Source organism: Megalopta genalis, unplaced genomic scaffold (assembly GCF_051020955.1).
Source record: "Megalopta genalis isolate 19385.01 unplaced genomic scaffold, iyMegGena1_principal scaffold0029, whole genome shotgun sequence".
NCBI lineage: Eukaryota > Metazoa > Arthropoda > Insecta > Hymenoptera > Halictidae > Megalopta > Megalopta genalis.
Genome location: NW_027476098.1, coordinates 2,374,857 through 2,446,945, shown reverse-complemented (window position 1 = coordinate 2,446,945; position 72,089 = coordinate 2,374,857). Strand labels below are relative to the sequence as shown.

The 72,089-nt window shown below is 43.4% G+C and overlaps 2 protein-coding genes and 2 long non-coding RNA genes across 5 annotated transcripts; all 4 read left to right on the top strand.

Moving 5' to 3' along the window:
• Positions 1-4,853: 4,853 nt before the first annotated feature.
• On the top strand, positions 4,854-7,418 carry LOC143260990 (uncharacterized). Its single transcript, XM_076527629.1, has 8 exons — positions 4,854-4,903; positions 4,973-5,103; positions 5,446-5,852; positions 5,912-5,974; positions 6,102-6,540; positions 6,583-6,903; positions 6,962-7,307; positions 7,382-7,418. Exons 1-8 carry the CDS (start codon positions 4,854-4,856, stop codon positions 7,416-7,418), a joined length of 1,794 nt encoding a protein of 597 aa, XP_076383744.1.
• Positions 7,419-35,121: 27,703 nt separating this feature from the next.
• On the top strand, positions 35,122-36,407 carry LOC143260992 (uncharacterized). Of its 2 annotated transcripts, none has more exons than XR_013035246.1 (3): positions 35,122-35,265; positions 35,491-35,598; positions 36,362-36,407. It is a non-coding gene; the product is annotated as an uncharacterized LOC143260992 (long non-coding RNA). The 2 variants fall into 2 exon arrangements; XR_013035245.1 differs by having other exon boundaries at positions 35,138-35,199.
• A 58-nt stretch (positions 36,408-36,465) lies between these two features.
• LOC143260991 (uncharacterized) lies at positions 36,466-37,102 on the top strand. Its single transcript, XR_013035244.1, has 2 exons — positions 36,466-36,555; positions 36,798-37,102. It is a non-coding gene; the product is annotated as an uncharacterized LOC143260991 (long non-coding RNA).
• A 7,761-nt stretch (positions 37,103-44,863) lies between these two features.
• Positions 44,864-45,463, top strand: LOC143260989 (uncharacterized). The gene has a single exon (XM_076527628.1). It carries the CDS (start codon positions 44,864-44,866, stop codon positions 45,461-45,463), a length of 600 nt encoding a protein of 199 aa, XP_076383743.1.
• Positions 45,464-72,089: the final 26,626 nt, after the last annotated feature.

Below are 72,089 nucleotides of genomic sequence, written 5' to 3'. Positions count from 1 at the left end.
GCTCCAACGATGCCTTCGACGAAGAAAATCCCTCGTTGAATAAGTTCCAAACGCAGCACGACAGGGGGAAAAAAGGAAGATGAAGTCGGACTATCCCCCATTATTCCGACTTCTTGAAGTTTCCCTGCGAAGTCTCCTTCCTTGTTTTCTTTAAACAATCCCGTTGGAGGTGGCCCTTCTTTCCACAGCTCCAGCAATGCGGCAACTCCCGTTGATGTTCAACCACTCGTTCAGAATGCCGTTCAGCCGCACGTTCCAGCATTCCCTCGGAAGTAAAGGGACGTTTTAAATTCCGTTCACACATTTGTGTTTTTTGAGAGCTTAATTTATTGAGAGCTTCCATCTCTTTAGCTCTGGTCACCGTAGCTCTAAGAGATGTAAAACTTTCATATCTTAACATTCTCCTCATCTCTTCATTGGCCAACGCCGTCACAAACTGAGAGGCGGCCATACGATCCCGAACATCCATTGGACATTCTGAGAAAGCGTATTGCGACAGCCTCTCAATCTCCGCGGCCAATGCAGAAATTGACTCCCCTTGCCGCTGTTTATAATTTTGAAAAAGAACGTAATTTAGCTTCGAAAAGATTTTTCTACCAAACCGAAACTCGATTGCCGAAACTATTTCTTGGAAGTCAAAATACTTATCGGCGGGAAGAGAAGTCAGTACTCCTCGAGCCGGACCATCCAACGAAGCAATTAAAGCCGCAGCTTTCTGTGCTTCGTCCCGGCCATTTACATTCGCAACCATTTCAAATAGAATTCGGTACTCATCCCATGACGTGGAACCGTCATAACGTGTCGGCTTCACGGAATATCCTAATCCAGTTACGAAGCGTGTAGATTCACGACACGCAGGCAAGGATGACACCGACTGTGAAGCAAATACAGGAACACTCGGAGCAATAGGTATACTCGCGTTATATACACTATTAACATTATTTACAACAGTGTCCGCACTATTTACACGCGCCTCCGAGTGTTCCACAGACGAGAATGCCGCAGAATTTAAGACAGAATTTCGCAATGAATCCGATAGCACCTGTGGCATTGGTTCTCGAGATCCTTGCTATCCTCTCTTCCATGCGAGCCTCTCGTTCGGAAGCAGCGGACTGTTCCCGTTCCTCGCGCTGAAGCCTGTCCGCTTCCAGTCGCGCCTCGAACTGTCTCTGCTGCACCTGCAGTTGCTCGCATAATTCTTGTCGGAGGTTTGCAAACAGGATCTCCAATGTCGGCGTGACATTTCCGATCGATTCTTCGATCCCGGACGAGCCCCCAACGTTGCGAATTACTGCACTTCTCTCGCGTCGCGGCATTTTATTTACAATAGAGTACATAAACTATAATACAACTAATTCGATTATGTTAGAGATCTTTGAATTAGATGGTGTTGATCGCTCGACGGTCCGATCCCGACTCTTCGATTGTCCGTTGATAACACACCTCCGCGGCAACCCCTCTCTTCTATTTTTCTTTAAGGAGTTGCTCACAACAGGGCCGTTTCACATTACAGCGACTTGATTCGGACAAGTCGCCGTAACAATACTATTACGTTGCTTTACGTTGTTATACATTGTTCTTACGATGTTTAGTATTGTTTTACATTGATTGACGTTGTGTTACGTTGTTTTTCTTTGTGTCGCATTGATAATTAACGTTGTTTTACGTTTATGTACTTTGTTTCACGAGGTTCTTTGAAATAGTATTACGTTGTTTTACGTTGTTATACATTGTTTTCATATTGCTTTATATTGTTTTACATTACCTTTATCTTGTGTTACGATGTTTTACTTCGTTTCGCATTTACGATTTACGTTGTTTTACGATGCTTTCCGTTTTTTGCATTGTTCCGCGTTGTTGTTTAAAATAGTATTACGTTGTTTTACGTTGTTATAAATTGTTTTTACGCCGTAATACTGTTTTAAGCAACAATGCGGGTCAACGTTAAACAACGTAAAACAACGTAAAAACAAAGTAAAGAAACGTAAATCATGAATGCGATACGAAATGAAACAACCTAAAACAACGTAAAGCTATGTAAAACAATATAAAACAACGTAAAAACGATGTATAACAGCGTAGAGCAACGTAATACTGTTTTAAACAACAACGTGAGACAACGTAAAACAACGAAAAGCAAGGTAAAAGAACGTAAAACAACGGAAATGATGAATGCGAAACGAAGTGAAACAACGTAAAGGAGGAGGTTGGTAAGGTGGAGGGAGGTAACAGGCGGAGGTAGAGATGGAGATAGAGGTACATACGTAGCGGTAGAGGTAGAGGTACATGCGTAGAGGTAGCGTTTGAGGTAAATGCGTCGAGGTAGAGTCAGAGGTACATGCGTAGAAGTAGAGGTAGAGGAACATGCCTAGAGGTAGAGGTGGGGGTACAGATGTAGAGATAGAGGTAGAGGCAGAGGGAAAAGTACAGGCGTAGAGATAGAGATAGAGGTAGAGGTAGAGGTAGAGGTACGGCCGTAGAAAACGAGGTAGAGGTAGAGGTAGAGGTACATTTGTAGAGGTAGAAGTAGAGGTACAGGCGTAGAGGTCGAAGTAGGGGTACAGGCGTAGAGGTACATACGTAAAGATAGAGTTAGTGGTACACGTAGGGGTAGAGGTAGAGCCAGAGCTAGAGGTAGATGTAGAGGTACAGGCGTAGAAGTTGGGATAGAGTTATAGGCCTAGAGTTAGTGGTACCGGCGTAGAAGAAGAGGTAGAGGTAGAGCTACAGGCGTAGACGTAGAGGTAGATGTTGAGGTAGAGGTAGAGGTACAGACGTAGACGTAGAGGTAGAGGTACAGGCGTATAGGTTGGAGTAGAGGTAGAGTTGGAGGTAGAGGTAGAGGTGGAGGTAGAGGTAGAGGTAGATGTAGAGGTACAGTAGTAGAGGTTGAGGTAGGGGTAGTGGTAGAGGTACAGGTACAGGCGTAGATGTAGAGGTAGAGGCGTAGATGTAGAGGTAGAGGTACCAGCGCAAGGCTAGCGGTCGATTTATTGGTAGTGGTACATGCGTAGAGGTAGAGGTAGGGGTAGAGGTAGAGGTAGAGGTAGAGGTAGGGGTAGAGGTACAGGCGTAGAGGTAGTGGTAGATGTAGAGGTAGAGGTAGCGGTAGCGGTAGAGATGGAGGCACAGGCGTAGTGGTACAGGTAGAGGTACAGGCGTAGAGGTAGAGGTAGCAGTAGAGGTACAGTAGTAGAGGTGGTGGTAGAGGTAGACGTATAGGCGTAGTTGTAGAGGTACAAGTGGAGGTAGAGGTAGAGGTACATGCGTAGGGGTGGAGTGAGATGTACATGCGTAGAGGAAGGGGTAGAGGTTCAAGCGTAGAGGTAAGGGTAGAGGTAGCGGAGTAGGTATATAGGTAGCGTTCTGCAATCAACGGTGAGGGGAAGGCTGAAACCGCGGCGGGGGGGTAAAGGGAAGGAAGCGTCATCGTGAGAGGCTCTCGGATGCTTTACCCGCAAGTTGCTTATCTTGCGAAGCGATATCGGGGATTTTGGTCTCGTTTATTAGATTTATTAAAGTAATGTTTTTTTATCTCGGTATAATATTGTAGAGAACGTGAGAGAGGGGGGATGCAGCGGTTGTTCTCTCTCTTGCAAAAACGATGCAGGATTTTTCTTGTGCGCGTTAGGCGCGACGCCTTTATAGAAGTTTGTGGTTTTGTATCCGGAGAGACTCGCGGATGCTTTACCCGCGCTTGCGAAGCGATATCGGGGATTTTGGTCTCGTTGAGATTTATTAAAGTAACGTTTTTTTTATCTCGGTATAATGTTGTAGAGAGCGAGAGAGGGATGCATTGCAGCGGTTGTTCTCTCTCTTGCAAATGAAGCGGACAGGAAGAGAGATGTATTTTTTCTCTCTCTCTTACTGTTTTTGCTTTTTCCCTTTGTTAGCGAACATTTTATTTGCTACTGAGTTGGGAATTGGTATGGAAGTTGGTGCGTTGAACGTGCCATCGTTGCAATCGTTCGCAACGTCTAAGATATTTGAACACGGTGTTCATAATTTTTCGAGCATTGTTCGACGGATTTTTATTCGATATTGTGATGTTATTTTCTGCGACGTGTACTCCGTTTTTCGTCCGAGATATCCGCACGCTAGGTTTTCATACGTGAGTGCATGCGTGTTCAAACCGCGAGACTTGCTCGATTACGTGATATACAATAGTATTGATGTTTTAAAAGTAATCGTTCCTTTGAACACGCAATGTAGTTCAAAGAGATGGTTGAAGAGGATTATTTTTAAATACCGTAAAGAAACTGATTATGTTTGCGTCGAACCAGTGTTGATACCATTATCAAAATTTGAACGGTGTATGACCAGAGGTGATTTCCTCCCTCCATTGAACAAAGTGAAGGGGAGATTGGAATATTCATTGTACGACGACGATGATTGGGATATTCGTAAAATCAAAGGGGACATTAATTTACCGACCGAGAAACTCAATGCTTCACGCGTGAAATTCTTATCGAAGTATTTTTCATCGAGTGACGAAGATACGTCGTGAGATGGTTCCTACATTACAGAATTTGGCTTGGGGATACGTCATAAATTTATACCTGAACGATCAATTTCCGCTCGAGTGGAAAACAGCGACGGAACGTCTAATGCGAAAAGATTTGACGAGTCGCGTGAGTTTCATCTATACGAAACGATTTAGCCAAATTATAATGAAATGGCCCGCGATCGATTCACCGTCCGCGATACTACATATCATCGAGATGGGAGTGCACCGCATGGTTGGTTGTATAGTGTAGTTACGTTCGTGAGAACTGGAAACTTAACCGACGACGTGAAATCAAAAAAGAAGAAACTTGTTTTTCATAATTAATGTGGATTAATATTTTCACAAGATGGCGCAAGTTTGCAAGGGCATGTTGAAATCGTTAACACAGATGTCAAGGTTGATTCGAACTATGGACGAGTATCGCGAATGGACGAAATCATGTATTGAATGTTTACAATGGTGTAGGAAATATATGAACATTGTGAAAAAAAACGAAGCATCCATAGGTGTAAAATCGAGTTTGCTGTCGATCATGTGTCGTATGAAAACTTTGAAGGTCTCGTTAGATCATCGGTTTTCATCACGCGTTGGTAGCGGTTCGTATGGAAACGTCGGCGCGAGAGCATCGACTCTTCGTTGGGAGAACATCGAGTCGGCGTTTAAGAATCGTATATCGACCGGCGTTGTGATCAACGTCGAGCATGTGGATCCACGTCATTTCTTGCAACACGCGAAGCGAATAGTTACGAATCGCATTACAGAACTTTTGAACGTTCATTTGTCGTTAAAAGTGAACGTAGTATTGGAGGCAGAATTTGTGCTGCGCGACGAGGTTTCGGTGAAAAGTTTTAGCACGCGAAACGTCGCGCTCTTTCAATCATCGAATCTACGTCGCTGGTACGCGAAAGATGTTCTACCAACGCTTTTGACATCGATAGAAGAGTTTGAAGGACGAGACAGTGGATGGGCGTTATCGAAGATCCTGCATTTGATGGTGAATTCAAACAAGTATCAGCCGTTACAAGCAGGTTGTCAGGCATCCGTGCCTCGAACAGTGCAATTAAAGAAAGCAGTCCTCAATGTGTACAGTAACGACAATAATGCATGTTTCTATTGGGCAGTGGTGGCAAGCCTATATCCACCTAAAAATAATTTGAATCGCACATCATCCTATCCGCATTACAGCGTCGTGCTCCGCACCGCGGGATTCCAATTGCCGATGTTGTTCAAGTACATACCAAAGTTCGAAAAAGTGAACGACGTTTCCGCAAACGTGTTCGAATGGGGAGGGGAACAAGAAAGATGTCGGACGTTGCATTTGACCTCAACGAAGCGGGAGAAACATGTATATTTGCTGCTCATACACGACTCTGAAAACTTGCGCAATCATTATCTCTGTATTAGGAATTTATCTCGTCTGGTTTCATCTCGGATCAGCACGCAGCACAACAAGCATATTTGCGATCGGTAAGATCCACACATGTAAATTTTTTTTCTTTCTTTTGGATGATGGTGGTGATGGTGGTGGGCGAGAAAAATTAAATTAAAAAATTATGTTTTTTTTGTCAGGTGTCTACAATATTTCAAATCGCAGGAAAAATTGAACATTCACGAGATCGATTGCAGTCGAATGAATGAATGTGCTTTGAAACTTCCGACGGAAGACGATAAGTGGCTGAAGTTCAAGAATTATGCGTACAAGGAACCGACACCGTTCGTTATCTACGCAGACTTGGAATGCCTGCTGGAGAAACAGAAAGATCAAGGTCATGGAGCTTACTGTAGATATCAATATCACCATGCCTTCAGCGTAGGCTACTACCTCCATTGTCGATACGACAGTTCGTTGAGCGAGTATCGGGCTTATCGTGATGAGAAAGATTGTACCGCATGGTTTGCATCGAAGTTGTACGGGTTGAGCTGTAAATTGCAGCCGGTGTTTGATCGAACGGTTCCAATGGCTCCGTTGACCGCCGCGCAAATCTCAACTTTTCGTACCGCTACGTATTGTCACGTGTGCGAAGAACCACTCGGTAATGACGACGTGGGAGTGCGTGATCATTGTCATTTCACAGGTGTGTATCGGGGTCCGGCGCACAGCCGTTGCAATCTGAGCTATCAATCCTCGTACGTGATACCGGTGGTTTTTCACAATTTGTCCGGCTTCGACGCACACTTTTTCATCAAAGAATTGGCAAACGCGTTCGAAGGTAAAATAGACGCGTTACCGCTGACGAAAGAGAAGTACATTTCTTTCGCGAAACACACTAAGAGGAATAACGATGTGATCAAAAAATCGTGGAAGACGTGCATAAAGTTTCGGTTCATCGATTTGTTCAAGTTCCTGAATTCGAGTCTGGACAAGTTGTCGTCGTACTTGGACAAGAGCGACTTGCGTATCGCGAGGAGCCAATTCAATCGTCTTTCGAACGATGATTTTCATCTTCTAACCAGGAAAGGCTTTTTCCCATACGACTATGTATCGACCTATCAGCTATCTGATGTATTTCGATGTTAATAATTTGTATGACTGGGCCATGTCGCAGCCTTTGCCGCACTGGGGGTTCCAATGGGTTGACGATACGAGTAATTTCAACATCGATTCCGTGCCGATCGACAGTCCCGTCGGGTACATTTTAGAGGTCGATTTAGAGTATCCTCAGGAAATTCATGATGCTCACGCGGATCTTCCATTTTGCCCGATTCACGAGGTTGGGGCGTTGCAAAAGAAACTGTTGACAACGCTTAGCGATAAGAATCGTTACGTTCTCCATTATCGATACCTCCGGCAATGTTTGAGGTATAATTTAAAATTAAAGAAAATTCATCGTATACTGAAGTTTGAACAATCATGTTGGTTACGCCGTTACATAGATTTAAATACGAGGTTGCGCGCCAACGCAAACAATGACTTCTCGAAGAATCTGCTCAAACTGATGAATCATGTAAACGTAAAGTTGCTCTCGCGATGGAGCGGTCGACACGGTGCTGAGCGTTTAATAGCTCGACCAAATTTCCATAGCTGTACCGTATTCTCCGAGGATTTTGTCGCAGTTTAAATAAACCAGCTTTCTATTAAATTTTATAAACCTATTTACATAGGCATGTCAGTGTTGGACATATCAAAATTAAATTTGTATGATTTTCATTATGGCTACATGCTTCCAAATTTTCAAGAAAGATGCAGGATTTTGTTCGCGGACACGGACAGTTTAATTTATCAGATTATTTGCCACGACGCGTACGAGATGATAAAACGTGACATTCACCGATACGATACTTCCAATTATGACAGAAATAACGCGTATGGTTTTCCGATCGCGAACAATAAAGTATTAGGATTAATGAAGGATGAGAATGGAGGCAAAATCATGACAGAGTTTGTGGGTCTTCACTCGAAAATGTATGCGATTCGGGCACAGGACAAAGACGATGTAAAAAAGATTAAAGGAATTAAGAGTAACGTGACGATTAAAAATATAACTTTCGACGGCTATTTAGCATGCCTTCACGATCATCTAGAAAAATCAGTTTGCGTTAAATTGATAATGTCTATACAACATCAAGTGTATTCAGTATCGCAGAGTAAATTAGCATTGAGTCCATACGATGATAAGCGATACATTTTAAACAATTCGATCGAAACCCTTCCTTGGGGACATTATAAAATCGCGAAGGTGGGGAGTGAGAAAAAATAAAAGCGGTTATATAATTTCATCGATGTTCCGAATCCCATGTTGCGCGCGTGTTCACTTTTTATTTGTAAGCGGAAGGGGCGTATACGCTCCTTGTATTATCTTACGTGTAAGAAGGGGGGCGGTAGGGGAATTGTATATATAAGCTTTTGACATTGCATACAGCGAGTAGTGCGTTCTACAGATTACTTATTGCGCAGTTGTTCTTCAGTATTATAATATTCACAATGTCAAATCAAACCAATAATTTTCTACATAAAAATGGATCTCACAACGATTATAAAAATTATGGGTAAGTAAAAGAAAGTTTGAAGAAAATAAAAAGTTCCTTTTATGAAAAAAAGAAAAAAATACTGTATGTTATATATTTCTTTTTTTTATAGATACTCCATTTCGATGAAACGGACGTTTCAACAGTCGCAACCCCAGTCGCAGCAGATGCAGTTGCAGATACCGCGCAACGCACGAATCTTGGATAGAAGATACTCCATAGCCGGCAATTATTTCAAGTTCCTTGAAATTTGTGTACGCGTGGATGAAAATTTGCGCGTCGAGTTCGTCATCATTCGTCGTAGGATTTGCGAAACGAGCGATCTTAGCGCCTCGCGCATAGTACAAATTGCCGATCGAGCATATGGCATTGTCGTGTACATAATTTTTACATATCGAATAAAAAGTTGAAGTATCTGCCAATACATTCTACTCGAGCGTACTCTGTCTTCCTCTTCTTCTTCCTCTTCCTCTTCTTCCTCTTCTTCCCCTTCTTCCTCTTCTTCCTCTTCTTCCTCTTCTTCCTCTTCTTCCTCTTCTTCCTCTTCTTCCTCTTCTTCCTCTTCTTCCTCTTCTTCCTCTTCTTCCTCTTCTTCCTCTTCTTCTTCTTCTTCTTCTTCTTCTTCTTCTTCCTCTTCTTCTTCAACACCAACAACTGGAGTAAATCTTGCTGTTGCTCGATCTGTTGTATTTGCCAGCGAACGTCGTCGAGTCTGAACTCGGTATTATTAAATCTGTCCTCCCAATGTTCGTCCACGGATAACGTTTGATTGGTTTCGCAGCAATTCCAACGGATACTCATTTTATCGAACCATTTGATAAATTTACCAACGGGCATTTCATTCGTTACTAACGTAATAAATATTCGAGTAATTTAATTTATAATCAATCCAGCTTCGCAAAGTTCTTCGATTATGGATGTTATTTCATTGTCGTGGTTGGTATGGCTAGCATTTTTCGATGGCATCAACAATTTCAAACGATCAACCAGAACATTGGTCCTATAACAGTTTTGTACTTGTAGCCCTTATTTCCCATTATCTGATTACCACGTCGGTGCGCATGCGTAGCGATGAGAATGTTTCTATAAATTTCCTTATCGTTCTCGGTGTACAGGTTCTCGTTGGGTATTCTTTTAAATATCAATGCGTAGAGACCTGGAGTTCCTCTGTACCTAATTTTATTAATAACAATATCATCGTTGATTTCCACGTCGAACGCAACGTTTCCAAGCATCAGTTTGTTATTAGGAAAATACACTCCGTACACATTGTCCTGACTTTTCGGCGGCCCGCTAAAAACATTTCTCAAGTATTCGCTCGCTATAGGTCCAAGATTACTGAACAGATGCTCGTGTTCGTCGCGGTGCTTTTCAGGATTTCTCAAAATATTTCGCACCGATGATTCCAACGATGTTGCAGCCGTTGGAGATGATTCGAAAACTCCCTCCTTCTCCTGATGCTTTGAAGCTGTTGGTTCGAGCACCATATTGCTGTCCGTATCGTCGACGTTGTTGTCGTCAACGTCAACATAATCGACGTCATCGCTGACACCGATGGGGGAATATACTTTATTCTTCTTCTTTTTCAAATGCATCCTTGGAGTTAATGCCGCTACATCGTGTTTCCTCTTTTTCTTAATCAATTTTCTCTCCACTTTCTTCACAGAGAACAGCGGCTACTGTGTTTGCAAATCCAACGATCGATCCGCGATTGGTGTATTATCTTTCGCTTTCGTAGCTGTATTTTGAACCAGCTGTTTCAACGGTTCCACGATCGGACGTAAATTCGTCTCAATGTTGGACTGTACATCCATTTTTCCAACTTTCAAGGCTAAACTCTTTTTACGTATGACGTCACTAGTCTTAGCTATTTCCTTAACGATGGCAGCTCGCAGGTTTTCCTTTGACGGGTGCATATCAAGTGGGAGCACGATGTGACACCGAAACCTCTTACCGTCCAAATGAGTCAGATCACAGCACGTCGAATTCGTTAAATCCGCGTCTGTAACGTCCTCGTTTCACAGGGCTGTCTTCGTCGATTACAAGGAATTCATACTTGTTTCGCCAACACCTTGAACCAATTGCGTTGAAACTTTCGAACGACATATCAGTATTCACATGATCCTGATGAACGTGTCGCAGATTCGTGACATCTTGATTGAATAGAAGCACTAGATTCCCATTGTCGCGAATCAAATGTTTGGGTATTCTCGCGTACCATTGCGACAGATAGAAACAAACGACGTGCGAATGCCTGCCCGTCGCGAAATATTCTCTCATGGCATCCTGTTCATCGCAAGCAACGTCGTCAAAGATAAATATTGAATTCCACCGAGCATCTGCCGGGTGAATCATGTCCACGTTGTCCGAGTATGCAAAATAACCTACGTCCTCCTCCCTCACGGACGAGGGCAAGTTGCTCAAGTATTGATACTTTGGTTGACGCAGCGATTTCGAATACACGTACACGTTTGCGAATCGCAGCCAATTCGAACTCTCCAACAGACTAATCATAACGTTCGTTTTACCACATCCTGACGGGCCGCTTATCACACACCGTATAGTAGTCGGTAGCAATGATCCGTGTTTCCGAATTATCTCATCGTGGTCGTCGAACGTGCGGCAGGTCGGAACCCGGATATTCAAGGACTGTCGTACGAAACTATAGATATCAGTCTCCCAGTATTCCAATGATAGAGCGCATCTCTATGTAAACTGGCGTACGTACAATTTTTTCTTTTTTCATAATCAACAGAAAAATAAAACAAACCTACGCATAACAGCTCCATATACCATTTACAGACTGGTAAAAACTGCTCTGTATACCGTTACAGATTGGTAACAACAGCTCTGTATACCGTTAAGGACTGGTAAAAACAGTTCCATATACCGTTACGGACTGGTTAAAACAGCTCTGATGAGACTAGGTATGGGTCTGAAGAAGAAGAAGAAGGAGGATGACCGACGAACGGTCAAAGGAAAGAGAAAAAAGGTAGAAACAGTATCGAAAGAATTCTACCGATCGCCAAACGAGGCGGCTTTCTACCGCTGTTGTTACCCGCTTTGGGAGCTTTGGGAGCGTTGACAGGTGGCGCTGCTGGGGTGATCAAAACGATAAACGATGCGAAAGCTGCGAAGAAACAATTGGAAGAAGCGCGACGACACAATCGCGCTATGGAGGGCCGTGGATTGTATCAAACCGTACAAACGTGGAAAAGGAATGAAGAAAAGAAAAGAAAAGACAAAAGAAAGGAAAAAGATAACTTGGCGACGGACGTTGAATTGAAAATTACCGCATTTTCGCGGAGTTTTCATGCGCGATGAATTGCCGAAACAAGTATGGGTAAACGAACGAGGAATAGTGAATCTGGATAGCGGTCATGGTTCAGCAACGCACTGGGTCCCGTATATAAAGCATAGTTCGCAAGTCAGTTACTTCGATAGTTTTGGAGATCTTCGACCACCGATCGAATTGATTCGTTATTTCGGACCGAACGCGGCGATCTCGTACAATCACAAGATTTATCAAAGTTACGACGAAAGCGTGTGCGGACAATTGTGTGCGAAATTTCTGCGAGGAACTCTGATATAGTTCGTCGCAAGGATGTCATACACGTTCACGTTATCGGGAAGAAGTAGCGTGTTATCGTCCAAGTAATTCCCGCCTATATATTATATTTCAACAATACTGATTACGAACTGGGCCTGCTCGATTTGCAAACTTATTACACGATACCATACATCAGTTCAAATATCGGAAACAATAAATTTTATTTCGGTGACGAGGGTGAGGAGATAATCATCCCGGACGGTTCGCACGAACTGGAGGTGATCAACGCTTACTTGAGGCGTGAGTTAAGCGCGCGGTATCCTGCTCCAATCAAAGATAACAACGATGTAAAATATCCACTAATCCTACGAGCGAACAACAACACTATGAAAAGTGAAATTAAAAGTGCATATAAGATAGATTTTGCGAAACCTGACACCGTGGGTCCTATCCTAGGATTCTCTAGGAATCGCATTCTATCACCGAACTCGTGGTATGTATCGGACACTTCCGTAAATATCATTAACACGAATAATATTCGAATAGAATGCAACGTAACTACCGGTTCGTACGATAACGGGATACTGTTTCACATGATATACGAATTCGCGCTCAACGTGTCGCCGGGGTATAAAATATCGGAAACGCCAACACGAGTCAATTACCTTCCAATCGTTACACGATCAATGGATGATTTAACGATTCGCATCGTGGACGAGTCTGTACAATTGACTGATTTTCGAAACGAAGAAATCGCGGTACGGATGCACGTTCGTCGAACCGTCTCATAACCTTGACATAACCGTTATGTTAATTCATAATAATAATACGATATCGAATACGTCGAACATAAAAAACGGTGCACCGTTTCGAAATAACAACAACAACAGTAAGGAGAAGAAGACAAGAAAACTAACCGCGCGAAAAGTGGAATATCAACGATCTTTGGAATTCATCGTTCACAAGTAATCGAACTCGCTTCACCACCATGTCCGACGACATTTTGAACATCTCCGAGGCACCAATCTTCGATAATCGAATAACTAAGATCGACCTGCACACCTACAAACCGTGCGTCAACACAACGTTTGGAAATAGCGATGAGATAAGAATACTCATTCAACATCAAGACTGGTACACTCTTCCGTGTAAAAGCTTCCTATTCGTGGAAGGAAGACTCAGCCTAGCATGAGGATCGACCAACGACATGGTGGCTCTAGACAACAATGCGGTAGCGTTTATGTTCGACGAGATACGTTACGAGTGGAAATCGATCGGTCCAGAAATCCCGATACAACGACGACCTTGAATAATTACGTCAGTCTGAACATTACAAAGAGCATCGCGCTGTGCAACGCGGGATGGATGTACAGAAACGACGATCAACGGAGGGAAACTCTCACCGCAACACTTACGAATTTGCTAAATTTCAACTTTTGCGTGCCTATGAACACATTGCTAGGCTTCTGCGAAGATTACAAACGCGTTGTAATAAATGCTCGACACGGATTGATTTTGATTCGCGCGCGCAACGACGCTAACGCGTTACAAAGCTGGTCCGACAATGCGAAACCTGTCCTGGATTTGTATAAAATTCAATGGAGAATGCCGCACGTCGCTTTGGATGAAATACACAAGTTGTCGATACTGCGTATTCTTGAGAGCGATAGATCGATCAGCATGAGTTTCCGTTCGTGGTAACTGTACAAATATCCGATGCTGCAAACAACCACGAAGCACACGTGGGCGATAAAAACAGCTCCGCAAATGAAAAAACCGCGATACGTGACATTCGCGTTACAAACCGAAAAGAAAAACGATTTAAAGAGAAACTCGACCCAATTCGATTCGTGCTTATCATCCAATATTAGACTTTACCTGAACTCGGAAATGTGTCCCTATTTTCGATTGATGCGTATGCTTTTACACAGCAAATTTACAAATTAAAAAATATTTTAAACTTTGTATTACATTTTTTTTATTTATCGTTGACGCCACCATCCTCGTTGTCGTCGTCATCGTTGATAGACACAACGGCTATTGCGCGCTAAACGTATATTATAATCAAGCGTTTTTTAAAATAAATTTTTAATTTCATTAATTTTCAAACTCACAATTATTGCATACGCCTCTGTCTTCTCCCCCATCGTATGGTAAAATATGCCACACTCGTCCACGCTTCTTGGCGGTATCGACGTCGTTCGAGGATCGTACGAACAATTCCTGGACCAAAAGCGATGCTTCAACATGGGTTTGTCCCCGGCTTCCCACCAATAGAGTTCTATGCCGCACACGAAGCATTTCACGAAATCATCCTCCCTCAGATAATAAAATCCAGCGATCGCGAGCTGCTCCGGCTTAATAAACGGGACCGGCCAATTTTCAAAACTGCAAAGCCTGCCCTCTTCGCACCGATAATCCATACGTTTCAACGTTCTCTCTCTCTCTCTCTCTCTCTACAAAAAGGCGCGATAGAAATAAAAAATAATTGTAACTAAAAAAAAAAAAAAAAAAATGTGTTACCTTTCGATTTCATTAGCCACATCCAAAATACACAAACTTCGCTCAAACAACAATGATATTGAATCTTCTCTTTCGAAGTTCGCGTCCAGCAATGAAGCCTGCATGGTACGTGGTATTCTTGATACATCGGTTCCGCGATCAATGAATTGAATTTCGGACAGCCGAGATATTCCAAATTGAAACTGCGAACTCCTATTTTATTTTAAATATCCTTTTCAATATGCCCCCCTTTGTACGCGACGACGGGATCCTTGTAGTCTCGAACGAAATCTTTTATAATAGTGTCAATGTCCTCTTGTAGATAATTATTTTTCCACTGTAAATTTTTAAATGGAATCCCGTGCACGAAATTCGAGACATGCCATGCAGACTTCCGATCGCTTCTGGATAAATCCATGTAGCGAACGCGCAATTCGAATTCAAATAATTCATATTCAGCGGTATAAGCATTTACGATGGCTAATTCTTTACAATTAAATTTGTTGGCTACGAAGAAACCGTCCATATCGCCAATAAAATCTATTGCGGGCATCTTAAACGTAAACTTACTTTTTGCAAAATATATGTCTATAGCAACACGCACCTCTCCACTGTACGACAACGATTTAATTTGTTCCGCGTTATGCTTCATCTATTTATTAACATGTATGCACGCGCACTTCACTCTCCACAACGTCGTAAAAATGCAAGCGCTCCCTCTCTAATCTACCCATCTCTCTCTCGCTCTCTCACTCTAAAACATTTCCTACAATGTAAAAATACAAGTGCGATAAAATAACGCCACATGATTAAATTCAATAAGACAAGAAGACTGCTTAGAAATCGTCTCCAGACTCGTTACAAATGCGATGCATTCGTCGTGTGCGACGGAAACCGTTGCGACGCATCTATCCTCCATCTCTTTCTCACTCCCAAAAACCGTGCTTCGTTCATAGCGGACCAAGCGGAAGAGAGAGAGAGAGAGAAACCGTATTGATGCGTCTATCCCCCATTCTCACTCCAAAAACCGCGCAATGTATATTATTTTTCTAACGTTGACGTAGGCTATAGGTTCTGCAATCTCGGTCTTGCAACCTCCTCTTCTGTCCAACCTTTTGTCCCAACACAAATCATCATATTTGGAAATCTTTTTGATTAATTTCTTAAGCTTATCATGCAAAAACTTCATTGTTACAGCAATCAGGTTTGTTTCGTTCTTCTCTTTGAGCATTTGGTAGACTTTCAGTTCCAAACCTACTTCAAAGAGGTTAAAAAGAATTTCAAAGAACTTTCTCAGTGTTCTTTCTCTCTCGCCGTTGGAATAATCTTTATCATCTCCTTTAGTATGTAGTTCTGCTTCAGATAATATTTGTCTGTGGTAAGCTCCTCTAATCATCGAAAGAGAGAGCAACAGAGGCAGAATAATACAAATAGTTAAAACCTTTCTAAATCTTGATCTAGAAACAGTTCTCACGATAGTTGTTTTGATTTAAACAAAAGTAACCATATTCTTAATTTAATGATAAAATATATGAAAGTATATACTAATTAAAGTGATATTATTCGACATAAAATAATGTCTTTAATTATAATCTTTAATCATATTTGCTGCTGGTTAATATAGTAGATTTGGTATGTTTGGATTAAATGAATTACCAGATCTATCATCTGATGCTGCTGCTCTAAAATGATTTGTTATTAGAGAAACTATTTTCATTTTTAGTTAGATAAAAAATGTAAAGGATAAACAGAAAAGAGAGAAGCTTAATCAACCTTTGGAAACATTAAAAAAGATATTGCCTGAAGACTTTAGATAGGAGCTGCTGTGGGTAAAGTAGATTGTTTTCTTTTTCTTTGTTTTTGAGGATCTGATTACAGGTAGTAGAGGATTCAGTATAAAGTCTTTACAGGAAAGTTGCAAGCAATATGCGCAACAAGTTAATCAGTCAAAGAAAGGCTCATGTTTGGGTAATGCTTTAAAAGGAGAATATGAAAACTTCGTGAATATATTCCACAGATTGAATTTACTGCAGAAGACATTGAAAATATGGGTTCCGGTCCAGAAATAAGAAATCTAAAGTTGAAAAATGTTCTATGCGGAAGTCCTGAAATTGAAGGAAAAATGATTTATGAAAAGTATGGCGCAAATATTAGGTAAGGTAGATCCAGGTGGTAATATTATTTATATGATGAATTACAGGAATCATTTTGTACCACTTTTTAGTAATATTGAAAAAGATATAAAGAAAAGCATGAAAGTTTCTAGAGAGGAAGCTCGTGGTAATGTGATAGATTCATACTCGAACAATATTTCCCAATCTTATATTTCTATGCAACTATGAGATATTAAAAATAACTCACACAAACAAAGTGGTCATTCAAGGAGTACAAGTAAGGAAAATCGTGAAATTGGTGCAAGCTCTAGAAAACATAAACATACTGTTACGGACAAAGATAGTAAGGTACCAAAAAGGGGACACATTGATATAAATGATACTAGCAATGAGTATTCGGAATTTCTTAATGATTTACAAGATGGATCTAGACGGGATGGGCTGAGTAATGCTTATCAACGTATTCCTCATCAATTGATTGGACTTATGTATCAATTAGACTTGTCGATTCTTTGCTTACTAAGGAAGTCCATATATAAACATAAATATCCTTCATTATCATTAGCGTTTGAAGAGTCTGATGTTGATAAGTTGAGTAACATTGTTCTTTGCTACGAGAAGAAGTCTATTCATCTACAAATTGAAAATGTAGACAAATATTATACAGATAATAACATTAGTTATGCTAGATTATTTACTAAAGAAAATCGAAGTTTTTCCATTAATAATTACCTTAATAGTTTTGTTAAACATCTAATCTCTAAGACAGATGATTTATCAAATGATATAGAATACATTGTTATCTATACTAATCCAGGCTTGAATCTTACGAAAGGAAAAAGATTAAAAAGGGGAAGATTTAAAAACTTTTATCCTTTTAAAATTGATAGCATGGAAGAATGTGATATCATATTAAGAGACTTTTTGTTTACAAATGATAATATACAAGGGCGTGGTTTTTATCAATTTGCGCGAGATAAAATAATAAGAAAAGGACTTTTAAAGAAATTAGAATTTTCGTCTGCTATGCAGACAGTAATACAAGATAGAAAATATTCCCAGAAAGAAATAAAAGAAGCATTTTTGGATAAATTAGTATTTGCAGTTAATCAACATAATAGAGAAGAATTGAACAGCATTATCAAAAGTGAAATGGAACAAAATAGTAAAGTTCACGACGGTTATGTAGCATTACAAAAAATTGTATTACGTGATTTAATAACTTCAGAAAAAGATGGAAAACTTGGAAGTTATATATTTGAAATTACATATGGATCCAATTTATTAATGTCCTTCTTACACAATATGTTCTTGCGTAAAAACATATTTTTCATCAATTTTGAGGGAAAAACTATGGCATATATATTGACGTCACTATCAATTATAAAGATAGCATTACTTGTATAAAGCCTCACAAAACAAATAATAGTATTGGTTATTATCAGTTATTTCCTCCTAAACGACAGGAGAAAAAGAATACATTTTCTGTGAATAAGTGCTTCACTCTTTTCATTGAAATATTAGAAAAGGATGAAAATATAAAATATTTTGTTATCTATACTAATGCAGATCTAAATCTAAAGAAAAAAAATTTAAATATAAACGATCTAAAAATTTTTATCCTTTACAATTTAATAACATAAATATCTAAAAAAAAGGATATAAGATTTTGAAAGACTGTTTTTGTATAAATGAGAATGCTCTTTATCAATTTTCGCAAGAAAAATTTGTTATAGCTGCCACCTTTTTGGCAGAAAGAAAAAGAAGAAGGAAGACTTTGTGGCGAGAGTGAAAAGGAAATAAAAGAGAAATTTTTTTAGATAGACTAATATTTGCAGTTAATCAGTGTGACAAGGAAGAATTGAACAGTGTTATTAGAAATAAGATAGATGAGGGTAATGTTCCGTATAATTACGAAGAATTACATGAAATAGCGTTACGTTGGTTAGAATTTCATGAATTTGGCCCTCTCTCTCTATTACTAAGAGAATAATGGAAAAACTTTTGGGAGATATAAAAAATAATAGGTCTAGTTATCAGGAATCTGTAGAAAATATTGATGAAGAAATCAAATTTGCTAAAAGTGTAGTTGGCAGAGAAGGAATATCTGCATTTTATCAATTTTTAAGTTTCTTAATTAAGGGAGAAGGAAAAATATGTCTGGAGCTACTAAAGAAGAAAAGAATAAATTTAGCTACTATGTCGAGTATTTTGCATGTGACAGGAGCTAACGCTGCAAAAGCCTTTAAAGACCTATATGACCTATGGTTTGATGAAGAAGGAAGTAAAACACAATATCTAAAAACTCTAGACAAAGAAGAGGTAAATCAAAGTAATATTTCCAGTATTTTGAGTGGAGCAGGAGCTAACGCTGCAAAAGTCTTTAAAGACCTATATGACCTTTTGTTTGATGAAGAAGGAAGTAAAACACAATATCTAGAAACGTTAGACAAAGAGAAGATAAATCTAAGTAATATTTCTAGTATTTTAAGTAGAGCAGGAGCTAACGCTGCAAAAGCCTTTAAAGACTTACATACTTGCTTTGATAAGGCAGGAAATAAAAGAGATTATTTAAATAATCTTATAAAAAATAACTCGCCGAATGTGATACTTAATATACTATATAAAAAAGTAAAAAAAAAGTTAAAAAGCTCCTTTGCTTTCTTAGTTGAGCAGAATATTGGTGTAGAAGATAAAATAACCAATCTAAGCCATTTATCTGATTATCATATCTAGTAAAAATGGGCCAAAAACAAGATTGGGATTGTTCACAACAGAATGATCCTAAGAGAAAAACCCGGAAGTGTACTAGTAATCAGAGTAAGAGCAAAGGAGGTAGTAAAAATAGCAACAAGTTCTGGGATCTTCTAGATAAAAGAGAAGTTAGTGTGACAGCTAGAGAATATCTCGATTGCCTGAGAAATAGCAAGAACATAGAAGAAGTGGTACAAATAACCAATGTAATTCCTTTTATAGTTCTAAAACGTGAAATTGAAGAAGCACAGCAAACATGCAGGCCGTGGTAATCTTTGCCAAAACAATTGGTTAAAGGAGCAATTAATTTTATAATCCACGAGCTCGCTCTTGATTTTTCTGCTTGTGAAAACACCTGAAATTCACAGTGGAAACAGTTATTTCTTCCTTGAGCTGCACAAGAAATGCACAAATAATTATTGGAGCGCGGTCAGCGCCTTTTTGACCTTATAAAAACATAAAGTTAATTATTGTCAATGAAGAGCATGATTCATTTTTTAAATAAGAACAGGTAATCATATATAATTATATATAATTTTATCAACTTCTCCACTGTTTGAAAGGATCCATCATGTTAAAAACGGGAATTGCAATCACGTGAAGTTAACTAAGCGATTTGATGATGCAAATGGAACAGGCTATTAACGATACCTACAAGGAAGGGTTTTCTCCCACAATGATATGTTAATTTTGTTATATAGGAGAGGATAATTTATTTTTGTTAATTTTTTAAAGATTATATGAGTTTGTTATTTTCGATTACAGATTAATTTAATTATGTTGTTTAGACCTCGAAATCTCACCGAAATATTTGTTTATAATAATAGATTTTAATTGTTAATTCGTCCACCGATAGGTTAAGATAGAGTTTGAATAAAGTTTATATATTGAGAAAAATAACGCTTTTTTTCCACCTTCACCGACGCGAACCCCAGTGTTACATTTTTCTAAACTGCAGAGGAAAGACGCAACTAGCAAGCAATTCGTAAAATTGTAGAATGAAATTCGGCAGGAAGCGAACAGCTCGCTTTGCCAGTCCAGTTCTCTATAAGCGCATTTCACAATCGCGTACCTTTCACAATCGAATTTAGAAATTTTCAGTTCTGTTAATAAATAAACATCATCGCCTTCTTGAAACTAGTAAGTATTTACATGTTTGTCATAATATTCTTTACTTTTTCTTTTTGCTTTATTAGAATTTTCTGCTGCAATAATCTGACTAGTAGTTAATTTAGTTAATAAATTGTCTAAATAATCAATGAAAGTTTCCGGTACTTTCTGTTTAACAAATTCCGGTGGAATTATTGCCTTACTTCCAAAAATAAGCTTGTGTGATGAAAAACCTGTAGTTTCATGATTTGAGGTATTATAAGAGAAAATGTATCTATATTCGTCCCAATCCTCTGTTGGACAAAAATGATTAAGATAAGTAATGAAAGTTCTATGACCTTGCTCTAAAGAATCGAAAGATTAAGGATGAAACGTAGTTGATGCGATTTTCTGAATTTTAAAACTTTTACAAAATTGTTACATTATTTTACTTGTGAAATTAGAAGTTTGGACAGCCAAATCAATGTATGAATTCTTGAACAAAAGTAACTGCTTTTTTTTTTTTATCGTCGGGGAAATCTGCTGGTCAGACACCCCCGTCCCGCCCGGATGGCGGGGCGGGGGTAGTGCTGGGTTCGACCCGCTAAAACCCCCACGGCGGCCTAGGGCGCTGGCGATTAACGGGGGAGCCACGGGAACTCTTAAGAACACGACCGCGGCTCCCCCCCGCCTGGCCGGCCACCAGGATGGAGCGGTGGCCGGCCGCGTCCCGGGGGGAGATTAATCCTCCCCCCATAAATCATCTTGATTCGGCGGTGCGGGGGACCGCACCCCACACCGCCTCGTCACGACGGCCGCACCGGCGGCCGTCGGGGGCGACGACAAATTGTCGTCGCCCCCACTCCTGATAGGACATCCTCGGTTGGCGGGCGGCGGGTAATTAAACCAGCATGATCTGGTACACCCGCCGCCCGCCTATTATCAGCTACTCGGGGGGGGGGGCTCTAGGCGTGGGCGCACACGCCGCACCCCCCGCTCGCGGCGACCCCGCTCGGCAGCCTCCTTCTGCAACATTACCTGTTCGCAGAAGGCTATGGCTGCCGCCCATTTTGTCGGGCTCTCCAGCATGGCCCCAACTAAGCTGGAGAGAGCGAGGTCGCGACCAACTTCCCTACTTAGGACTCGGCGCAGCACTGAAAAGGCTGGGCACACCTCCAGTGTATGCTGCGCCGAGTCCTCCTCCGCGCCACAGTTGTGGCACACCGTCGTCGCTTCCCGACCGATGCGACACAGGTAGACACCGAAGCAGCCATGCCCGGTGAATACCTGCGTCGCACGGTAGGAGAGCCTGCCAAACCGCCTCTCCCGCCACGAGGTGAAGTGCGGCAGGAGAGCCCCGGGGACGCGCTCGGCGGCATGGGAGCAAAGCTCCGCATGCCATCTGGCGAGCGCTAGTCCCCGGGCCTGGAGCTCGAAGCCCTCGACCGCCTCCTGCTCCGGCGGGTCCCCCCGAGCCCGGCCAGCGATGCATATGCGCCTATAGACATAGGCGCGCATCGCCGCCTGCAGCTCGAAGGGAATTTCTCCCGCCAGAGCAAGCGCCGCCACGGTAGACGTGGTGCGGTAACCCCTTACGAGGCGAAGGGCCATTTGCCTCTGAATCCGGCGCAACAACAATGTGTTGCTCCGGTTTGCCCTCACGGACGGCGCCCAAATCGGGGCGCCGTATAATGCCATGGACCGCACCACGCCTAGGTATAGGCGACGCACCATATCGCCCGGTCCCCCGATATTGGGCAACAGGCGGCCTAACGCTTGATCTCGGACTTCACCTCGACGCAGGCTTCTCCAACCCAGATCCACGATCTGGACGTGGCCGAGACCAAGGCCGTCCAAACCAGACGGCCTCGGCCTTCTCCGGGGCCACCTTCAGCCCCAGATCGTAGATCCTCGCGACGACGGCTGCCACCGCAACCTCCGCTCGTCGGATGGTCCTCTCGAAGGTGTCCCCGATGGCGACCACTAATGTGTCGTCTGCATAGCAGACGAGAGTGGCACCGTCGGGCAGGGGGGCCTTCAGGACTGCGTTATATCCCAGGTCCCACAGGAGTGGTCCTAACACGGACCCCTGTGGGACCCCGCAGTCCACTTCCCTCCGTATCGTCCCATACCGGCCCGGGTATTCCACCCACCTGCCCCGCAGGTAGGCCCCGATCACCCGCCTCAGATAGGGAGGCACCTGGTGTTCAACCAGGGCCTCCCTAATGGCGGACCAGGGCAGGGTGTTAAATGCATTGACGATGTCGATCGACACCGCCACGCACACCCCGCCCCGTGCCACGGCATTGTCCGAGAGGGACTTTAGACGGTCAATTGCATCGACCGTCGATCGCCCCTCCCGGAAGCCGAACTGGCAGTCCGCCAGATCGGGGCCAACGCGGGACAGGTGCCTGGCGAGGCGGGCAGCAATGATCTTTTCAAAGATCTTGCCCACCTCGTCCAGGAGGCAAATGGGCCGGTACGCGGAGGGAGAATCCGCAGGCCTCCCATCCTTCCTTAAGAGGACCATCCGACTTCCCCTCCAGAGGTCCGGGAACACCCCGGACCTCAGGAGCCCGGAGTAGAGGCCTCTCAGCCTCTCGCCCAGGACGCTCATGGCAAGCAGCCAGACCCGGCCGGGGATACCGTCCGGCCCCGGGGCAGTATTCTTGCCCCGAAGCCATTTGACTACCCCGGCCATTTCCTCCGGCGCGACCTCCAGATCCGGGGACCACTCATGTCCCTCTAGCTGAGGGACGGGCCGGGACGCCTCCCCGCTGACGGGGAACAGCACGTCCACGACCCGTCCGAGCATCCCCGGATCGAGGCTCTCCGTCACAGGGGCGCCCAGGGACGCAATCGTCCCATCGCCATTTTGTATGGGCGCCCCCATGGGTCTCGGTTAATAGTGCCGAGAAGGTCGCGCCAGGCCTGGCTCTTTGCCTGCCTGATTGCCAGCTGCAGGGCGACCACCTTCTCTCTGTATCGCCCATACAGCTAGATAGCCAGCTCCACGTCGGATCGTCTTCGTCGACGGGCGCGGGCTCACTGGCGTCGCGCGCGAACGCACTCTGTGCGCAAATCCGCTATCGCGCTCGACCACCAGTACACCGCCTTCCTCGGGAAAACCCTGGCCCGGGGCATGGCGACGTCGCAAATGGACGTCATTGCGCCCCGGAACCAATGGGCCTCCCTTGTCCCGTCGACTGGCCCGGCCGGTGTTGCCGGCCAGGCCACGACGTGGGCTGCCGCCATCAGAGCGTCCTGGTCGAGGCGCTTTAGCGCCCACCGCGGCTGAGGCGATCCCTCATCAGCGGGGCGACGTCGGGGTGTTGATGGGGCGGCGGAAAGGCCGAGAACAATGTACCTGTGGTCTGATAGTGTCTCGACCTCCTTCGCCACCCTCCACCCCGTAATACGGCGCGCGGCGGGGGGCGTTGCCCATGAAAGGTCAACGATGGACCCCCCATTGTGCCGCACGCACGTATGGACCGAGCCCGTATTTAAAAGACGGAGCTCGAGTCCCGCCGCCCAATCAAGCACCTCCCGGCCCCTCGGGTTTGTCCCGGGGGAACCCCAAGCCGGCGACTTGGCGTTGAAGTCCCCCAGGACCAGCACCGGACGGGGCTGGCAGCGAGAGACGCATCTCCCCACCCCGTCCAGATACTGCTCGAACTCCTCGAGGGGCCACCTTGGAGGTGCGTAGATCGCCACAACCGCGGTGCCGCCCCAGTCAACGGCCAGGTATCCCCGGCCGCGCTCGATAACGGAGCACGCCGGGGACCCCGGCCGGCCTGCCCATATTATAACGGCGGAGCCGCTCAGGTCCCCCATCCAATGTGGATGGTCGGGAATCCTGTACGGCTCCGCCGCTACGGCCAACCCGGCACCCCGCTCGGCCAGGAATTGCACCAGAAGGTCCTGTGCCCTGGCCGAGCGGTTCAGGTTGGCCTGTATTATAGGGCCCTTGGGCCCCATTATGGGCAGGCCTCTACATCCATCGCCGCCGCGGGAGCGGTGGCGTCTGGGGCCTCTTTGGCCCCATCCGCCCCCGCGGGCGCGATGGTGACACCTTTTGGTGCCACCTTCGGCTTAGTTGCCACGGTGGCCGCCGCCTTGGCCACCGCGGTTTTCCTCCCCTTGCTTCCCCTGCCGCGTTTCGCGCTGGCAGGGCACGCCCGGCTACCGAGGCGGTGGCCGGCCGGCTTGCCTGCTCCCGCACAGAGCGGGCAGTTAGGCTTCGCCGTGCAGCCAGCCACCTTGTGGTCCAGACTGCCGCATCCGAAGCAGCATTCGGACCGGTCCTCGGCCGCAGTGCATCGCTGCCTAGTGTGGCCTAGGCCAAGGCAGCGATAGCACTGCAGGGGCCGGGCGCTGAGTGCCTCGACCGTCGCCTGGGTCCAGCCCACAGTAAGCCTTCCCGCAACCGCAACTTTGCGTGCAGCCGCAGTAGGGCACTGGACCCAAAGGGTGCCAAGTCCCGAGGGGGAAGAACGGATTTCGCCGGTCCTCACCTCCCCCTCGTCGCACCCTCCCACACGGGCAACTGCCGCGGCAACCTCAGCCGGCGTGGCCGAATCGACCAGGCCGCGCACCCTAAGGTCGGTCTTCTTTACCGGGCGCGCGACCTTCACGCCGGTGCCTGCCAGCGCTTCGGCCACTTTCGTGGCAAGGGCGGTGGCTTTGGCAGCCCCGTCGGCGCCGGGGATCTCCAAAATTAGAGCCCCCGTCACCGCCCTCCTCGGCTTCATCGAGACAATGCCAATCTCTGCCAGGTCAACTTTTGACCTGGCAGTGGCCATTGCCTCGGCATACGTCATAGCCCCGCCGGCCGGTACCGTTATCGTGACGGCAGCCGTGCGGGGCGGACGCGGCGGCAGGGGAGCCCTCTTGGGGGCAGCCGGTGCCACCCGTTTCGCCGCCCTCCCGGTCGAAGAGACCTTGGCAGCCGCCGCAGGTTTAACTGCGGCAGCCGCCTTTTTGGCCTTTCGGCCAACAACCTTCGACCACACCTCAGTTGGAGGTGCGGTGGAGGGCGGCGCAACAGCAGAGGCAGCCCTCTGCTGTGGGGGCTGCATCTGTGCCGCCTTAGCGGCCGCAGCCCCTCCTCTATTGCCACCCTTTTTCCCCCCTTTCCTGTCTATCGACAGGCTGGGGGTGGATGGCACGGGTGGCACCGACCGCGGATCCTGCACTCGCGGGATCAGCTCCCTCCTGAACGATGCCAGCTTGGCATCGATCAGGGAGCCGATCTGTGCCAGCAAATTTGCTGGCACCGCTGCGGACGCCGGCAAGGGCTTCCCTCGCCCAGGGCGTTGGGGCCCTCGGGCGCCGGCGCTCAGCAGCGGCCCTGTGCCCCCCTCAGGGGCCGGCGGCGGAGGCATCTCGACTGCTGCCGGCCTCGTTTCCACCGCCTGACGGAGTCGGGCCACCTCGGTCCGCAACTCCGCCATCTGCTCCCTAAGGAGAGCGTTTTCCGCTTCTAACAGCCGGGTGGCGTCGGAAGCTGACCTCATTGTCAGCTCCGCAACGCCCGCCCGGCTGTTCAGGGCCGCCGCTTGCAGGATCCGCACCGTGACTGGCCGCAACTCCCTTGTCGCATGAGAGATCTTGGCCACTTCGGCCAGGCTCTCCATTATCGACGCCGCTATCTCCCGCGTCGGACGGCTGCGAAGATTCGCAGCGATTTCCACCTCGTCCGGAAGCGGGTCGACCGATCTCCCGGGCTGCGGCCCCGGGGCCACCGGGTCAAAAATTGCCGCGATGAGGCCCCTGTTGGCCTCCGTCAGCTTACGTTTCGCCTCATAGAGGCCAACGTACTGACCAGTAGTCGGCGGTCTTCCCCTCTCCCTCCCTGTTGAGGAGCCAGGGGCGCTCTGCGAAGAGCGGTGAGAGGAGACCGAGTGGTCGGACTCCTCTCCCCCATCGCACTCGCCAAGGTCCACAGCGGACCTCTCTCTGCCGCGTGTTGCGGGAAGTTCCCGCAACACCGACCCATCCATGCGCTCGAGGCGCACGCTAGCCACGCGCGCCTCCTCCTTCCTCTCGTTTCCCCCCTCCCCGGTTTTTTAATTTGTGAACAATCCATAGTTGATCCCACGAGAATGGTCGGAAAAGAGGTCACCCCGGGTAGAGCCGCCATACCCGGGGAAGGCTAATACGCCCGGGGGGTCGCCAGGTACCCCGGGGTTGTCCGCTAATGATTGGTGCACCCACCAACCATAGCTGGCGCTTACTCCAGCTACGCCCTCTTCACCGCGCAACACTGCTTGGGGCTAGGGATTTTTTAGAGAGGTTGTCATCCTCGCGGTCCGGCCGGTTAAGGCAAGACCCCCGTTCCTGTAAATCATGACCACAGTTAGTGTTGTCGTCAAACTGTGGTCTCTGAGAGACGGGCCGTACCTAAGTCCTTGGTGGACCATACCGGCCGCTCTTGCGACTTGTGCCTGGTGTTCGGGCTCTACCTTCGTTCACCATCGTATCAGGGGAAGACAGCGTGCTACTCCCACTGCCACCTCGAGTCCAACCCAATCCAGGCACTCTTACGGAGTAGTGTTAAAGTCTTTTATCTCCGCAAGAGGGGCTTCAGCCTGGCCCGAGGGGACGAACCCCGAGGGGTTCGCCCAGCATGCCGTACATCAACGGAGCTGGACGAGTCCACGCTCCGTATGCAGTTTCGTTCTATGTTCGCTTCTTAGTCTTGCTTACGGATCGTGCGAATTTTCGGAACTCCTGAAACAGCTGCTCTGACACCAGGCTGGCTTTGTCGATTGGCCACTGAAATCCTTCTCGAATCGCCGCCTGGCGTAGGTGTTCCCTGTCCTCTACGTAACGCTGACAATCGTAGAGGACGTGGTTTGGAGTTTCCTCCTCCCCACATTCGCACAACTCGTCGTCGACCAGGGCGAACGTCTTGAGCTTCGCACGGAAGTCTCCGTGTCCGCTCAAGAACTGCGCTACATCATGGTCGACTCTGATCCAGCTCGCTGAGAGACGGTCTGATACCTCGCCGAAGTATTGGAAGGTTTCCCTACCCTTCGTCGAGGACGACCATCTCTGCTGCCACATCTCTAAAGTCGCCTCCCTCAGCCTTCTGCGAACTTGGGCTTCGGTGACGACTTCGTCAGCCAATTCGGCCTGACTCACTTGATAGGTTCCATGTTGGAACCCGAGTTTCTTCCTGGCTTTGTACACGCAGCTGAACTCCGCTATCGCCAAGTCCACAGGTATCTCCCCGGCGATCACGGGGATCGCATCAGTGGAGACTGTCCTGTAGGCTTTGACGCAGCCAAGCAGAACATGCCTCTGCGCCCTGGTGAGCACTTTACTCGTCCCAGAGGTAAGGCGGTCTGCCCAGCCCGCGGCAGCATACGTGACGATTGGGACAAACAAGCCGCGGTACAAAGTACGCATCGTCCGATATCCCAATCCCCAGTTCGACTTAGCAATCCTTGCTAGCGCATTAAACGTTCGCAAGGACTTGGCATTCAAATACTCGACATGGGAATGGATACCCAGTCTAGAGTCAAAATGCACGCCAAGGTAACGCACAGAGTCCTTGGCGGCAATATTCCGACCTCCTACTTTTATCACAGGTGGCCTCTCTCTGTCGAGAGAGCCTTTTAAGAATAACATCTCGGTCTTGGTCGCAGACAGCGACAATTTCTGCTGGTCGCACCAGCGAGAAATGGTGTCCACAACCAATTGGCCATTGCTTTCTAGACCCTTCCTGCTGTTCGCGAAGATCAAGACAAGAAGGTCGTCTGCATAGGCGATGGGCTCGCAAGCGAGCCCGGCGTTCGATAAGAGCTGTAGAACCTCGTCGAAGACTAAGTTCCAACAGCTCGGACCAAGAATCGATCCCTGTGGGCAGCCCTTAGTGACTTTCTTCCGCACTGCACCGCGATCAGACACCATAGTCACCACGCGGCCGTCGAAGTAGTCGACCACCAATCTAAGTAGGTTTTTTGGGCAGCCTCGCTTCCTCAACGCGTTGAGTATGCTTGGCCACCAGACATTATCAAAGGCCGCAGCAATGTCGAAGAGCAGACCCACGACGTACTTTTCCTCTCGACCGGACGCAAGCTCCCTCATCTTTACCACGGCATCAGTCGTGGATCGATGCGGCCTGAATCCGTATTGCCGATCGGAGGCGTAGTCGGGGTGCAAAAACAAACTAGCTAATCGCGTAGCGATTAGCTTCTCCAAGACTTTGCCTACGACCGAAAGCAAGCATATTGGTCTGTAGGACTTTATCTCCGTTTCAGGTTTCTCGGGTCCTTTAAGGATGGTAATGATGGACCCGACTTTCCATTCCACGGGAAAGACTCCGTGTGCCAGGCATCCGTTGTAGAGTCGGAGGAGCTCGCGTGAGATTGTATTACACGAACGTTTTAAAATCTCCGGCTCGATCCGATCTAGGCCTGGACACTTGCCGCTCTTCAGTCGGTTGACCGCCGATCTGAGCTCCGAGAGGGTGAAGGGACTGGCGTCCTCACTCTCCGGCTCGATGGCAGCTTCCCTCCTGACTCGCGCATGATCCGGGGAGTCATTCGCGGGGCTATCGTCCGGAATTAACCCCTCCAGCAGCGCGGAAGCGGTGGAGTCCCAGTCTGTGGTGTAACCCTGGGCAGTGTTACGATTTATATTCGAGATGACCGTGCTGGCTGTCATCTTCTGCCTCGTGATCTTATAAATGAGGCCCCAGGGTTCCTTGTTTCCCTGCTCGGTCACGAATGCACGCCAGCTGTGCGACCGAGCAGCTTTGATGGCGGCTTTGTAGGCCTTTCTCTGTTTAAGATACTCGGTCCTCTTGGCCGCCCTCTGCTCCTCTGAACATGCTGCGTTCTGCGAGGCTCGTCTAAGTTTGTAGACTCGCCTCTTTTGCCTCGTCAGGTCGGCCGTCCACCATGGGACGGATTTTGAATGCCACTGCTTGGTTGGCATCGAGGAGTCGCACGCTTGGACGATCATTCTTTCGATCTCCTGTGCTAGATGTTCGACATCCCCCTTATTGTTCAATGGATCGGGGGATATACTCCTCTTACTTTCCTGCAGCGCCTTGTCGAACTCGGGCCATTTTGCGCTTCGGAGTCGGAACCTTGGTAATAATCCGTTCCGGTTGGTGCTGCTGTTGCTACTAATTTCGGCAGCACCGTCCTCGGCGCAAAAACTCAAAGAAAACTCTATGACTCGGTGGTCGCTGGTCGTCAGGTCCTCGCGGACCTTCCAACCTCGCACCTTGTCGCAAATATCAGGTGTCGATAGTGTGACGTCGATGTATGACTGTCCACTAGGGCTGGAAAACGTCGGAGCGTTTCCAGCCTCGTTCAAGACAACCAAGCCATGGCTCACGATAAACTCTTCGAGTTTACGGCCTCTCACGTCCGTCTCCGCGCTGCCCCACTGGGCTGATTTTGCGTTAACGTCGGCAGAGATAATGACTCGGTTATGCTTAAGTGCGGAAAGAGCTCTCTCCAATCGCGCCAGACCTGATTCAACGTCATCGGAGCATTGAAAGTACTGGCTGATCAGGAAGAAGCTCCCAAACGAACCCGAGATGCTGACACAGGACAAATGCGTGTCGCACAAGTTAGAGACTTTGACCACGGTTAGATCCGGGTTTCTGACCGCTATTGCAGCCATCACCGGTTCGCCTGCCGTGATCAGCCTCGTTCTCAAGCCTAGCCCGGGCACAGTACCCCGCCAGCTATATGGCTCTTGTGCAAGCAACACATCTACCCCTCGCCTATGCATCTCAGTCCGGACTTCGTCGGTCACATTTCGGGCCCGCTGCATGTTATGCTGCATGACCCGTATGACTCTCGAGCGTCGCCGGTCGTTTGTACTATCCATTCGAGATTCAAATTATTATTCGCGTCTTATACGAGACATCTCCAAAACCAGCGCTTCCTGATAGGAGGCGCAGGCCGGGTCTCGCGACTTATGCTCAGATGGTCGCCCTCTGTCTTTACAGTTGGAGCAAACCGGAGGCTTGCTCTTCCTGTTACAGAGCGCATACCCGTGCCCTTTTTCGGCACAATGTCCGCAGACATCCTCTTTGAATTTGCAGCGCTTCGCCGTGTGCCCGAAGCGCTGGCACTTATAGCATCGGGTGACCTGTATGAAGTCCCGCACACGACAGGAACTCCACCCGAGGTACACCCGGTCCCCTCTCTGCGCCAGCCGCCGACGAATCTGCGGACTGACGGCCACTACCCAGTTGGCTGTCTCCGGGGTCTTGCCAGCCATGCGACTGACCCGAACACCCGAAGGCACATCCTTCTGGGACGCCTCAGAGAGGTTTTGCCTCCAAAGACTGGAGGCAATTTCCTCCTTGCCCATCCCTTTCGGAATGTCATAAATCAGGACCTCGGGGTCCCGTTTGCTGGGCAAGGAGACGGACAGTCCCGCACTCGCCAGCTTCTTATTGCCTACGAAGGCTTTTAGGTCCTCCTTGCGATCGGTTTCGACGACGATGCCACCGGAGTGGATGCGTCGAACCGATCTGACACGGATCGCCTCCTTCGCAGGTTTTACGATCGACAGAACAGCTCTCTTAGTAGCATCGCTGTTCTGTCCTTTATCCTTTGGCGGGAAGATACGCACCACGTATTGTGTCGGTGGTCTTCTCGCCTCCGGAGTCGCTGACTGGTTGACCTTTGCCACTTGGGCGTAGGTCAACTGCGCGGCATTGGAGACCGTCTTCGGGAGGGTTCCCTTGGACGGCCCAGGTCGCGCCGCACTCATTACGGCAGGACGCGCTTTTAGGTCCGCCCTGACCGCGGCGAGTTGCCCTTCGACGAAGCTGTTTCGTTGAATCAGCTCCTGGACCAACTCGTTGAGTGCTCCGACTTCTGCTAGTATCTTCGACCCGGACTCCTTGTTGACTTTCGACTCGGGTCGAAAGCAAAAGGTCCGTATCTCCGATACTCGCCTGAAGGCTTCGTCTCTCACGAGATCGAGAGGCCGTACCTTGTGCCCGGAAACCGTCCCCTTCGATTTCCTGGCCTGGTTTGCTGCGGCCTTGCCAGTAGGTGCGACTGGCTTGGCACGCTTCGACTTTTTGGTGACGGTTTTCCAACCGCCACCTTCGGGGTCTTCGACACGCACGGGTGCCGGTTGCACCTTCACGAGCGTGTCTTTGACTGATTCGATTTTTCTGGGTTTCTCCTTCCCAGCCTTGCGGCTGGGGGAGTCCCCCGACTTGGGCGCTGTCCCCACGTTACCGGTGTCCGGCGCGCCTTCTACCGTGGCCTCAGTTTTCACCGAGACCGCTCGCGTGGGTGTCACGCATCTCTCCAAGGTCACACGAGGATTGGCGATGTTCAGCACCTTCCCGGACCTTGTCTTTTTCGCAGACGCAGGAGGGCTAACAGCTGCTGCTGTAGCTTCCGCGTCTGTGGCGACGGCTTCACTCCGAGTAGGAGCTGGACCCGCCGACTTCGAACGTTCAATTTGTACTTTCAATTTAGATCCCATAGTTAGATCTTTGCCTTCATCCGGTACGCTCCCCGGCCACCACCGACCCACACATTTTGGAACCCGCCATCAGGCTGGGTTAGGGCTACGCACCGGACATAGTCTGCTGACTGGGCCGATTGCTCAACCCAGCCCGCGTCCTCGCCCGTCAGAACCCACTCGCCGAAGCGTATGGTCGTTCCAAGCCGATTGACTGGACCAGGGCTGCTTTTCTCGTCCAGCCTCCCATCTAGCCGAAGCAGAGGCCAAAGGTACGTGTTGGGGACGTCTCACCCGCAGGAGAGGGCCCCCTCAGATCCCAGGATCCTCTTTTCCGACGACAAGGGTCGCCACGCACGGCAAACACGCGGGAGACAGCAGTCGGAGAGGCTGCCTCTTCCTCTCCACCACACTTCGTTCGGTTCGCTGCGTTTTGAGAACACGAGCTATCCAGCGGTACCTTTTTCGTGGAGGCTCAAGTGTGGCTAGGGCACGTTTGCCCCTTGCGGCCTGGGTTGCCCAGGTGATTGGTTGCATCCCGATTTCTAGATCCAGCGGCATGTTGCTACGTGGCGCGCTCAGACAACGAAAATGCGGCATTCCGGTCAGACCAGAAAACCGCACAACGTGACGCGGGGGACTGCAGCCACAAGTGACAACAGTCCCCCGGTAGGGAGTAGTACAGCATATTCAATGCTGTACATGAACACGCCACAGCCCGTATGCTTAGTTCAAGGGCCTCGCCATTATGCGAAGTACTACATGTACAACGCACTGGCGGTCTCAAAATACCCTCATCGCCGATGCATCTGATGCATCCGTCAACTCGGCAGCATTCACTCCGTCGGCGTGTTGCTTTGTGGCGTGTTCAGATAACGAAAATGCGGCATTCCAGTCAGACCAGAAAAACCGCATAACGTAACGCGGGGGACTGAAGCCACAAGTGACAACAGTCCCCCGGATGGGAGTAGTGCAGCATGTTCAATACTGCACAAGAACACGCCACAGCCCGCTTGCTTAATCACGGGCCTCGTCATTATGCGAAGCACTACATGTACAACGCACTGACGGTCTCTCGAGTGCCTTCATCGCCGATGCACCTATCGACTCAGCAGCAACATTCAATCCGACGGCGTGTTGCTTCGTGGCGTGTTCAGACAACGAAAATGCGGCATTCCAGTTAGACCAGAAAAACCGCATAACGTGACGCGGGGGACTGCAGCCACAAGTGACAACAGTCCCCCGCTAAGGAGTAGTACAGCATATTCAATGCTGTACATGAACACGCCACAGCCCGCATGCTTAATCTCGGGCCTCGCCATTATGCGAAGTACTACATGTACGACGCACTGACGGTCTAAAATGCCTTCATCGTCGACGCATCCATCGACTCGGTAGTAGCAACAACCTACGCGAGGACTAGTTCGGGGGTCGCCTCTCAACCCTGGGTGGCCACAGACCGCCACCGCCAATCATGACCACAGGTTTACGGTATGTGTCCGACTTTAGTTGGCCCCTCACCTCAAGCCACTCCGGCTAGGTAGAACCTGCCAGGGAATAAAATCCCCGCCGGCACAGCCTTGAGGATCATTGGGGCACGAAGCCCCCTCACCACGACAAGGTAGCGGACACGGGGGGGGGGGGGGCAAAAGTAACTGCTACTGTAATACTTCTTATATCAAATAATTTCTATTTTTTTTCTTTTTAGTTAGAGGTAAAGAACCAACTATATCTATTTGTACCTTATCAAAAGCCTTTTTAGGAGCATCTGTGATACACATGGGTTATCTTTTTCTCGCAAAGACTACCTGATTTCTCTAACAAATGGGACATGTACGCATGAACTGTACAGTATCCTTCCTCATACCTGGTCAATGGTACTTTTCTCATAAACGTTTGTAAGTTTTCCTTATGCCTTGATGGCCTCCTATTATTGATTCGTAACATTTTTTAAGAATTTTATTTCTATTAGATTCAAATGAAATAATTATTTCATTTTCGCAAATTATTATTTTGTATACAAGATCATTGAATATTTCATATAAAATATCTTTTAGCTGAGACTAGTCAATTGGCTCCAGATTATTGATATAAATGATTTTATACCTAATGAAGTCAAAAGATGTTTTAAAGCCAAAAATGATTTTACTATTTCAATTTCTATATTTTCACTGGAAATTTTGTTGACTACTAGATGGAAAATATAATATTTATCTTGATAAGTAGCTAATGCTTTTCCTACATTAAATTGTACCCTTTTAAATTCTCTATATTAAATTTACCTTGAGAAATTAAATTTTCATTAATTTGTGATATTGATTTGAGATTTGAACTTATAAAATTAACAACATTATTTTTCTGTATAAATCATTGAACTTAAATCATTTATTGCCAAAACTGCCTTGATATTTTCTCTTACTATTATTGGTAAGATTGATTTATTTTCACTATTTCCGCTATTATTCCCCATTGCCAGATCGTTATGATGCTGGACATAGTCCACAGGTCGGATCCAATGGCAAGCTCCTTTTTCAATTTCATTATAATTTTCTGCCACAACATCTTGCCTGATGCAGGGCATTTCAGTCAACAAGTCGGACAATGGTGAACACATTTTATTAATTTCATTATCATTCCCCGCCACAATGTCTCGCCTGATGCAGGGCATTTCAACCGACAGGTCAGACAATGGTGAACACACTTTATCAATTTCATTATCATTCCCCACCACTACGACACGCCTGATGCAAGACATTTCAGCCGACATTGAATTATATTATTTTCTAATAAAGTTTTCATTTGACCTTTAATTTCGTCTTTATGAATTTGAAGAAAACGATATTGTTTCGTGTTAATTGATATTTCATTAGTAGTTTGGATTTTGTGTCGGTAAATAAAATTGATAAGGAAATTCGTTTATAATTTTAAGTATACATCCTTTTTCTAAGTCGTTTAAATGTTCTAACTTAAAAATTTTAACCAATTCAATTAATCTATTTATTTTATCTTTCAATTTATTTATTTTAAGATCTGCTCGAGCTGAGCGTGAAGAATCTGGTTTAATTTCAAATTCCTCCAACTCGATGACTGTACCCTTACTCTGTCGGCAATGGTGTTTAGCGAAGGTTTTAATATAACCAGTCTTTTGTCTTGTTAATACTTCCCCAACATATGCTCCATTGCTTGTATCCAATCTATTCATATAACCTTCTGAATGCTATTTTTTATTGGAAGAGAAACTAGGATTTTAGTGCGAGGTGATAATTCTAACGTAATAGTGGAACAAAGAGGATATTGTTTTTCATTAATTAAAAATCTATTTGGTAAGTTCTTTTAAATTTTAAAATAATTTCTTGATTTTCTAAAAACGGCATACCAAGTATTCCAGCTGTTTTAATGAGAAGCGAATCATCTACTACTTGCAATTTAACGTCAACATTTTTTATGGAAATTATCAATTCCCCATTTGTAATGACTACTCCTGTTAAGTAATAGATGACTTCAAAATTTATCTCTATTTCTTTACTAAAATAACCTCTTTTTATTAGATTTACTTGAGAACCAGTATTAACTAAGAAACAACATGAGTTTTTATTAAAGATTTCGTGTTGAACTGAAATGATTAGTAAAGAAGAAAGATCATTCAAGCTAATTTGGTAATTATACCTGAGGATTTGGCGCTTGTAATTTGAGGACGACTTTGTACTGTGCCCTTGTACGAAGTCTTGTGCGAGTTTAAATCTTTGTTTTTGAGAATGAGAACTGTTGAAGATATTTTCTGACTTCCTTTTATCAATTTTTGCAAAAATTACAATGGATATTGAGAAGATTATTTGATAATTTAGTACCAAACAATCTATCCCGATTACATTGAAATTCTGGGCAATCTCTACGGCCCCATTTATAACACCGCCTGTTCTAACCGTACTCCTAACTCTATTGCTTCTTCTAAATTATCTATTTCCTCTTTTGAAATTAACATACTTATATGAACATCTCTTAAGCATCTATGAAATCTAATTATTACTGTTCATTTTAATAAGATTATTACTCCTGGTAATTCTTTACAATGGTATTTTTCTTTAGCTGCACCTAAACCCTTATTTAACATTTCATATAACCATTGACCATAGATTTTTATACTTTCTTTATCTGTTTGTGTAACTATCATTAATACATTATATATGTGATGGAAATCATATGCTCTTGCTAAAAATCCAAATTATTTGGTTCTTGTCTATTTTCTATTAATTATAATGCATATCCTTCTATTTTATTCTTTATTAAAGCTAATAAATTTTCTATCTAGCGATCTAACAAGCCTACATTGTTTAATAAACTTAAATAAAGAACTTGATTTTCCTCGAAATCTCGGCACCAATTCAGTGGCTAATTTTAATGATAGATATGCATTTTCAGGCTCAGTGAATGATAAATTACTATTTGGAAGAGAAACTGCAGAAGAAGTGAGTGGAAGATTCGACAAAGAAGATGAAATTTCAACAGATGAAGATTTTGATAGAGACAAATCTCCATCTATATGAATTGGTTGCAACTCCTTATTTACAGAAGACTGCTGTGATGAACAATCCTCAGATGAGCTTATTTCGAATGTAGTTGTTATGTCTTCTACTTCAAAATCTTTGCTACTAGTCAGGTTCAGCTTACGTTTTCATTTTAGTTTCTTTAACAAATCAGCACGCCACATTTTAAAGCTTTATATACCCTCAACGAAATAACTCAAATTCCTAACTCAACTCAACATTAATTCAATTAAATAACTAGGCGAATGATACTATTAACAATTATGTAATAGTGATAGAAAATGTCTCAATGATGATGATGATGACCTCAGAAATGCCTCGATGATGGTGATGACCTCAGGAATGCCTTGATGATGATGACTTCAGAAATGCCTCGATGATGATGATGACTTCAGAAATGCCTCGATGATGATGATGACTTCAGAAATGCCACGATGATGATAGTGCCCTCCACAACGCCTCATTGACGAAATCTTTGCACTTGTGATTTCAGGAGGAACGGTAAAATTGACTTTACTATGGTGTCGCTGAAACCACCTTGCTTCGGTATTCATCGGTATTCATATTATTAGTTTTATAATAATCAAAATAAAGTAGTCACATGAAATTATTTTAATTTTAAATGCATTCATATAATGACATACAATTTATTAATTGTTTTTGGTCCTAAATAGTTATAAATTAATGTCAAAGTTTAAAAAAGTACCAATGTGCGTAGTTTCTCCGCAATATAAACTTAAAATCATTAGCTACGAATATAACTTACGGGTTTTTGATAATTTCAGCAATTGTAATATACTTAATAAATGATACAACTCAAATTCTCTAAAACTCTGAGTTTGAGAATTTTTTGTAGGTAATTACTACATTAAATATATGGATATGAGGATAATATGAGGATATGAATGCAAGTTTCAGCCTTCTCTTTAATACACAAAAAATGAATGTCCTATTATAACACTGTCCGACACGATTTTTGGGTTCCTATAGCCACTATGAAATTCTTGTAGAGCTTCACTCCCTAATCAAGAATTCGAAAACCGAATTGCTCCAACACCCTCAGTTTTTTAAATAAACGAACTTTTGTAAAAACCCAAAATTTTCGGCAAAAATGAGGTATTGCATGAAAAGTACAAACATTAGAAAGTTCTAATTGGTGTTAAAAGATAGAGGAGATTTATTAATTGTTTTTGGTCCTAAATAGCAATAAATTAATGTCAAGGTTTAAAAAAGTGTCGACGTGAGCAGTTTCTGCGCAATATTTTTGTATTTTTATGAAAAGTTTTTTGTTGAGCACGAAAACTCTACCCAGGATCGTATTCTGTAAACATTTCTGAAGAAGAAACGGCCCAATAGAAGCGTCAGGACGATGTATATTTTGAGTAGGTCAAGAAAATGTTCGTCAGCAACATGTACACGACGTTTTGCCGCCATGAGCTTCGCTGCTCGTTTCTCTCTGTCCGACAGGGCCGAAGCTATGGGTAATCAACACCGATAGAGGGATCCAGTAGAGCACCAACTTAGCGTGTGGAGCGTGCCATTTTTTTTAGTACCTCAATGTGCTGTCTTCTTTGACATATTTTTATGGATAATAATCACCAATACAAATATAATTTTTATATAAAACTTGTAAGTGATGAAGTTTACTCAATATATCATATGAAAAATATGACTTAACATGATAAATATTGAATAGAAGTAATCCACGAATAAAACAAATCCCTGAAACTGCAGGTACCACTAAAGCTAATTCTTGAGAACCAAATAATGATCTTATTTTGTTGTCATCAATAAATTGTAAATCAATCACCCATATAGTATATATAGAAATAATATAATGGTTACAAGCAGTATCACTTTACTTTTTTCACTGTCACTATTAAACATTTCAAGTTATTAATTGAAAGTATATTGAAAATGGTTACATGTATTATCCCTTCTTGTTCTTCAGAAGTAGATAATAGATCTTATATCTGTGTACTTTTATTTATTTACGAAATACGAGATTTATATTAATTATATTATTATTATTATATTATTATATATAAATTAATGATCAACATATTCTTGTTCAAACTTCATAAAATCTTCTTCTGTAAATTCAGTAGTTTCAGGTTCTTTAGGTTCTTCTTTCTTTGGAATACATTTCTTCTTTACTGCTCGATCTAAAAGCTGTAAGCAATTTATTAAGTAATATAATCTCATATGGAAATTAACCAAAAATTTTTTAACTACTTGATACCTTGACTGTTACATTTGTGTTAATGCGATTTTTACTAAGCATTAATAATCTTTCAACATTTTTATCTGTAAGGTCCTTCTCTGATGCTAATTTCTTTTTAGTTTCATAAATTGATACTTTTCTTGATCTTTTAAAGATTGTTGCAAGATCTAAAAACATGAATAATTTTTCTTAATTTATTATATGTATATTCTAAAGTAAGATCTTTTTGTTTAGATATTTATATGTAGTCATACCAATTTTATTATTTCTCGATATTATCTTGTGTTTCGATGATATTAAATCCAAAGTATCTTGTTATTTAGTATGATTTTGTTTTTTCTTTTCTGTAAAATGAATAAGTGTTACTTTTGAACAAAACTGAATAATATGTGTATATAAAATGCGAACCCTGGTTCAAAGTCCTCTCATAACCAAGAAGTTCAAGACCTTTATTAAAAAAAAACAAGTGAAAATCTGACATTTTCTATTGTATATTAAATTCGTATGCACGTAAACATTTTATATACATGCATAACTAAGGATCGCACGCGTATGTTACAATTTACAGTGTGCTACAAAAACTCCATTCCATTGATACATACATATTATATTATTTGTGAAGATGCGAAACTCTTGTGATTTTCGGGTTCCAGAACTAACCAAAGTGTTTCTTGATTTTATCACACGATGACACTGCAATACCAATGCGTGACAGTAAGCCGTTTTATCCCTACGGTTGCGGCTCCTATCTTGTAAATGTGTGAACATGGTGAACTGGGCCGCCATCTTTTGGAGAGAGTTTTGATGTTATAATAACTTCGTGTAGCTGCGTTGTTTTGTTTTATTATGGGACTAATAGTGTTTGAGGACTATATGATGAGGCGCTGTGTAGAAACAAAAGAATACAAATGTTAACGAGAGCAACGCGCAATTGAAAGTTTTTTATATATTCTCCTTTTTATTTGTGTATATTAAAAAAAAAAATTTACAAATATTGAAATAATAGTTAGTAACGTTTGACTTCCGTTACTTTAAACGGTAAGTACTACAATTAACTTGGAGACATATATATATATGAGATATTATGATTCTAATAAGTCTTCTGGATGTCGCGTTTTAATCTTCTAATTGTATCCGCATAGCAGTTTGCTGTTAGTGGATTTGGGTGAGTGTTGATTCTATCTTTGTGTTTGTTAGTCGAAGAATTTCTTCCTGTACAGAGAGAACATTTAATGTTTTACGAATGTTGCCATTCCTGATACACCAAGGAGCATCTATTATTGTGCGAAGTATTTTTGTTTGTAAGCTTTCCATTTTTTGGATATGTAACTTTGCTGCCGTTCCCCAGAACTGGATTCCATAGGTTCAAATTGGTTTTATTGCACATTTATATATGAGTAATTTGTTATTTGTATTGAGCTTACTTTTCCGGGACATTAGCCAGTTCATAGATTTGGTTCGCATTTTAATACTTCTAATTTTTTGTTTTATGTGATGGTTCCAAGTAAGTTTCTTGTCTAAATGAAATCCCAGATATTTCACCGAGGTTGCTAGTGGTATGATCCTATTGTATAGTTTAAGGTTATTTGTTTGCTCTGTTTTTCACTTTTAGTGGTGTTAACTTTAATTCTGTTCGTATCTAACCAGTTTTCCACTTTCGTAATGTGGTTTTGAAGATTTAACGTGGAAGTTTGTAGGTTATCGTGAATGGAGATTACTGCAGTGTCATCTGCGAATGTGTAGATTTGAGTGTTTTGATCTGTTGGGATATCAGCTGTGTAAATAGTGTAAAGTAGAGGGGCTAGTACACTTCCTTGAGGTACTCCAGCTTTGATTGTCCAGATGTCCGAAGTAGTGTCTTTAATTTTTACTGTGAAGCTTCTGTTGTCTATGTATGATGTAATTATTTTACGTAGTGGAGTGGGTAGCATATGTTGCAATTCCTCGAGCAGTCCTTGGTGCCAAACTCTGTCGAAAGCTTTTTCGATATCTAGAAATAGTGCTGAACAATATTTTTTTGTTTCTAGTGACTGGATGATTTGTTGAACCATGCGATGATTTCAGAAACCAAATGATATGGGTCTGTATGATTGAGGAACGTTGGGATTTTTTCCCGGTTTTAATAATGTTATAATTTCTGCACATTTCCATATTTGGGGGAAATATCCCACTCGAAGAATTGCGTTTGTGAGTATAAGGATGTACCTTAATCCTTTTGTCAGTAGTTCTTTCAGCATTTGGGCTGTGATTCTGTCGTTTCCTGGTGATTTATGGTTTTTAAGGTTTCGGATTATGGTTTGAAGTTCTTCTTTTTTAGTTGGTTGAATTAGAGTGGTGTACTCCAGTACTATTGTTATTGAGACTAGCAATGAGGCAAGTGTCATTGGTGAATACCTCTTGAAAGTAGTCCGCCATTGCATTTGCTTGTTCCTTGAGTGTTTTAGACCATTTTCCGGTCAGAGATTTGATAGGACTTATTGGTTGTATTGGTCTTCTGATTTTTTTGGCTGCTTTCCATAAAGAGTGATTTGTTATTTCAGTTGTGTCAAGATTGGAAATATATCTGTTAAATTTGTTATTGTTGTAGTTATTGATTTCTGTTTTTATATTTGTGTGTGTGTGTGTGATTAGCCTATTAAATTCTGTCTTCAAGTGTAATGGTTGCCTATGCTGTCACTGTCCCCTTATTTGGCTTCTTTGTTTCATTAGTTCTGTAATAAATGCTGGATATGCTGGATATCTTTTTTCTTTCTCTTTTATTTGGTACTGTGTGGATTCTGTTGCTGCTGTCTGAAGACAAGTTGTCAGCTTTTCTGTTGCTACTTCTATGTCTTGTATGGCTTCAACCCCTTAACGTGCACGCTTGAGCTAACTCGAGCGCGCTAAACTGGCCAAACTGTGCACACTCGAGATAATTCGAGCGGCGTTGTACTTTATGTTGCTATAATTTTTCACACACGAATGCAATCGAGAATTGAAAATGACAATGTGAAAGCAAAAAATCATTATCATTTACATGGGATTGTAAGCTATAACACTTACTTATTCAAGTATAAAATATATCTTTTTTCTACTTATCACTTACGACTTATCTCTTCCTTGTGAGTCGCTTTCCGACAGCGTATTCATATTCAGATTCTGATTGGCTCATTTTTCAATATATATTTTACTGAAATATAATGTAAAATAAAATATAATAATAATAACAATAATAATAATAGTAATATTCTGAAAATTAGAAATCATACCAATTGTATAAATATCCATTATTTTTGTATTTTTGTAATTTTCTTGCCAAGACAACGTTCTAAATTTTGTTTTTTTACATTTAAAATAATTGATTTTTTTTGGCCGGCCTTTTTCAAAAAAACTGTGCATTAAGGGGTTAAGCGGTATGTTACATGTTAGTATGTTTTCTATAATTTTTCTATAATTATCTCAGATGGTAGTTCTGTTTGTTAAGTTTAACTGATTGAAAAATTTTGTGGTTTTCAAGTTTATCGTGAACATTACTGGTGTATGATCTGAGGTAAACTCGAGGAGTTCTGTAGTTTGGATTTGATAGTTTTTGATATTGGTGATTCCAAAGTCTAATATATCTGGTATTTTATTTGGATCGGTTGGCCAGAGTAGGTGGGTCTGTCAGTTAATAAAACTGATAGTTGTTTCTGATTTATTAATTGCATTAAGTTTGCTCCTTTAGAATTAGTTAACCTTGATCCCTAGAATTGGTGTTTAGCATTGAAATTGCCTGCTACCAAAAAATCGTTGTCTAGTTTGTCAAAGAGTTCTCTCAGTTCTGTTATAGTTAGTGAGTGTTTGAGAGGACAATAGATTATTGCTATTGTTATCTGTTGTTCTAGGATTACGTTGATTATGGTTGCTTGTATCTTTTCTGTTTGGATTGATGGAAGTTGAAGGTGTTTAACCTCCATGTGTTTTCCACTAGGGTGTGGAGTACCATAATATGTGTAAAAAGGAAGTTTAAAATGTGACTAACATGTTTCACGTGTTTCAGCGAGGAGAAATATTTTGGTACTATTTTTTGAAGCATATTCTTTTAACTTGGGCATTCTTCGTTGTAGCCTGTTGCAGTTCCATTCTATAATTTGATTTATGTTTGGTTTGCATTTGATTTCTGTAGTGTTACGAGTTCTAATAGAAGATTCAATATGGTTGACATTTGTGTGGTTAGATTTTGTATTACTCGATTTGTTTCAGATGTTTATATTGCTAGCTTTTGTATTAGATATTCTAGATATTCTATTACTATTACTATTGCTATTGCTATTGCTATTGCTATAGCTATTGCTATTTCTATTGCTATTGCTATTGCTATTGCTATTGCTATTGCTATTGCTATTGCTATTGCTATTGCTATTGCTATTGCTATTGCTATTGCTATTGCTATTGCTATTGCTATTGCTATTGCTATTGCTATTGCTATTGCTATTGCTATTGCTATTTCTATTGCTATTGCTATTGCTATTGCTATTGCTATTGCTATTCCCCCGCGTTGGTCGACACCTTGTCGTGGTGTGGGGGCTCAAGTAGCCGCAATGATACCTGGAGCAATGCCGACGGGAACTTCGGTTCCTGGCAGGGCCTCCCTAGTCGGCAAGGTTCAGGTGGAGTAGTGAACAACCAAGTGCGACCTAGGGGGAGGTACCCCGAATAATAAACCAAAAATGGAGAGAAAACTGAGAGAGAGAAACTAGGGTGCAGGGGGTCGGATCCCCAGTACCGGCGTCTGGTGAGAGTGTCAAAGCGGGCCCCCAGACGTCGTTATCCAACGACCGCAGTGCTGCAGGAGTGGACCGCTCGGCTCCTGTAGCATATATTACTACAAGCGAGGATCCCCGTCGAACTGACGAGGATAGCGGCGGAACTGCACATCTTGATGTCTTGCGGAGCTCGCTACGCGATCTGCTTGGCAAATGCCGCGACATCGTGGTCGAGATGGAAACGGTGACCACAAAACAGAGAAATGTGGCCATGCCGATTAAGAGCGGGCTACCGAGGTGCGTCGAGCTGCTCGACGCCGTGGAGGCTGCCCTTCTAGCTCAGCCTGCGCGGGAGCAAGACAAGGAGCCGAGGAAGCGCTCCCGTAAGATCCGGGAAAGTCCTTCTTCTCAGACATCGCCGCCAGAGAAGAAGAGCAAAGGAGAAGAAGATGGGCCATGGAGCGTCGTCTCAAAAAAACGGGGGGAAAAAAGCTGAAGTCTCACCCCGTCTCTGCCGGGCCGAAATCGCCCTCGGTCACGGTGTGTGCCTCCTGCAGGAAGCATGAGGAGGGGGCGATAATAGCAAGGAGGGAAAGGAAGAAGAAGAAGAGGAAGAAACGGCACCGGCGGCTGAGAACGGCCGCAGTGATAGTACGACCGGCAGAAGGGAAGACCTATGCCGAAGTACTTGGAAGACTCCGGTCCCTGGTCGTCCCAGAACTGACCGGGGTGCAAGTAAAGAGTGTTCGGCAGGCCCGCACAGGAGATATGATCCTCGAGCTCGACGCGAAGACGAAGCAAGAGGAGAAAGTCGCCTTCAGTGAGGCGATCAAAACCGCAATCGGGCAGGAGGGCTCCGTGAGGAGGATCGAGCCCCGGACTACGGTGGAAATTAGGGATCTAGACTGCCTCACAACTAGCGAAGAGGTTACTAATGCCCTAAGAGAGGTCCTGGGAGAGGCCGGTGGTGACGCCGAGGTGATCGTCACTAAGGCCAATACAAGGGGCCAGAGACTTGCCATCGTCGAGCTGGGCGAGGGGGCAGCGAGCAAACTGCTCAGCAGTGGCCCCGTCCGGATCGGTATGGTAAGATGCCACCCCCGGCGAAGAGCTGCAGTCGCCAAGTGCTTTAGGTGCCTGGCGTTCGGGCACCTTGCGCGGTGGTGCAAAGGAGTCGACAGGAGGGACGCGTGCTTCCGCTGCAGCACCAAGGGCCATCAAGCAACGTCGTGCAAGGTGACCCCCAAGTGCGTTGTCTGCGCGGAACGCGGGGTGGACATTGCCAGGCTGGGGCATGTGACAGGATCCAGCTCCTGTAAGACGTACCGTGACGCCTTGACGGCGGCGAAGGCGAGACTCTCTGGGAATGGCTAGAGTCCTCCAAGCCAACCTGCACCGGAGTAGAGTCGCGAATGCCCTCCTTGAGCAAATGCGGCTCGAGCGGAAGATCGATATTCTTCTGCTCAGCGAGCCGTACAGAACTCGGGAGGGCCCTACGTGGTTTTCCGATGCGACAGGAACTGCTGCCATCTGGATCCCGGACCCGTCCAGATTTCGGGTGCAGACGTGCGGTGCAGGGGCGGGATACGTCTGGGTGAAGGGCGAGGGCCTGACGCTGATAAGAGTATACCTTTCCCCCAATGATTGCATCGCGGAATTTCGCGATAAGGTCGGGGTCCTGGAGGACGCCATCCGCGAGCTGGAGGGGGGATGCGTCGTCGGGGGGGACCTCAACGCGAAGGCGGTGGAGTGGGGTATGCCCAGACCGGACACCAGGGTCAGGCACCCGATGGAGATGGCGGCCCGACTTGGACTGGTGGTGCTAAATCGGGGGATCTCTACGACCTTTCGGAGGTTTGGCTACAACGAGACCATCGTGGATGTAACCATGGCTTCCGAGGATGTCGCCCCCCGTATAGATGACTGGAGGGTCATCGAGGACTATACGGGGAGCGACTACCAATACGTGGCTTTCCGTATAACGGAGAAACAAAGATGGAGCCGGGCTCCGCTCTCCTTCCGAGGGTAGAACAGCAAATTGTTAAATCAAGACAAGTTCCGCGACGCCCTCGAACGTGGGCTGCATAACATCACGCAGCCCACGGAGGGACCGCGAACCCGGCAATCCGTGGAGCGGATCGTCGGCGCGACAATGGACGCCGTCCACGAAGCATGCGATGCGTCGATGTCCCGAGGAGGGCCACGCGGTGCCAGACGACCTGCGTACTGGTGGACGAAGGACATTGCCAACCTCCGAAGAGAATGCCTGCGTCTACGGTGAGGGGCTCAGCGCGCCGGGCGCACTCCCGACGGGGAGGTCCTGTGGCAAAGCTACAGAGACAGGCGCCGGGAGCTTCGCCACACCATTAGAAAGAGCCAGCGGCGCTGCTGGGAAGATCTCCGCGAAGAGGTCAACCGGGATCCGTGGGGCCTGGGATACCGTATCGTGCGCCGCCGGATCGGTGCTCAGAATGGCCCTGCGATTCTGCCCACAGACGAGGCAACGGTGATAGTGGACGCCCTCTTCCCGTTCCACCCAGAGAGGACACGACGGTCGGCGGAGTTGCGTGCGGAGGAGATACCTCCCTTCACCGAGCAAGAGATGCTCGAGGCGGCTCGCTCCTTTCGCAACAGGAGAGCTCCGGGCCCGGATGGCATCCCGGCGGAGGCTGTGAAATTAACAGTCCAACTGTTCCCGCGAACGATGCTGGACATGCTCAACGCCTGCTTGAACTCCGGGGTGTGGCCGGCCCGTTGGAAGATTCAACGCCTGGCCCTGATCAACAAGGGCAAGGGGCAGCTTTCCGGACCGTCGGCGTATAGGCCTATTTGTATGCTGGACACGGCCGGGAAGCTGCTCGAAAAAATGATCAGGCCTCGCTTACTGGCGGCGTACCGGGCAGCGGGGGACTTGTCGGGCATGCAGTTCGGATTTCGACGCGGAAAATCGACTATCGACGCCCTGATGGAGATTCTGGACGCTGCAGAGAGAGCAGAGTCTGGGAACAGACATAGCTGGCGCGTCGTCCTCGTGGCTACGTTGGACGTCAGGAACGCCTTCAATTCGGCGAGCTGGGCGGGGATACTTGCGGCCCTGGAGAACACCTTCCAGGTGCCGGACTATCTCCTCAGGATGCTGGACGACTACTTCGACGACCGCGTCCTATTATACGACACGATCGGGGGTAGAAGGAGGAAAAGGGTCTCTGCAGGGGTAGCCCAGGGGCCGATCTTAGGACCGGACCTCTGGAACGCATACTACGATGCTGTCCTGCGGATCGAGTTCCCCAGCGAGGCGTTCCTGGTTGGATACGCGGACGACATTGCGGCGGTCGTAGTTGCCCGGAATACCGAATGCGCGCAATTCGGGCTAAACCAGGTCATGAGACGGGTGGAAAGATGGATGGGCGAGGCTGGTCTTCGCTTGGCAGCTGAAAAGACTGAGCTTGTCGTCCTGTCTAGGCGTAAGATCTCCACCGAGATTCCATTCAAGGTGGGGATTCATAATATCTTGGCCAAGGCCGACATTAGGTACCTTGGTGTCCAGCTCGACTCCAAGCGGACCTTCTGGCCTCATGTACGACTGGCGGCCGACAGGGCGGCGGCGGTTGCATCGTCCCTCGCCCGTCTCATGGCCAACACTGGTGATCCCAAGGCGACGAAGCGGAGGCTGCTGATGTCCGCCGCTCAAGCAGTAATGCTTTACGGAGCGGAGGTGTGGGCACCAGCCCTCCGCGTTGGAAAGTACCGCAGAAGGATGGCTGCGGTGCAAAGGAGATGCGCGCTCCGGGTTGCGAGTGCATACCGGACGATTGCCGAGCCGGCTGTGCTCGTCATTGCGGGTATGGTGCCCATTGACCTCCTCGCCCTGGAGCGGAGGAAGATACACGAGGCAAGGACGAGCAGCCAAGACAAGACCGAGGCAAAGAGAGCGGCGCAGGAGATCACAATGCGACGCTGGCAGCAGAGATGGCAGGAGGAGACCCGGGGGCGCTGGACGGCGAGACTGATTCCCTGCCTTGCCCCCTGGATCAGACGATCACACGGCGAGGTCGATTATTACCTGACCCAGCTCCTGAGCGGACACGGCTACTTCAGGTCGTACCTGTTCGGGGTTGGGAGGGCGACCTCGCCGCTATGTGGTTATGGCTGCCGCGACGAGAGGGACAATGCCGAGCACACCCTCTTCGCCTGTGAGCGCTGGGCAAGCACACGCGATGCCCTCATACGGGAGGTGGGACTGTTCACCCCACACAACATCGTGGAGCTGATGCTGAGGTCAATAGAGGACTGGAGGGCCATAGCCGGGTACACCCGGCAACTGCTCCTGATGAAGAAAAAAGAAGAAAACCGGTGGAACCCCTCTGCAACGCAGGAAGTTCTGCCGTCAAGCAGCAGCAGCACCTCGCGCGGCCTCAACTCGACGCGGGAATAAGAAGGAAACACAGCGCCACGAATGGCGCGTATTGGCGGCTTCCCCTCCGAAGTAATGTGATAAACGGTTCCGGAGGGGAGTTTCAGTCGCGAGAGAAAAAAGGGAAGCGGTTTTTTAGTGGGTAAAAATCCTACATAACCCGGGGAATGTGACCTGCCCCGAGTATCTTGTTGAAGATTTTTCCACTTCCCTCCAAAAAAAAAATTATTACTACTATTATTATTACTATTATTATTATTACTATTGTTATTGTTACTATTGGTATTGTTACTGTTGTTATTGTTACTATTGGTATTGTTACTGTCGTTATTGTTACTGTCGTTGTTGTTACTGTCGTTGCTGTTACTGTCGTTGTTGTTACTGTCGTTGTTGTTGTTACTGTCGTTGTTGTTGTTACTGTCGTTGTTGTCGTTGCTGTCGTTGTTGTCGTTGTTGTCGTTGTTGTCGTTGTGGTTGTTGTTGTTGTTGCTGTTGTTGTTGTGGTTGTTGTTGCTGTTGTCGTTGTTGCGGTTGTTGTTGCTGTTGTTGTGGTTGTTGTGGTTGCTGTTGTTGGTGTAGTTGTGGTTGTTGTTGTTGTTGTAGTTGTGGTTGTTGTTGTTGTTGTTGTTATGGTTTTTGTGGCTGTTGCTGTTTTTGTGGTTGTTGTTGTTGTGGTTGATGCTGTTGTTGTTGTTGTGGTGGTTGTTGTGGTTGTGGTTGTTGTGGTTGCTGTTGCTGTTGTGGTTGTTGTGGTTGTAGTGGTTGCTGTTGCTGTTGTTGTTGTGGTTGTTGTTGCTGTTGTTGTTGTGGTTGTTGTTGCTGTTGTCGTTGTTGCGGTTGTGGTTGCTGTTGTTGGTGTAGTTGTGGTTGTTGTTGTTGTTGTAGTTGTGGTTGTTGTTGTTGTTGTTGTTATGGTTTTTGTGGCTGTTGCTGTTTTTGTGGTTGTTGTTGTTGTGGTGGTTGTTGTGGTTGTGGTTGTGGTTGTGGTTGTGGTTGTTGTTGTTGTGGTTGTTGTTGTTGTTGTGGTTGTTGTGGTTGTTGTGGTTGTTGTGGTTGTTGTGGTTTTTGTGGTTGTTGTGGTTGTTCTGGTTGCTGTTGTTGTTGTAGTTGTGGTTGTTGTTGTTGTTGTTGCTGTGGTTGTGGTTGCTGTTGTTGTTGTGGTTCTTGTTGCTGTTATTGTGGTTGTTGTTGTTGTTGTGGTTGTTGCTGTTGTTGCGGTTGTTGTTGTTGCGGTTGTTGTTGTTGTTTAGCATCAAATTCATAGGAATCATTTGACCATGAAACATATCGACCATGTGCTTTGGGGCGATCGGAAAGATCTCTTCAACACGGAGCGGGTTGCACGCCCATACCCTAGCCGATTTCAAGGATCCCTAGCACGTGGCCCTCCGCCATAAAACCCTCGCTCATCAATCCTCAACAGCATTGATGATTTACGTTGCTTTACGTTGTTTCGCGTTGTTGCTTAAAACAGTATTACGTTGTTATACATTGTTTTTACGTTGTTTTAAATTGTGTTTACGCTGTTTTACGTTGTTATACGTTGCTTTACATGCTTTTACGTTGTTATGCATTGTTTTACTTTGTTTCGCATGGTGATTTACGTTGTTTTACGATGCATTACTTTCTTTGCATTGTTCTGCGTTGTTGCTTAAAACGGTATTACGTTGTTTGATGTTGTTATACATTGTTTTTACGTTCTTTTATATTGATTTACATTGCTTTGCTTTCTGTTACCCAGTTTTTCTCTGCGACGGATTGATGATTTACGTTGCTTTAGGATATTTTACGTTCTTTGCATTGTTCCGCGTTGTTTTTTAAAACAGTATTACGTTGTTCTACGTTATTATACATTGTTCTTATGTTTTTTTATATCTTTTTGCATTACGTTCACATTACGTTGTGTGTTTCTTGGTCGCATTGATGGTTTACGTAGTTTAACATTGTTTTTCTTCGTCTTGCGTTGATGATTTTCGATGATTTACTTTGTTTCACGTTGTTGCTTGAAACAGTATCACGTTGTTTCACGTTGTTATACATTGTGTTTACGTTGTTTTATATTGTTTTACATTGCTTTACATTATGTTACGTTGTTTCCATTTTTTTCGCATTGATGATTTACGTTGCGTTACGATGCTTTACGTTCTTTGCATTGTTCCGCGTTGTTGTATAAAACAACGAAAAAACAATGTATAACAACGTAGAATAACTTAATACTGTTTTAAACATCAACACGGAACATTCCAAACAACGTAAGTCATCGTAAAACAACGTGAATCATCAATGCGAGACAAAGTAAAACAAGGTAACGCAACGTAAAACAATGTAAAACAATATAAAACGACGTAAAAACATGTATAATAACGTAAAACAACGTAATAGTATTTTAAAAAACCACGTGAAACATGGTACGTCAACGTAAAACAACGTTAGTCATCAATGCGACACAAAGAAAAACAACGTAGCACAACGTAAATCAATGTAAACCAATATCAAACAACGTAAAAACAATGTATAACAACGTAAAACAACGTAATACTGCTGCAAGCAACAACGCGGAACAATGCAAATAACGTAAAACATCCTAAAACTACGTGAATCGTCAATACGAAAAAAGGTAAAATAACGTAGCACAACGTGAACCAATGTTAACAATATAAAACAACGTAGAAACAATATAAAACAACGTAAAAAATGTGTAACAACGTAAAACGAAGTACTACTATTTTAAAAGATCATGTGAGACAACGGAAAACTACGTAGAGCAACTTAAAACAATATAAAACAACGTAAAAACAATATGTAGCAACGAAGAACGACGTAATACTGTTTTAAGAAACAATGTGTGACAACGTAAGACAACGTAAAATGGTGTAAAAACAAATTAACACACGGTAAAGCAACGTAAATCATCAACTGGAAACAAAGACAAACAATGTAACAAAACGCAAAGCAGTGTAAAACAATATTAAACAACGTACAAAGAATGTAAAACAACGTAATAATGTTTTAAACAACAACGTAAGACAACGTAAATCATCAAAGCGAAACAAGGAAAGACAACGTTAAACTATGTCAATCTTCAACGCTAAACAAAGTAAAACAACGTAACGCAACGTAAAGCAATGTAAAACAATATAAAACGACGAAACAAAACTGTATAGCAATGTAGAACAACGTAATACTGTTTTAAACGACAACGTGAGACAACGCAAAACAACGTAAAGCATGGGAAAACAACATAAAGACACGTAAAAACAATATGTTGTAAAACAACGTAGCACAACATAAAGAAATATAAAACAAGATAAAGCGACGAAAAACAATGTATAACAACCTACAACAACGTAGTACTGTTTTAAACAACAACGTGAGTCAACGTAGGACAAGGTAAAGCAAGGTAAAACAACGTAAAACAATGTAAATCATCAATGTGGCACAAAGGAAAACTACGTAATACAACTTAAATCAATGTAAAACAACATAAAGCAACACAAAAGCAATGTATAACAACGTAGAACAACGTAATACTGTTTTAAACAACAACGTGAGACAACGTAAGACAACGTAAAGCAAGGGAAAACAACATAAAGACACGTAAGGTAAAGTAAAATAACGTAAATACACGTGAATCAAAGTAAATCATCAATTCGTGACAAAGTAAAACAACTTAACACAACGTAAAGCAACGTAAAACGATATAAAACAACGTAAAAACAATGCATAACAATGCAGATCAACATAGTACTGTGATAAACAACAACGTGAAGCAACGTAAAACAACGTAAAGCAAGGAAAAAGAAAGTAAAACAACGTAAAAACAATGTAAAACTACGTAATAACGTTTTAAACAACAACGCAAGACAACGTAAGTCATCAATGCGAAACAAGGAAAGACAACGTTAAACTATGTCAATCTTCAACGCTAAACAAAGTAAAACAACGTAACGCAACGTAAAGCAATGTAAAACAATATAAAACAACGAAACAACACTGTATAACAACGTAGAACAACGTAATACTGTTTTAAACGACAACGTGAGACAACGTAAAACAACGTAAAGCAAGGGAAAAGAACGTAAAGCAACGAAAAAACAAAGTAAAACAACGCGTAAAATAATTTAAATCATCAATGCGTGACAAAGTAAAGCAACTTGATGCAACGTAAAGCAACGTAAAACAATATAAAACAACCTAAAAACAAAGCATAACAACGCAGAGGAACATAAAACTGTTATAAACAACAACGTGAGACAAGGTGAAATAACGTAAAGCAAGGTAAAACACGTAAAACAACGTAAATGATGAATGCGAAACGAAGTGAAACAACGTAAAGGTGGAGGTTGGAAAGGTGGCGGGAGGTAACAGGTGGAGGTAGAGATAGAGATAGAGGTACATACGTAGCGGTAGAGGTAGAGGTACATGCGTAGAGGTAGCATTTGAGGTAAATGCGTCGAGGTAGAGTTAGAGGTACGTGCGTAGAGGTAGAGGTAGAGGTACAGGCGTAGAGGTAGAGGTAGAGGTACAGGGGTAGAAGTAGAGGTATATGTACAGACGTAGAGGTAGAAGTAGAGCTAGAGGGAGAATTGCAGGCGTAGATATAGAGGTAGAGGTAGAGGTACAGGCGTATGGGTAAAGGTAGAGGTAGAGGAAGATGTAAAGGTGGAGGTAGAGGTAGAGGTACAGTCGCAATGGTGAAGGTAGAGGTAGAGGTTGAGGTAGAGGTACAGGTACAGACGTAGACGTAGATGTAGATGTAGAGGTACAGGCGTAGAGATTGTGGCAGATTTACATACTTAGAGGTAGAGGCACATGCGTAGGGGTAAAACTAGGTGTACATGCGTAGATGTAGACGTAGAGGTACATTCGCAGAAGTAGAGGTTGAGATACAGGCGTAGAGGTAGAGGTAGATGTAGAGATAGACGTAGAGGCACAGGCGTAGTGGTAGAGGTAGAGGTACATTCGTAGAGGTCGAGGTAGGGGTACATGCGTAGAGGTAGAAGTATGAGTAGATGCGTAGAGGTAGAGGTAGAGGTTCATGCGTAGAGGAAGAGGTAGAGGTTCAAGCGTAGAGGTAAGGGTAGAGGTAGAGGTAGTGGTACAGACGTAGAGGTAGAAGTCGAGTTGTAAGCGTAAATGTAGAGGTAGAGGTAGAGGTGGAGGCACATGCGTAGAGGTAGAGGTTGAGGTAGAGTTAGAGGTGGCGGCACATGCGTAGAGGTAGAAGTTGAGGTGGAGGTACATGCGTAGTGGTAGAGGTAGTGGTGGAGATAGAGGTAGAGGTAGATGTACAGGCGTTGAGGTAGTGGTAGAGGTACCTGGCGCAAGGGTAGAGTTAGAGGTAGAGGTAGAGGTACAGGCGTAGGGGTAGAGGGGATGTTCGGACACTTTTTAATGCGTGGAAAATGTAATGACATTGAAACGTTAAGAGGCTCAATTTAGCAGACAATCGCCGAAACAATATTTTCATAAATTAAAATTGGTTGAAATGGTAAAGAGAAATTTAAAACAGAAACCATACCTTTTTAACTTTTTTTATTTGAGTGATTAAATTATGTATAACATATCATAAAAGGAATCCAATTGTTATTTCAATCTATTGGTTAACTCTATAAAGAAATAATTGTACCGTACGAAGAAATAATTGCGTAATTATGAAGAAATAATTGCGCATGAGGTACAGTAAATTCTCTCCAATTGTCCCTCAGCTTCGAAATGAAAATGGACAATTTAGGAAGAGGAGATACGATTATTCGAGCATCGTGGCTCGTTTTTATAGTAAACAATTGTAAAAACAAGCCACAAGATCTTTTATTACTCGTGTTTAATAATCGTAATAATCGAAATTAATAATCGTAATAATTATCGTATTTAATAATCATATCTCCTCTCCCAAATTGCCCATTTTTGTGCACAATCTGTGCGTCAATTAGGTAGAATTTACTACAGTTTCGACTAATAAATGTACAATCCTATATTCCACGGTCGGCTAATAGCAAACCCGGAATCAAGGACGCATTTCCCAGAATCCTCTTAACGAAGGAAGCGGAACCCTTCCGGAAGTGGAAATTTCCACGGTGGCCTGGATCCTCGGAGCGAGGGTGGTGCGAGAAGGGGCTGGGCGAAGGGGACGGAGACAGCAATCCGCGAAGGAGGACGCGAAAAGCGATGGGAAAACGTGGCGTCGTACGGGAGTACCGAGGATTGGTCGAAGAAGAGGGGCGAGCGAGATCGCGAGGGTGGGAGATGTGGAAAGAAGATAAAAGTAAGACTTACCCTTGCCAGAGTTCCGCTTCCTCGCCCGTGTTTCCATGACGTTGACCCGAGAGGTTCCTCCGTCGTCGACGAAGAGAACGACGCCCCGCGCCACGCCGCCCGGCGGCGTCGTCCCGCTGACGTTCGAACTCGCCGCCGACGCGCGAATACGTGCCTCGATCGCGTGTGTCGCAGCCTCATACCAGACCTCCCGCTCTGCGAACAGACATTTTTCTCCATTCAGGGAATGATTTGTATCGTAATCCCCTCTCCCCCCACGAGCCTCGAACCTATCATAATTGAATCTATAGTCCGGGCGCGCTCGAACGAGCTATGAATTTACGTGGAAAAGGATCACACGTCGGAAACGGCTTCTTATCTTAGCTTGAAATGATGTTGATAACGGAGAAAATTTACTTTGGCGAGTTTCTCGAATTTCATTACGCGTAGAACTCCGTTTTTGCGAGCTCGACGGCAGGCTATTGAATCTGCGCAGGGTGGTGGGGCCAGTTACTGAGTGCTAGTAAATTACTTTGTGTTTTGTTTATATTCGAACGTAATTAACTTCTTTTTTTTATTAAGCTGTGTAACACCCTACGGGTTTATTAACAATATATTTTGTAATATATTATTACAAAATTAATATTACGTGTACAATATATTGTACAATATTATTACATATTACTTTGGATATATGAAACTTGTCAAGTATTGTATCTAACGCTCAAGGATAACAATTAACTTCATGTTTGTCGAATAAGGTATATCACATTTTTGTATTTAAATAGAAATTGATTGTTTATTTGTTAAAATAAAACATGCAAAAGACAAAAGTTCTTAAAATACGGAAATTGTTTGAATTTTTAGTACTGAATTAGCGAGACCTCCTGTCAAGAGCTTGCGAAAAAGCTTAACAAAATGGCGACCGAATGAAGATCAATGTTCGGTAAAATAAATCGTTGCAGTCCCTTTGAAAGGTGTAAGTTATTGTAATTGTACTGTATATGTTTGATTTTCTTCATATTTTGTTTAAATACTTCTATGAATTACAAATATGATATAAATATCGAAGTATATATCCTTCTTTAAACAGTTAGTTGTCTTCGACAAGTATACTCGTCATGAAGAAATGGCCATAATCTATGTTACGACGAGTATACTCGTTACGAAGAAATAGCAAAAATTTATGTCACGAGGAGTATACTCGTCACGAAGAAATAGCAAGAATTTATATCACGATGAGTACGTTTGTCATGAAGGAATCACAAAAATTTATGTTACGACGAGTATACTCGCCATAAAGAAATAACAAGAATTTAGGTTACGAGTATACTCGTCACAAACAAGTAACCGATTAACAGTGCTGTTAGATTGCTTTCAACTTACCAAAAATCGCAAAAATGAAAACGAACGTCTAGTCAACTCTTATTTGTTGCTCTCAAGATAGTGAATGTTTATATCGTATAAATAAAATATTGCATAAAATTCTCTGCATTTAGTGTTTCATATTCCTCCGATCGCTCTCGCCACACACGCATAAAATCCGCTGCCCGCTCGTTACACTGTCAGCCATATTGAATCTCCGTCTGTTCCGCCGATTCCCTCGACGCTAATGTATTAAACGTTTAAATATTTTAATGCGGCAAATGGACATTCTCGATAACGGAAACCGAACTGTATCAAGATGTCATTAGCTGCCGAGGGGGATTCGCGAGCGCTGAAAACGTGGAACGACGATGATGCTAATCTTTAAGTACCGTGCTTCTTCCCGGGCCAGCTCGGCTACGTTGGAATTGTCATGTTGCAGGCTGAAATCGCGCCCCCTGTCTGCGACAGAAGCGTTTCTCGTTTGAATGCTGCCGAAGGGGGCGGATATATTAATTGAATCTGTTAGTAAAACGGACCGAGTCCAAATGATTCCGCGGAAGTCGATTGCCGCTGTTACCCGCGGAAAAAAGATCGCCTCGCCAGCGCGACGAAAGCCGCCCTGAGACCCCTAACGGTCATATGAGCGCTGGCTTTTAATACGGGAAAATTACGTTAACCGAGTCAAAAAAGGAACAGAACGACGGAGATTAGAGTCTTCTAAGGATCGCGTAAAAATCGTGGAATTTCGCCGAGAGTCTGATATCTTTCAGGGCGACTCGAAGGGAGAATAACCAACGGAAATCGTCGACTCTTAAAGCGTCCGATAAAATGGGAAAATAGAATGCATCGAACGGACAAAATTCTTATCAATTATCACAACGTTAAATTAATTTCTCCGGCCGTGTTTCACTCGATTATTATGTCTGACCGCTTCGCCGGACACAGATGCAACTAATTTTACATAATTAAATTGTACTTAACATTACTCGTGTTATACGAATTCATTTGATAATTAACCAACCGGCACGGAAATAATCAACGATCTAATTGTACGAAATTCTTTTCTTTTCTTTTTTGCAATTATGTGGAGCGTATTTGTTAAACTCACTAATTATTTTAATTGTGCACACTCGTTACACGTCTACGATAAATTGTCTGAAAATTTTATGAAAAATTGAAATTGTAAGCATTAATTGCAAGATTCTGGAGCTACGTAGAGATTTCATTCGTTTTCGAATTATTTTATTCTGTTGAAAATAAAATAACGGTATTTTTGTATCGTTTACTTAATTTTTCTTCTCCGTTTTCCGTTTGACCTACTCATTTTTGTCACAAATGCATAAAATCCGCGCTCTAATGATAAGAGCACACGTTCCAACCGGCGTAAAATAACTTTTGTTCGTCCTCGCTGTATCCTTCGTTTTATTAGTTTATAAAAGTAACAATGCGATATTTGTTCTGATTTTTAACAAATATTATTGCAACGTTTGCTGCAAGTAACATATAAATTGAATAAATAACTCGTAAATGTATCTCTATACGATATAAATAATCGTAAATTAAAGAATTAGGGAACCATCATTTTGACAGGATCCGTAAATCTAATGTTAACCCTTTGCACTCGAAACTATTTAAACTGTAAATATAATCATTTTTCTCACTTATAGTATTTTTTATTTTATATGATAAAATGCATTTTATGCATATGAAATTGATTCTTGGAACTCACACAACAGTTATTGTTATTATATAATTATTATATATTATATAATTTTTTTAATCTAAACTTTGTTAATATAAACATTATCTTTAAACGTGATGTAACAAATTTTAGTGGTGCCTCTGAGTCACCACTCGAGTGCAAAGGGTTAATCAAATACATTTACTAGCAGCGTCAATTTTGTCACGAAGTATTATTTCCGTTCCGTTGCCTACGTGACGGAAGAGAGACCATTCTGGCCGAACATGATAATGTGATTATCAGACAGTGGCTTGTTATACTATCGCAGCGTGTTTAGGGCAACCTGATGTGCAACTAGACGGAACAGTTGGCGCAGAAAGTTGGCCAGATTTGTGCAGGCGGAGATTTTGTTCGATGGCAGCGTCGCAGAAAATGTATTAAGGTGAACGACTGTTTCCTGGAAACTGCGCCACTCCAGGATCTCGTCGTTACGGTTTGCTTATAAACACATTGCCGGCTAGTAGCCACTAATGGGTAAGTTTAAACTGCGCCCTACCTACCAAACTACCATATCCTGTCGCGATATTGGCCAACCCCGTATCTCCATGAAAGCAAGATCCGATACACGTCGTGCTACAGAGTTACAATCTGTGCACCCCTTCGGAGACATGTTTCTACTCCGGAACTACATTAAGGAAAGTACCTGCCGTGTAAATGGCGCTACAGTACTATCAACGGAGTGTTCGCGTGTCTACAGAGTGGCCCGAAAGTAACGATAATATTTTCTACTAAATCTTGAAGTTATATCGAAGTTATATACAGGGTGTCCCACAATTATTTTAACAGCCGATAATGAGGGGTAGCTGAGGTCATTTGAAGTAACTTTTTCCTTTGCGAATTTGCAATCTGTGGCTTTGTTTACGAGTTATTAACGAAAAATACTGGCCAATGAGAGGTGACGGTGCGAGGGAGAGGGTCCGCGAGAGAGTCCGCAACACGAGGCTTTGACAGAAGGTCGGGACGGACTCGAGCCGCGTTCGAAGTATTGAACAAGTCACAAGGCGAGAACTTTCCGGATTTTTTTTACTACATAACAGTGATATTTTTAAGAAAAACGCTGTTCACCTTTACTTTAGAACGTCTGAAGAATATTTACTAATTTTTCGGACCCGAAATAATATGAAGTTTAACCGTGACAGCCGTTTTAATTTTCTGGTGTGCATGACACCTCGTGTGTACCATATGAAATTTGTATGCAAGGTGTACAGTGAAGATTAACGAATGATTTGCAAAGCTGATTTAATAATAAATAAGGGACGTAAAGGATTTGTTTATTAGAGAGATATGAAAAATATTATCAGTAAGAAACTCACCCATTTAGTTGAGGATGCATTTGCTGGCTGAAATTCATGATGTCGAAGGGCACTGACCTTGTACAACGTACAGCTGATCTTTCACTGCACTGTCACCAAACACTGATCACTTAATTAATCATTGATAATCCGAATCACTTGTGGATATTTAAGAAAGATCACTGAGACTCGTTCGCGGATAATCGTTTATTCGACGCGTTCGTTCGGAAGTCGACGTTTCACTGCCAAAAAATCGAGGCCTCGACCGTGGGCCCTTGTCGTTCGTCTTTCGGCCGTCCGAGGAAATAACACCCGATACTATTTTCTTCGAAGCGCAGGGTACCGCCAAATGAAATAAACAAGATATGCCTCGACGTAAACTGTGTCCGACCCGCTGGCACCCTGCGCTCTTAGAACGTAATTAATGGCCGTGCGAAGAAAATGATATCGAGTGTCATTTCCTCGGACGGCCGAACGAAGAACAACAAGGACCCACAGTCAAGGCCTGAATCTTTTGGCAGTGAAATATCGACTTCCGAACGAACGCGTCGAATAAACGATTATCCGCGAACGAGTCTCAGTGATCTTTCTTAAATATCCACAAGTGATTCGGATTATCAGTGATTAAATAACTGATCAGTGTTTGGTGACAGTGCAGTATAAGTGAACTTTGCAAATAACCATACCAGAGGTTCCACCGACAGTATCCCTCGAATGTTGCGGTCATCGACCTGGGATCAGCTATTCGTTGTACGAGGTCAGTACGTACGAGTCAGCAAATGCATCCTCAACTAAATGGGTGAGTTTCTTATCGATAATATTTTTCATATTTCTCTAAAAAACAAATCCTTTACGTACCTTAACGCGATTATTTATTATTAAATCAGCTTTGCGAATCATTCGTTGAATTCTGTTCGTACACGGAATTATTTAAATTAAAATATCATTTACGAACTTTGTTAATCTTCACTGTACACCTTGCATAAAAATTTCATATGGTACACATAAGGTGTCAGGCACACCAGAAAATTAAAACGGCTGTCACAGTTAAACTACATATTCTTTCGAGTCCGAAAAATTAGTGAATATTCTTCAGACGTTCTAAAGTAAAGGTGAACAGCGTTTTTCTTAAAAATATCACTGTTACGTAGTAAAAAAAATCCCGAAAGTTCTCGCTTCGTGATTTGTTCAATACTTCGAACGTGGCTCGAGTCCGTCCCGACAATCTGTCAAAGCCTCGTGCTGCGGACTCTCTCGCGGACTCTCTCTCTCTCGCACCGTCACCTCTCATTGGCCAGTGTTTTTCGTTAATAACTCGTAAACAAAGCCGCGGATTGCATTTTCGCAAAGGAAAAAGTTACTTCAAATGACCTCAGCTACCCCTCATTTTCGGCTGTTAAAATAATTGTGGGACACCCTGTATATATATTACTATCGAGCCCACAAAATCTTGAATCTCTCAGGGTGTCCCGAAACTGTCTCGTAATCCGGATATGGGAGATCCCTGAGGTCATTTGAAGCAACTTTTTCCTTTGCGAAAATTTTCTCCGAACCTTCGTTTACGAGTTATTAACGAAAAACACTGACCAATAAGAGGCGAGCTCGGCCGGCGCGCGGTGGCCCAGCCAACGAGTGCACGGAGCCCAGTTCCGCTCATTGGCTCGGCCGCCTCGCGTCAAATGATTTCGCCTCTGATTGGTCATTGTTTTTCGTTAATAACTCGTAAACGAAGCCGCGGATTGCATCTTCGCTAAGGAAAAAGTTGCTTCAAATAACTTCAGGAATTCTCTACTTTCGGATTGCGAGACATTTTTGGGACACCCTGTATTTGCTATTCGTTTCAACTGCACTTTGCACTTTCTTCTGTTCACCAACATCACAGCCTGGCGAAAGAACGGTTCAACAAAATGAATTGAATATATTATTGATATATAATTGAATATTTGAATCCGCAAATATTTGACAGTATTAACGAGTTAGAATTGACGTGCGCTACAAATTAAAAACACGAAATCTCGTTTTTTTACGTGACAAAGATCAATATTCGAAAGTTTAACGTTGTCAATAAATATAACGGGATAAATCGAAATTTTCTTCTTTATTAACATGTGTGCTATCAACATTACAAATCGATAACGATTCCGTATTTTCTGCAAAGAGAATTAAATTAATTTTATGAAGGCAGTTAATTACAGTAACATAAACCCTACCGTTAATATTCAGAAAATTTGCGATTCTACTTTATTCGACATTTTCCATATTTCATGCAACGGACGTGGCGCATTTAATAGAATATTGTATCCCATGCTTCTACTAAGTTTGTTTTTGTTTTTGAAAACGATGAATCGACGAGAGAAACTGCAGATATGTAAATTACTCTCTTCGTGCACAAAGGAGAGAGGGAATACGTGTAGTTTCATTTTTACTAGGAAACATTTAAATCACGCAACACGGTGCACGGAATAGTTATGAAACAATACTGAAGTTATTCTTTTATTGTGCTCAGCATTGCAGAATATATTGCAATGCCCGAAACGCGTGTATAAACTTTTATTCAGGAATATGCATCACTTTTGATCCGCATGAAGCAACAACTTTTATCAAGATCAGTGAAACGAAATGAATCCTCTTTTGATAATCACTTCGGAATCAATGCAAAACTGTATGAAAAGTTTGTACTGTTGCACTGAGCAACAAGGTTTAAATTGATATCTTATAAGGAATATAGACAAAAGGCATTATTAAAAAATATTGGATATAAAACATAAAGTGCAATACTTTGACCATTATTTCTGCAGAGTGTAAATGGTACGGTATAAATTACTTCAAATATTATTTATTTTGTATTATATACATAATATAAATATATTCTGTATACTATTGTATTATATATATGTTACCGTGAATGACCGAAATTGGAGAATGTCAAATACGTCAGTGAAAAATCCAATATTTCATTACATTGTTGTACATTCGGACCCTCTCCGGTGTGTGTCGACAATCACAGATATGTTCTGGTAGAGGTCCAAAACCTGTGTTGAAGACACCTGTGTGAAGTGTTCCACAAATAAATGCAATTGTAAAAGCAAGGGACTCTTGTGCAATTCAAAGTGTCATAATAGTTTAAGTTGTTGCAATAAATAAGATTTGAATCACATAAGTAAGTAATTTTTTTATTACTATTATTTTCTTTTCTCATGTAGAATGTACCGTGTATTTTAAATTCTTGGTCATTCCTTTCAGAAAGAGAGGCGAAAAAGTTACGTCACCCTTGTGGCGTTTTATAGCAACTGAATTACGGAGAAGAAAATATAAATCTCCAACATGTTCAACATTCACCATTAGTGCATGGTGAATGTCAACATTTACCGGTGTAAGTCAGAAATAAGGGTATTTAGCAAATATGTCGGACATACACCAAGCGACTATGTGAATGTTGACATTCACCGGTGAAAGTCGACATTCTCCAGATTTCGGTGTTTCACTGTAACATATATAGTACAAAATAAATAATACTTGAAATATATAATTAAAATGTATACTATAATATATAATAAAATATTATATATATTACAATATTATAATATTATACTATATAATATATATAATAAAATATACACTATAATATATATTTCTTATAGTATAAACAGAATTAGTAACAAATGATAAATAAACGAAATTGATAACAACTGATCGCCAATATTTATGCAGCATAATTTATTATTCCATTCTTACATAGCAGTGAATCGTGTAAAAAGAAACAATCGCTGCTGTATATTGTAACACAATTGCATTGGAACCTCACTAGTTGCAGTTTCGATACCGGCACGTGATTCGCCTCGGTTGAATGTGATCAAAATACGTTGGTGGCTGTTGTGTAATTACGGGAAACACGTGGCACAAGGTACTACGTTGTCTAACATAGTAGCATCGATAGTATATAGTGGAGATGAGTGATTCCGTATAGTTGAATGATCGCCTCGATAATTCCAGGAACTTGGTCACTTGCAGATTTCATGTGCTTTCGTGCAACTATCGGGGCTCTACCGCGCAATAGATGAAATTCTATTGAAACAGGAATGCCAATAATGTTCAATTTATAGAATGATTCGTTTACTTTGCAGACGACACGAAAATAAACGAATATTTATTTGCTGTAGCTCGTACATTATTGTTAGACTGCGGATCTTCACGCGAAATAAAAATTGTTCGTATCAATTGCAAGAGAGTCGAAATCGAATGATTATATTTTTTCTAAATTAAACCTACCAAGCCGGTCAGGATGACCGGTTTTACATTTTGTATTTTAAAATTCCTGAAGTTATAGAGACTTTTTCATAAGAAATTATTAAATGAATTTCACAGTCCGAGTATTCGTTGTAATAAAAATTATGGGAAGTCTAAATAGATTCGGTTTTATCGTTCTTACAGAGAAATTCGTCGCTTTTAGTGCTCGGTAGGTATAGTGCTAAAAAATCTAATAAGCTAAAACTATAATACATTGACATTCATAAATACTTTTAATTTGTCTGCTGATTTAAATTCGTTGCTGGGCTAGTAATAACTCAGTTTCACATACAGATGTACCAAGGAAAATGGCTATTTCAAAATGACCGTACAAAATTCTCGAGTTTTTAACAAAACAAATCATCATTCGAAATTCTGAATCAACGGCGGCAACATGGAATGCCTCAGGGCCTTTCCTTCGCGTGATTGGACTGCTACAGCTCGCAAATAGTAGATTTCATTTCCGAACTCCCTGCAGTAGTATCACAGCTGATTCTACGCAATTTGGATCCTGAACCTCTTCTCGGCGCCGCTCAAGTGTCGCAGGAATGGTCGAATGTCTGTAGGTCGGATCCGAACCTGGGACGAACCGCAATGCGTTACAAAGAACGCGCGGAGAGGAAAATGAAAGAACGTTTCCTTGGTGATGGTATTGAGGAGCTGAGAGTGACGGTTCGAAGGAATCTACCTAATCCCGCGCTGGTGCAAAGAATTGTGGCTCACGCTTGGATCAAAGCCGAGGAGGTATTTCGACGAATACCGCGAGGTTTTTCAAACCATGCTGACAATGGGAATGGGGTGAAGACTGTTGCAATAAGACGCGGCAGATGTATTAGAATGGCGTACAATAGAATATTCTATTTTGACAAGCTTGCGGTAGCAAGCTTATTATTTAGTTCCAATAAGTAGACTGCGAATCTTTATGGAAACTTTCGTGAATTTTTGTACAAAAATGGTAAAAGAAAGGCGAAATTTCTTACGTCAACTATAAAATGCTTTCTGGTCAACGTGCGACAATATTACAAAGATATTATGAATTAATCTTTGAATTGCTACAGAAATATAATGAATCAATTTTTGTTATGCACGTTTATGTGAATTTTAATGGGTAAAAATCAGTTCAATAGTAGTAAAAACGCAGATTTTGCTGTTCCGTAACGTGGAGCAAAGAGAACTTTTCACCAATTTTATTTTGATTTGCTCGAGGCAACTTTTTCTATCATCTCCAATTTATTGTCTAAAAGGAAGAATATTTCAAGCTTACTGTGTAGAATATAGTACAAAATTAGGACACGCGTTCAAAAATACCAATTTTACCCTTTATAAAATAATGTTACTGAAAATTTTAATTTGTCGAGCTTGCAGCGGACAAGTATTCGTATTATTTTTAATATTTCTGTTACAGAAGTTTTGCATAAAATGCAAAAGCTTCATTCTGTAATACGCCACGATGCATTTATTTTACATTGACGATCTTTCTAACTAAGAACGGCTTTTCAAGCTTGACGAAATAATTCCGTGTCAGTTCTATATATCCCCACATGTTTGACATGGAACTGTCGAAATTATTTCTACAATTATACGCCCGGAAATAATAAGGAATTTGTATAGCTACGTATCACGGTCCCAGCTCGCATGCACTCGTGATATTGAGAGCTCCGAAGCCACATTCGTAGAACACAACTTACGGAGAGGAGTTTCACCTCCGGTCAAGTTCTATGTGGTCGGGTCGCAGTGGAAACTGCTGAGCTCCGCGCAGGTGCGAAAAGTTGCTCTACATATGAGGTACGAAGCCAAGGCAGTGTTTCCGACAATTCCTCGAAATCTGCCAAAACGGATTTAGGATAACATTAGCTCCTTAGTAGTAATACGTAGAAAATGCATCAGAATGTTGTACCACTCTTCGGAGAAAATATTTCAGCAGAATGCTTAAACGCGATTGTTGAAGTAAATTATTACAGTCTTCGTTGAAAACGAAGATTATTTTTAACTTTAACATGGAAATAATTGCTGTCACTGTGAAAGTTTCTAACGTTGATCGACGCGAATAAGAAAAGAGTGGAAAATTGATTGAAGAATAAATCAAACGGTACAAAATATTGGATGTTCTTCTGTTTACACGTCAGAAACTATATCACATAATTTCTTTATTCCGTATCTTATAAAAATATATATAATTTTATATTAATATTGTCTTTATATATATAGTGTTATTAAACAGTATATTACTATAATAATTATAATAATATTGTATATATGTTCCGGCCGAATCGCGGACCGCGGGTCAACGCACGTTCGACATTCGATGTACGCCGTCTCGCCGTTTTTGTCGAATAAATGGCGAGGCGGCAAGACAATAACACGATCGACGTGCGTTGGCCCGACCGTCAAACGCTCGCCTCGGCCGAAATGTATACGCGGTGTTTTTGCCTTAGGAGGCAATGACCGGCCTTCGACGCCTGACGATGCTTCTCCTTGAACATCGGCCAGGTGTCTGTATATACTGCCGCAAATTTGATAACGGGGGATTTTTGTCGACAACATTATCGCTTATAGACCAGTATTATTCTTCGCCCTTGCGCCCATACGAAGCCGTGCTTCCATTTTATAGTCTAAGTGAAGCCGTGCTTCACTTCGTAACAAATTCGTAGCCGTGCTACACTTTACACGTCGAACGGAGCCGTGCTCCAAGAATTGTAAATGAGGACTGTGGAGTCCAACAAATAAATCGTGTCGTCTCCTCACGACTTCCGGTGGTTATTTTGTGCCGTGGGCAACAATATATATACAAACAAAGTTAGTATAAAATTTAATATATGCCTTTATAATTATTATAATAATATACTGTAATATAATATATTATACTTATATGTATATATATATATACTATATTATACTAATATAATAAGTTATTAGACACTGTATAATTATAGTAATTATAAAGACAGACGTCCGTTCTATCGAATAGAATACTTTTTACCAATAGTGACAGTAACCCTACAACAATTGCATTCTCATTTCACAGTATGCCTGAATGCAAGTTTCTTCTAAATTAAGTACAATTTGATAGAATTATGTGGAAAGTGTATGTCCAGTCGAACTCGCTCCTGATTGGTCGAATCACTGTTCCGGAACGGTCACCGAAGCGTGAAGCGTGACCAGGGATATATATATACCCCAAATTTTGGCAAATGGCTCATTCGTCGCCTTGTATCTGCATCAGCAATATGGAGTACTTCAGGAAATTCCTTAATGTGATGGGATCGCTCGACCCTACCAAGGTGGATTTTATTTCCGAACTTCCGCCGGAGGTGTCGCAGTTGATCCTACGCATGTTGGATCCTCGATCTCTGCTTTGCGCTGCTCGAGTGTCAGGTAAGTGGTTGAATGTCTGCAAGGATGATCCTATACTCAGACGAACCGCGAGACACTACAAGCAGCGCATAGTGCAGAGAAAGAGAGAACGTTTTGCTGCGGCTGCTGTTAAAGAACCGAGGGCGACGGTACAGAGAGCAGTTCCATTTCCTGCTCAGGTGAGAATGGTCGCACCTCATGTACAAGCTCGGCCAGCTTTGACAAATTCGACGTGTGCTCGAATGCGTTGCAGGTCTATTAGATTGTAGTGTTTTTTGTATTAATAAATTGTTTGACCTGACATTTGCTCCTTTCAGCAAATAAATACTATTATTATTATTATTTAGTTAAGTAAGTGTACATATCTTTTAATTTTTTGATGTATCTTGACCAGTTTCTTTAATAGAAGCAATATTTTTTTAGGTTTATCATAGGACTATTAATAATAAATTGTATCTTGTATAGTTGTATTTTGACCAGCTGCTTCTATAGTAACAATTTTTTTCTAATTAGTTCTAATATGACGTAACTAAGATTAACTTAACATCATATTTGACGATCTCTGCAGCCAATTCGAGTAAAGAACAACTATAGCAGATCTCTACACCGACAGAATGAAAGTCCACTTATCCGCATTTCATACGTATATACAGAGTGTTTAAAACGTTTTAAGGACGTCTGGTGTAGAACATTCGCGACAATCAGAACAATCAGAACTTTCAGAAGAGTTCTCCAAACATTAACGGCAGTCACTGTATCGCCATTAACGTTCGTACAACTATTAAAACACAATAACTTTTTTAGAACTGGACCAATCGACTCGAATTTTATTAAAATGATTTTGCTATTGCTTGAAATGACAAAAAAACGAATAAAAAAGCTCATGTTCGAACATTCAAACTCGATTTACTCGGAAACTACGTGCCGTACAAAAAGTAGCTATTTTATATTTTGTTTCATGTTTTTCACAAAGAATCACCTGGCGCCCGGTTGTGCGCATCTTTCAGGGAGTTTACATTTTATGTCATGTGAAACTACAAAGGGCCCTCTTTCAATCCATCCCGAGGTGAATTTTTGGCGGAAGAAGGACGAAGGAATAAATTCTGGTACGTTCAAATTCATTTAAATGCAGGAGGATCAACTGCATGAAAGTCCAATTTATGAAGTGCAATTGCTGCTACTGGGCTACGAGGAGCGAATAGAGGAACTTTTGAAGATTTGAATTCTCTTAATCCGTGGATCCGCGTGCAGCTGTAACGGCAACACGAGTCCTATCCGCGCATTACGTCGACTCGTTGCGATTAATCCACCGAAAAACAAGGCAGCGCAATTTGTATCTCTCCGTATATCTCGTATTTATACGGGAACGTGTAACCAGCATGCATTCCGGCGGACAGGCGATGTACGCTGTGTTTCGCGTTACACAAGGTGTTTATACATGTACGATTTAGATGTGTCTCAGGAGAAAAAAAAAGTAGGAGTACGCTTCTCGCACGCATACAATGTTTGCAGACTTTTATGCGAAATAAATATCTTTTAGAAAACACGTCTTACAGCAAAGTATCTTCGCCGATAACTTTAGTTAGTTACAAACGACGCGCGAATCTTTTTAAACTATCCTTTTATCGTTCTCAGTCATAAAAATATCGTGAAACTATCAATCTGAATTCGAAACGGTCGTCAAACGTCTAACAAGTTCGCGCGAAATGATTATTAGATTTACCGGAAAGTTCTGTCCGTTTTTGAATTGAAATATAACACAATTTTCATACATTTAATACTATTTATTGTAGAATATACTTTCCATCGTTACTTATGACTTCATGCCAGCGCGATGGCAACTTCTAAATGCCAGTTTAAAAAAATGATTTATTTCTAGAAGCAAAAAACTCAACTAGTGCTTGGTTGACATCAGCTTCAATTTTGAATTTTTTTTCCTGTAAAAATGTTTTGCAAAGAGAGAAACAAGTGATAATCGGAGGGTGCTAGGTCTGGAGAGTATGGTAGATGTGACAGAATTTGCCAGCCTAGCTCTGCGATTTTCTAACGAGTCGCCAAAGCAGCATGTGGTCTGGCAATATCATCGGTAGCCATGTTTTCACGATCGCGCCTCGCTTAATAATGACATGAGACATCTTTTTTCATTTTATTTAGGAGAGTAAATGTGTGTAAATGCAATGGTAATGAGAGATAGTCATATATGTCTCAAATCAACATGTGCATATGGATTGAAACTTGAAGTGACACTATCGGACAGAACATTCCGGTAGACCTAATAAAACGGAACGTGGTCCGTTGCTGCTGCAAACGAAGACGCTACATCGAGTGATCGAAGCCGATTATAAAAACGAGCGTACACGGCGCGATCCATAGAATATTTTAGCCGACGGTTTACCGTCCGAACGATTTTTTCGCCGTGTCGTTAACCTGAACACTGTGAATGGTTGATGCTTGGACGACGAGAGCTACGGATTTATGGCCGCTTGGTAGTCGGTGACGCACGTGTGCACGGTCCGGCGCCGGAATTTATTATGACGTTCTTTACTGCGTCTCTCGATCTCCTCTAATCTTTCTCTTGCGGCCTGAATCAACTGGTCGTGTCGTTTCCTCCATTTGGTTACCAAGGTTACATAGGTTGTGCCTGGAGTGGAGCTAACTGCTGATGGTACGTTAGCCGTTCGTCCAAACGTCAGTTCGAAAGTTGTCCGTCCGGTAGATTCGTGGACACTAGTGTTGTAGGCGAGTGTGATGGGCTTTACAACTTCGTCCCATTCGAGTTCTGTGTGCTCCGCTGTGGCTGTTTTTAGGAGATCTTGAATCACTGCATGAGCTCGTTCAAGCGATCCGTTGCTCTGTGGGTGCCAAGAGGTTGTCTGGATATGTTGTATCCCGAGATTCTCCTAAAACTCTTGCATTACCTGGCCGATAAAGTTTGCACCTTGATCGGTGAGTATAGCTTTTGGTGTTGAAAATGTGTATACATAGTTTTCGAGTAACCCGTTGACCAGGTCTTCTGCTCTGGTCGCAGTGAGGGGAACGAGTATGAGGTATTTCGTGAGCTGATCCTGGATGCTGAGGATATGTCGGTTGTTTCTCCGTGTGACTGGCAGTGATCCGAATATATCCATAGCGATTTTGTCATTAGGTTGTAGTGGTGTATCTGTAATAATGTCGGGGTGTGCGAATGGCGTACGTTGTGTTTTGTTGCGTTGACACACGTCGCAGGTCGTAATGTATCGCCTTACGTCCTCGTCCATTCCTCTCCAATCGTAGTTCATTTTGATTCTTCGAAGTGTCCTTGTGTCCCCAAAGTGTCCACTTGTCGGCGTACCATGATTTTCTGAGATGATCAGTTGCTTTTCTTCTGATGTGAGCCATGTGTTTCGCTTGGTTGGGACAGCGGTTTTCTTCTTTTCTTCAGCCGTGAATTGCAGCATCGCAAACAGGCGGTCTTGCTCTCGCGGCGTGATAGATTTTGTTTCTCCGCTGTTTCCAAAATGAGGCTTCGTGAAGGTAATTAATCCACGCTTCCTCGTTGAACGTTTCTCGTGGGGTGAGAATCACGTCTTGCTTGCCAGTGGCCACGTAGCTGGCCATTGAAGGCGTCTCGACTGCCTCCCAAGCGACCATGGGGTTGAACTCTGTCGTTGTATGAGTTCGTCCAGTTCTTCTTCATTGGTCATGTTCACCCTGGACAGGGCGTCGGCGGCCCTTTTTGTAGTCGATCTCGTAATCGTAGCTCTCGAGGAGCAGTGTTAGTGCACAGCACTAATGTCTTTATGACACGGACGTGCATAACCGGCTGTTTTTCGAGCCCAGGTTTTTTGGGAAATCGTTTCTCTCGGTCTCGATGGCCGGGACTAGTTATAGAGAAGGAAAGGTTCCGAAGGGTCAGCCTGACATTGTTTTATGACGGTCATGCCTGGAGGAACTTTCCTGTCTTTGCCGGGGCCTTGCGGCCGTCTGCTTTGAAACGGACCAGCTGATTGGCTATTGCCAAAATCGGGCAGGACCAATCGGCGAATAGTGTAGGTGCGTTGGAGGGATGGTAGTCTGCTACGAGCGAGGGTATTCTCTGATAGAGCTTCAGAGTTGTAATAGAAGTCGTAGCATCAAGACATCCTGACCAAGGGTGTACTGTAGTCAGGGGCTCAATACAAAATAGCAGGCAGAATCCGGTTCTTTATTTTATACAGTCCACAAATATAGCGTCATAATTCGTCGCTATTATTGACGACGCTGTGACGTCCCAACATTTTGGTCCTTCGTGCCGGATACTTGCGGATCGAAACTTTAGTCCTTGGGTTTTCTCAAGCTGGTATTCGGCCTCTGTTTTCAACTGGTGATCTTTAGAGGAAGATTTCATCAAGCACGTTACAACCTACGACTCTTGGATATTTTGGAGACCACGAAGCTGCCGTTCAGACACGGACATCCTCGTTGACGGAACAGTGGGACTCTCCGAAGGATACAACTCTCGCATGGTCAAGAAGTCTACGATTAGTCAACTACGCTAACAAGGCTCGTTTCTAGGAAATCTCAAATCATCGTTGAGATTTCATCAAGAACCTCACAACCTACGCCTCTTGGATATTTTGGAGACCACGAAGCTGCCGTTCAGACACGGACATCCTCGTTGACGGAACAGCAACACCAAGGCTCCTTTCTACGAAATCTGAAATCATCGTTGAGTGAGTAAACGAATCATCTTCCACTCCCAATTTCCTTCCTGTCGTATTCTACTTCCATTAAAATGGCATCTGAAAGTAGTAAATCACAAGTTTTGAAAATCTTGAAAAGGAAGCGTGCTACCATTAAGTCGCAAGTAACGCGTTTAGGAGCGCGCGTTGAAACTACGGAAGGTTCAACCCTCAACTCCCTCGAAACCCTCACCACTAGATTAGATCAGCTTCTTAGTGCGTATGAGGACACACAATTTGAGATAGAAGGCGAAGATGTTTCCTCAGATCATGACGCGGAGAGAGACACCTTTGAGAAGCATCACGCTACCATCATGAATTCAATAAATTTACGCAAAAATTCATTGAGAAACACGCATAGACCCAATCTCGCAATTAGGAATTCAACAGAATCTCCAAATACTAATAAGGTGACACAAGCTAGCTCTTTATTGCCACAAATTCAAATTAGGCCATTCGACGGCAACCCATTAGAATGGAACAGCTTTCGCGATACATTTGATTCGCTGGTCCACCAGAACGAAGATCTACCGGCCGTACAGAAATTCCACTTACTTAAAAACGCCTTACGTGGAGAAATAGCGTCGGTGATCACCCCGTTGACTGCATCAGAGGAGAATTATATAGTTGCTTGAGAATTATTACAAAAACGTTGCAACAAACGTCGGAAAATTGTGTATGCACATTTAAAGTCTTTGTTGGAATTACAAGACGTTAAGGTAGATTCCCCGGACAGATTGCGCGTGTTAGCCGAGCAAGCTGAAGTGCACGCAAACGCTCTGAAGGCTCTGGAACAACCTGTGCAACATTGGAGCACATTTTTAGTTTATCTAATCAGTAACAAGTTAGATAGGAATACCCGCAGAGCTTGGGATCGCACGTTAGAAAATCACGAGTTGCCGCAATTTGGACAGCTAGTCGAATTTATAAATAAACTTGCGCGCGGAGACGAACGGGACAATAGCTTTGCTCGCCCGAATCAGCAAACCCAAATAGTAACGCGTTCACGCGAAAAACAACGCCATTTAGGGCAAACTTTCGTAACCACCAATTCGCGAATTGCGTGCAAAATTTGCAATGGAGAACATTTTGTTTCAAGCTGTCCGAAACTTTTAGAAGTAACCCCTGGAGATCGCTTAGGCATCATCAAAAGGGGAAAATTATGCATCAATTGCTTGCGGAGCGGCCACACAGTCGCCTATTGTAGATACACTAACTGCAAAAAGTGTGGTAAAAAACATCAT

Bases quoted from the DNA above. Each gene is read 5' to 3' on its own strand.
- LOC143260990 (XM_076527629.1), top strand. From the start codon at position 4,854: ATGGCGCAAGTTTGCAAGGGCATGTTGAAATCGTTAACACAGATGTCA. The intron at 5,853-5,911 runs GTATATTTGCTG...TCTCTGTATTAG, and splicing joins CAACGAAGCGGGAGAAACAT to GAATTTATCTCGTCTGGTTT. The intron at 7,308-7,381 runs GTATAATTTAAA...GCCGTTACATAG, and splicing joins TACCTCCGGCAATGTTTGAG to ATTTAAATACGAGGTTGCGC.
- LOC143260989 (XM_076527628.1), top strand. From the start codon at position 44,864: ATGCGGCTCGAGCGGAAGATCGATATTCTTCTGCTCAGCGAGCCGTAC.